Source organism: Elephas maximus, chromosome 5 (assembly GCF_024166365.1).
Source record: "Elephas maximus indicus isolate mEleMax1 chromosome 5, mEleMax1 primary haplotype, whole genome shotgun sequence".
Lineage (NCBI taxonomy): Eukaryota > Metazoa > Chordata > Mammalia > Proboscidea > Elephantidae > Elephas > Elephas maximus.
Genome location: NC_064823.1, coordinates 145,099,115 through 145,171,203, shown reverse-complemented (window position 1 = coordinate 145,171,203; position 72,089 = coordinate 145,099,115).

Sequence of the window (72,089 nt, the reverse complement as noted above, 5' to 3'; positions counted from 1 at the left end):
TGTGAATTGACTTAGATGTCCCCTGAAACCATGGTCCCCAGACCCCTGCCCCTGCTACACTGGCCTTCGAAGTATTCAGTTTATTCAGGAAACTTCTTTGCTTCTGGTTTAGTCCAGTTGTGCTGACCTCCCCTGTATTGTGTATTGTCTTTCCCTTCACCTAAAGTAGTTCTTATCTACTATCTAATTATTGAATGCCCCTCTCCTACTCCCCTCCCTCCCCCATCTCATAACCACAAAAGAATGTTTTCTTCTCAGTTTAAACTATCTCTCAAGTTCTTATAATAGTGGTCTTATACAATATTTGTCCTTTTGCAACTGACTAATTTCACTCAGCATAATGCCTTTCAGGTTCCTCCATGTTATGAAATGTTTCACAGATTCCTCACTGTTCTTCATCCATGCGTAGTAATCCATTGTGTGAATATACCATAATTTATTTATCCATTCATCCGTTGATGGGAGCCTTGGTTACTTCCATCTTTTTGCTATTGTAAACAGTGCTGCAATAAACATGGGTGTGCATATATCTGTTCATGTAAAGGTTCTTATTTCTCTAGGATATATTCCAAGGAGTGGGATTGCTGGTAGCTCTATTTCTAGCTTTTTAAGGAAGCGCCAGATGAATTTCCAAAGTGGTTGTACCATTTTACATTCCCACCAGCAATGTATAAGTGTTCCAATCTCTCCACAGCCTCTCTAACGTTTACTATTTTGGATTAATGCCAGCCTTGTTGGAGTGAGATGAAATCTCATTGCAGTTTTCATCTGCATTTCTCTAATGGCTAATGATGATGAACATTTCCTCATGTATCTGTTAGCTACCTGAATGTCTTCTTTAGTGACGTGTCTACTCACATCTTTTGCCCATTTTTTAATTGGGTTATTTGTCTTTTTGTAGTTGAGTTTCTGCAGTATCATATAGATTCTAGAGATCAGGCGCTGATCAGAAATGTCACAGCTAAATTTTTTTTCCCAGTCTGTAGGTAGTCTTTTTACTCTTTTGGTGAAGTCTTTGGATGAGCATAGGTGTTTCATTTTTAGGAGCTCCCAGTTATCTAATTTTTCTTCTGCATTCTTAACAATGTTTTACATACTGTTTTTTTTTTAATTAATTTTTATTAAGCTTCAAGTGAACATTTACCATTCCAATCAGTCTGTCACATGTAGGTTTACATACATCATACTCCCTTCTCCCACTTGCTCTCCCCCTATTGAGTCAGCCTTTTCAGTCTCTCATTTCATGCCAATTTTGACATCTTCCCTTTCTCTCTATCTTCCCATCCCCCCTCCAGTCAAGAGTTGCCAACACACTCTCCAGTGTCCACCTAATTTAATTGGCTAGCTCTTCATCAGCATCTCTCTCCCCCTCGCTGACCAGTCCTTTTCATGCCTGATGAGCTGTCTTCGGGGATGGTTCCTGTCCTGTGCCATCAGAAGTTCTGGGGAGCATTGTCTCTGGGATTCCTCTAGTCGCAGTCATATCGTTAGGTATGGTCTTTTTATGAGAATTTGGGGTCTGTATCCCATTGGCCTCCTGCTCCCTCAGGAGTTGTCTGCTGTGCTCCCTCGCAGGGCAGACATCAATTGTGGCCGGGCACCAACTAGTTCTTCTGGTCTCAGGATAATGTAGGTCTCTGGTTCATGTGGCCCTTTCTGTCTCTTGGGTTCTTAGTTGTCGTGTGGCCTTGGTGTTCTTCTTTTGCCTTTGCTCCAGGTGGGTTGAGACAAATTGATGTATCTTAGATGGACGCTTGTTGGCATTTAGGACTCCAGGCGCCACAATTCAAAGTGGGATGCAAAATGTTTTCATAATAGAATTATTTTGCCCGTTGACTTAGAAGTCTCCTCAAACCATGTTCCCCAGACCCCAGCCCCTGCTCCGCTGACCTTTGAAGCTTTCATTTTATCCCGGAAACCTCTTTGCTTTTAGTCCAGTCCAATTAGGCTGACCTTCCTTGTATTGTGTGTTGTCTTTCCCTTCACCCAAAGCAGTTCTTATCTACTGATTGATCAATAAAGAACCCTCTCCCTCCCTCCCTCCCTCCCCCCTTTGTAACCACAAAAGTATGTGTTCTTCTCCATTTTTTCTATTTCTCAACATCTTATAATAGTGGTCTTATACAATATTTGTCCTTTTGCCTCTGACTCATTTCGCTCAGCATAATGTCTTCCAGATTCCTCCATATTATGAAATGTTTCAGAGATTCGTCACTGTTCTTTATCGATGCGTAGTATTCCATTGTGTGAATATACCACAATTTATTTACCCATTCATCCGTTGACGGACATCTTGGTTGCTTCCAGCTTTTTGCTATTGTAAACAGAGCTGCAATAAACATGGGTGTGCTTATGTCTGTTTGTGTGAAGGCTCTTGTATCTCTAGGGTATATTCCGAGGAGTGGGATTTCTGGGTTGTATGGTAGTTCTATTTCTAACTGTTTAAGATAACGCCAGATGGATTTCCAAAGTGGTTGTACCATTTTACAATCCCACCAGCAGTGTATGAGAGTTCCAATCTCTCCGCAGCCTCTCCAACATTTATTATTTTGTGTTTTTTGGATTAATGCCAGTCTAGTTGGTGTGAGATGGAATCTCATTGTAGTTTTAATTTGCATTTCTCTAATGGCTAATGATCGGGAGCATTTTCTCATGTATCTGTTGGCTGCCTGAATATCTTCTTTAGTGAAATGTGTGTTCATCTCCTTTGCCCACTTCTTGATTGGGTTGCTTGCCTTTTTGTGGTTGAGTTTTGACAGAATCATGTAGATTTTAGAGATCAGGCGCTGGTTTGAGATGTCATAGCTGAATATTCTTTCCCAGTCTGTAGGTGTTCTTTTTACTCTTTTGGTGAAGTCTTTAGATGAGCATAGGTGTTTGATTTTTAGGAGCTCCCAGTTATCGGGTTTCTCTTCATCATTTTTGGTAATGTTTTGTAGTCTGTTTATGCCCTGTATTAGGGCTCCTAGGGTTGTCCCTGTTTTTTCTTCCATGATCTTTATCGTTTTAGTCTTTATGTTTAGGTCTTTGATCCACTTGGAGTTAGTTTTTGTGCATGGTGTGAGGTATGGGTCCTGTTTCATTCTTTTGCAAATGGATATCCAGTTATGCCAGCACCATTTGTTAAAAAGACTGTCATTTCCCCAATTGACTGACACTGGTCCTTTGTCAAATATCAGCTGCTCATACATGGATGGATTTATATCTGGGTTCTCAATTCTGTTCCATTGGTCTATGTGCCTGTTGTTGTACCAGTACCAGGCTGTTTTGACTACTGTAGCTGTATAATAGGTTCTGAAATCAGGTAGAGTGAGGCCTCCCACTTTCTTCTTCTTTTTCAGTAATGCTTTGTTTATCCGGGGGTTCTTTCCCTTCCATATGAGATTAGTGATTTGTTTCTCTATCCCCTTAAAATATGACATTGGTATTTGGATTGGAAGTGCGTTGTATGTATAGATGGCTTTTGGTAGAATAGACTATGTTAAGTCTTCCTATCCATGAGCAGGGTATGTTCTTCCACTTAAGTATGTCCTTTTGAATTTCTTGTAGCAGAGTTTTATAGTTTTCTTTGTGTAGGTCTTTTACATCCTTGGTAAGATTTATTCCTAAGTATTTTATCTTCTTGGGGGCTACTGTGAATGGTATTGATTTGGTTATTTCCTCTTCAGTGTTCTTTTTGTTGATGTAGAGGAATCCAAGTGATTTTTGTATGTTTATTTTATAACCTGAGACTCTTCCAAACTCTTCTATTAGTTTCAGTAGTTTTCTGGAGGATTCCTTAGGGTTTTCCATGTATACGATCATGTCATCTGCAAATAGAGATAGCTTTACTTCCTCCTTGCCAATCTGGATACCCTTTATTTCTTTGTCTAGCCTAATTGCCCTGGCTAGGACTTCAAGTACGATGTTGAATAAGAGTGGTGATAAAGGGCATCCTTGTCTGGTTCCCGTTCTCAGGGGAAATGCTTTCAGGTTCTCTCCATTTAGAGTGATATTGGCTGTTGGCTTTGCATAGATGCCCTTTATTATGTTGAGGAATTTTCCTTCAATTCCTATTTTGGTAAGAGTTTTTATCATAAATGGGTGTTGAACTTTGTCAAATGCCTTTTCTGCATCTATTGATAAGATCATGTGGTTTTTATCTTTTGTTTTATTTATGCGGTGGATTACATTAATGGTTTTTCTGATATTAAACCAGCCTTGCATACCTGGTATAAATCCCACTTGATCAGGGTGAATTATTTTTTTGATGTGTTGTTGGATTCTGTTGGCTAGAATTTTTTTGAGGATTTTTGCATCTATGTTCATGAGGTATATAGGTCTAAAATTTTCTTTTTTTGTAATGTCTTTACCTGGTATTGGTATCAGGGAGATGGTAGCTTCATAGAATGAGTTGGGTAGTATTCCGTCTTGTTCTATGCTTTGAAATACCTTCAGAAGTAGTGGTGTTAAGTCTTCTCTGAAGGTTTGGTAGAACTCTGCAGTGAAGCCGTCTGGGCCAGGACTTTTTTTTGTTGGAAGTTTTTTGATTACCGTTTCAATCTCTTTTTTTGTTATGGGTCTATTTAGTTGTTCTACTTCTGAATGTGTTAGTTTAGGTAGGTAGTATTTTTCTAAGAATTTATCCATTAATTCTAGGTTTTCAAATTTGTTAGAGTACAATTTTACGTAGTAATCTGAAATGATTCTTTTAATTTCATTTGGTTCTGTTGTGATGTGGTCCTTCTCGTTTCTTATTCGGGTTATTTGTTTCCTTTCCTGTTTTTCTTTAGTCAGTCTAGCCAATGGTTTATCAATTTTGTTAATTTTTTCAAAGAACCAGCTTTTGGCTTTGTTAATTTTTTCAATTGTTTTTCTGTTCTCTAATTCATTTAGTTCAGCTCTAATTTTTATTATTTGTTTTCTTCTGGTGCCTGATGGGTTCTTTTGTTGCTCACTTTCTATTTGTTCAAGTTGTCAGGACAGTTCTCTGATTTTGGCTCTTTCTTCTTTTTGTATGTGTGCATTTATCGATATAAATTGGCCTCTGAGCACTGCTTTTGCTGTGTCCCAGAGGTTTTGATAGGAAGTATTTTCATTCTCTTTGCTTTCTAAGAATTTCCTTATTCCCTCCTTGATGTCTTCTATAACCCAGTCTTTTTTCAGGAGGGTATTGTTCATTTTCCAAGTATTTGATTTCTTTTCCCTAGTTTTTCTGTTATTGATTTCTAGCTTCATTGCCTTGTGGTCTGAGAAGATGCTTTGTAATATTTCGATGTTTTGGATTCTACCAAGGTTTGTTTTGTGACCTAATATGTGGTCTATTCTAGAGAATGTTCCATGTGCACTAGAAAAAAAAGTATACTTTGCAGCAGCAGTTGGGTGGAGAGTTCTGTATAAGTCTATGAGGTCAAGTTGGTTGATTGTTGTAAGTAGGTTTTCCGTGTTTCTATTGAGCTTCTTACTGGATGTCCTGTCCTTCTCCGAAAGTGGTGTGTTGAAGTCCCCTACTATAAATGTGGAGGTGTCTATCTCGCTTTTCAATTCTGTTAAAATTTGATTCATGTATCTTGCAGCCCTGTCATTGGGTGCGTAAATATTTAATATGGTTATATCTTCCTGATCAATTGTCCCTTTTATCATTATATAGTGTCCTTCTTTATCCTTTGTGGCGGATTTAAGTCTAAAGTCTATTTTGTCAGAAATTAATATTGCTACTCCTCTTCTTTGTTGCTTATTATTTGCTTGATATATTTTTTTCCATCCTTTGAGTTTTAGTTTGTTTCTGTCTCTAAGTCTAAGGTGTGTCTCTTGTAGGCAGCATATAGATGGATCGTGTTTCTTTATCCAGTCCGTGACTCTCTGTCTCTTTATTGGTGCATTTAGTCCATTTACATTCAGCGTAATTATAGATAAATAAGTTTTTAGTGCTGTCATTTTGATGCCTTTTCATGTGTGTTGTTGGCCTTTTCATTTTTCCACATACTTTTTTGTGCTGAGACATTTTTCTTAGTAGATTGTGAGATCCTCATTTTCATAATGTTTAACTTTATGTTTGTTGAGTTGTCATGTTTTTCTTGAGTTATGGAATTGATATTCCTTTTTGTGGTTACCTTATTATTTACCCCTATTTTTCTAAGTAAAAACCTAACTTGTATCATTCTATATCGCCTTGTATCACTCTCCATCTGGCAGTTCAATGCCTCCTATATTTAGTCCCTCTTTTTGATTATTGTGATCGTTTATCTATTGATTTCCATGATTTCCTGTTAAGTTTATTATTTTGTTTATTTATTTATTTTTTAGAATTAATCTTACTTTGTTTGTTTTTGTGCTTTCCCTATTTGAGTTGTGTTGATATCAGGAGGTTCTGTTTTGTGACCTTGTATTGTGCTGGTACCTGATATTATTGGTCATCAGGCCAAACAATCTCCTTAAGCATTTCTTGCAGTCTTGGTTTAGTTTTTGCAAATTCTCTAAACTTGTGTTTATCTGTAAATATCTTAATTTCGCCTTCATATTTCAGAGAGAGTTTTGCTGGATATATGATCCTTGGCTGGCAGTTTTTCTCCTTCAGTGCTCTGTATATGTCGTCCCATTCCCTTCTTGCCTGCATGGTTTCTGCTGAATAGTCTGAACTTATTCTTATTGATTCTCCCTTGAAGGAAACCTTTCTTTTCTCCCTGGCTGCTTTTCAAATTTTCTGTTTGTCTTTGGTTTTGGCGAGTTTGATGATAATATGTCTTGGTGTTTTTCTTTTTGGATCAATCTTAAATGGGGTTCGATGAGCATCTTGGATAGATATCCTTTCGTCTTTCATGATGTCAGGGAAGTTTTGTGTCAGGAGTTCTTCAACTATTTTCTCTGTGTTTTCTGTCCCCCCTCCCTGTTCTGGGACTCCAATCACTTGCAAGTTATCCTTCTTGATAGAGTCCCACATGATTCTTAGGGTTTCTTCATTTTTTTTAATTCTTTTATCTGATTTTTTTTCAGCTATGTTGGAGTTGATTCCCTGGTCCTCCAGAAGTCCCAGTCTACATTCTAATTGCTCGAGTCTGCTCCTCTGACTTTCTATTGCGTTGTCTAATTCTGTAATTTTATTGTTAATCTTTTGGATTTCTACATGCTGTCTCTCTATGGATTCTTGCAACTTATTATTTTTCCACTATGTTCTTGAATAACCTTTTTGAGTTCTTCAACAGTTTTATCAGTGTGTTCCTTGGCTTTTTCTGCAGTTTTCCTAATTTCATTTGTGATGTCTTTAAGCATTCTGTAAATTAGTTTTTTATATTCTGTATCTGATAATTCCAGGATTGTATCTTCATTTGGGAAAGATTTTGGTTCTTTTGTTTGGGGGGTTGGAGAAGCTGTCATGGTCTGTTTCTTTATGTGGTTTGATATGGACTGCTGTCTCCGAGCCATCACTGGGAAACTAGATTTTCCAGGTAATCAGCTGGTACGCTGGCTCTTAGTTCTGAAAACGATCGCTGTCCGCCCGTATTTGTTCGTTCTCCATCGCTAAGTCTGTGTTTGTTGTTCAGAGTTCGTAGATTGTTATATATGTGATCGATTCACTTGTTTTTCCGAGTCTTTGTTGCAAGAGGGATCCGCGGTAGCATCCACCTAGTCCGCCATCTTGGCCCCCAACCTGTTTTATATACTGTTTATGCCATGTATTAGGGCTCCTAACATTGTCCCTATTTTTTCTTCCATGATCTTTATTGTTTTAGATTTTATATTTAGGTCTTTGATCCATTTTGAGTTAGTTTTTGTGCATGGAGTGAAGTATGGGTTTTGTTTCATTTTTTTGCAGATGGATATCCAGTTACGCCAGCACCATTTGTTGAAAAGACAGTCTTTTCCCCATTTAACTGTTTTGGGGCCTTTGTCAAATACCAACTGCTCATATGTGGATGGATTTATGTCTGGATTCTCAATTCTGTTCCATTGGTCCATGTATCTGTTGTTGTACCAGTACCAGGCTGTTTCGACTACTGTGGTGGTGGTATAGTAGGTTCTAAAATCAGGTAAAGCAAGGCCTCCCAATTTATTCTTCTTTTTCAGTAATGCCTTATTTATCCAGGGCCTCTTTCCCTTCCATATGAAATTGGTGATTTGTTTTTCCATCTCATTAAAGAATGTCCTTGGATTTGCATTGGAATTGCATTAAATGTATAGATCACTTTTGGTAGAATAGACATTTTTATAATGTTAAGTCTTCCTATCCACGAGCAAGGTATGTTCTTCCACTTATGTAAGTCTCTTTTGGTTTCTTGCAGAAGTGTACTGTAGTTTTCTTTGTATAAGTCTTTTACATCTCTGGTAAGATTTATTCCTAAGTATTTTATCTTCTTGGGGGCTACTGTAAATGGCATTAATTTGGTGATTTCCTCTTCGATGTTCTCTTTGTTGATGTAGAGGAATCCAACTGATTTTTGTTATGTTTATCTTGTATCCCAATACTCTGCTGTACTCTTCTATTAGTTTCAGTAGTTTTCTAGAACATTCCTTAGGGTTTTCTGTGTATAAGATCATGTCATCTGCAAATAGAGATACTTTTACTTCTTCCTTGCCAGTCTGGATGCCCTTTATTTCTTTATCTAGCCTAATTGCTCTGGGTAGGACCTCCAACACAATGTTGAACAAGAGCGGTGATAAACGCGATCCTTGTCTGGTTCCCGAACTAAATGGGAATGCTTTCAGGCTCTTTCTATTTAGGGTGATGATGGCTCTTAGCTTTGTATAAATGCCCTTTATTATGTGGAGGAATTTTCCTTCTATTCCTATTTTGCTGAGAGCTTTTATCATGAATGAGTGTCGAATTTTGTCAAATGCCTTTTCTGCATGAATTGATAAAATCATGTGATTCTTCTCTTTTGTTTTATTTATGTGGTGAATTACATTAATGGTTTTTCTAATGTTGAACCATCACTGCATACCTGGTATGAATCCCACTTGGTCATGGTGAATTATTTTTTTGATATGTTGTTGAATTCTATTAGCTAGAATTTTGTTGAGGATTTTTGCATCTACATTCATGAGGGATATAGGTCTATAACTTTCTTTTCTTGTGGTGTCTTTACCTGGTTTTGGTATCAGGGATATGGTGGCTTCATAGAATGAGCTTGATAGTATTCCATCCTTTTTTATGCTCTGAAATACCTTTAGTAGTAGTGGTGTTAACTATTCTCTGAAAGTTTGGTAGAACTGTGCAGTGAAGCCATCTGGACCAGGGGTTTTTATTGTTGGGAGTTTTTTGGTTACCCTTTCAATCTCTTCTTTTGTTATGGGTCTATGTAGTAGTTCTACCTCTGTTTGTGTTAGTTCAGGTAGGTAGTGCGTTTCTAGGAATTCATCCATTTCTTCTATGTTTTCAAATTTGTTACAGTACAATTTTTCATAGTAATCTGATATTCTTTTAATTTCAGTTGGGTCTGTTGTAATATCACCCATCTCATTTCTTATTCAGGTTATTTGCTTCCTCTCCTATTTTTCTTTTGTCAGTTTGGCCAGTGGTTTATCAATTTTGTTGCTTTTTTCAAAAAAACAGCTTTTGGTCTTGTTAATTCTTTCAATTGTTTTTCTGTTTTCTATTTCATTTAGTTCAGCTCTAATTTTTATTTTTTGTTTTCTTCTTGTGCCTGGGGGTTTCTTTTGTTCCTCTCTTTCTATTTGTTCAAGCTGTAGGGATAATTCTTTGATTTTGGCCCATTCATGCTCTGAACAAGGCAGGGGGCTGAGCACCAATCCCCAAGTGTCTCTGAGGAAAATGCACCCCTGTTCCCTAGAGCATGCAGTTGGGTGGGTTCTGCTGATAGGCCATGGGCACCCAAAATTTTTGGTTGTAAGGACTGGGAGGTACCAGTTATCTTTGGAACCCTCTTGCGGGTGGCTGGGTGACCTGAGTGGAGCTACCAGTCCTTAGGTGCCTGATGTAGGTAGGTTAGAACCTTGTTTAATAGGCAAAGCAATGTCAAACATCAAACACCCACCTCTTCACCACACAGCTGAAATGGTTGGAGTTTGCCAGCAAGTGCCTATTCTACTGAAACAGAAACATACAGGTCCATGCAGAAGCGCAAGATGTTCAAGGTCCATGGACTGTTTAAGCCTGGACAGGAGCTGCTTTTGTCTTGAGCTTCCCTGGTTAATGGAGCTAACAAATTATCTTTCCCCCCAATTGCAAATTTGTTCCTTCTCCAAGGCTGGGAGCATGGCTCTAGGTGCTCAACAGGCCCTATCTCAGGCCCAGGGATTCAGCCACTCAAGCCAGCTTGGGGGTGGGGGGGCGCAGTAAAATATACACAAAGTACTTCACTTTTCCCTAGAGTGCCGTTATTCTCAGGTTCCGGAAGTGTGAGTAGGCTGTGCGGCTGGCTGCTTCTTCCTGAGGAAACTGCGGCCAAACGCTAGTACCAGCCCGCTGCTCCTGCCACTCCAGGAATGGTGCCTGAGGACTCCCCTTGATTCAGATCCGGTAACTCCTCTCCACTTCTAAATGGTCTCTTCCTCCCCCTGCCCCTCAGTTCGTTGTCTAAGCTTGCCTTTGATGCTCAGGGCTCCCAGCTTGTTACAAATATACTCATTTCACTTGTTTTTTCGGGTCTTTGTTGTAAAGAGGGCTCGCTGGAAGCATCTGTCTATTCCGCTGTCTTGGCTCCCAAAATTTTTAAAAAGAAAAGAAAGTTGGATTATGCCCATTATCTGATTGTAAAGCCTCCTATAAAGGTTAATCTTGTTTGCTGAAAGTGAGGAGGACTTGAAGTACTTACTGTTGGAGATCAAAGGCTATAGCCTTCAGTATGGATTACACCTCAACATAAACAGAAATCCTCACAACTGGACCAATAAGCAACATCACAATAAACGGAGAAAAGACCGAAGTTGTCAAGGATTTGTTGTTGGGATTTGGTGTTGGGACAATTATAAATCCTAATGAAAAAAATGAATGAGTGAATGAAAGAGAGAGAGAAGGAGGGAATGAAGAAATAAAGGAGAGAAGGAGGGAGGGAGGCAGGAAGGCAGGAAGGAGGAAGGAGGGAGGGAGGGAGGGAGAGAGGGAGGGAGGGAGGGAGGGAGGGAGGGAGGGAGGAAGGAAGGAAGGAAGGAAGGAAGGAAGGAAGGAAGGAAGGAAGGAAGGAAGGAAGGAAGGAAGGAAGGAAGGAAGGAAGGAAGGAAGGAAGGAAGGAAGGAAGGAAGGAAGGAAGGAAGGAAGGAAGGAAGGAAGGAAGGAAGGAAGGAAGGAAGGACCAGTGATGAGAGTAATTATCGAGTATAAACAGGCACGAGAAAGATTTTGAGGGTTGTGGAAATGTTCTAAAACTGAATCGTGGTGATTGTTACACAAATGTATAAATCTACTAAAAATCATTGAATTGTACAATTGCAATGGAGAATTTTAAAAAACAAACAAAAAAATGCAATGGAGAATTTTATTGCCTGTAAATTATATCTTAATAAAGCTTTGAAAAGATGAGTGACTGCAGAAAAAAGAAATTTCTGGTGGAGGGGTAATAGTTTAGAAATGGAAGATCGGCTAGAAATATACTGCAGAAGTCCATGTGAAAGAAGATTAAGTCAAAGAGCAATACATACTCTGATGTACCAACTTAGAAATAGAAGTGGACCTATAGATTTTTGTTTCCCCACATTGCTACATTTTAAATTAAAACTCAGTGAAAAAAAAAAAAATTTTCTTTTTTAAGAGTAAATGACATTTCTATTTCCAAACAACTAGTTACTGGAAGACCCTAACTTAGATTCTAGGTCTGTTGAAATATCCAGTGCTCATTAAGTGACTCATTTGCTCAAGAAGTTATAAGAACACAGCCAAAATATTTTTAAAAGCAAAGTTTCTCCTTAAAAATATTATTGCTCTTTAGGATTAGTACAAAAAACGAAAAACAAGCAAAAAAATTCTTTTGCATAAAACTAACTGGAATGGGACATAAATATGTATTGAGAAAAAATCAGCAAAAGTGTGTTTTTGGAACTTAAAAAAAATGTATTTTTCTAGTGAAAGCATAATTATTACTCCATCCAAAAAAAAAAAAAAAACCCACAAAAACTATTATCCACGGAAAGCATTCACAATGCAAACAATTTTCTTGAAATAAGATGCAGATCATGGACCTGATAGTGTTTGTTCCACTTGACAAATCAGGAGTGAACATCCTAAGTAGGAGTGAACATCAATAAGATCAGTCAACTGAGCTCAGATGGTAAAAGTTTTGGAGGACAGTTAAATTCATTAATTGTAGAGTGACTGTTAGAACTATTTAGGGTCTACCGAAGAGGAAGATCCCAAAAATGACAATTTCCCTGTTGTTGTTGTCAGTGCCCTTGAGTTGGTTCCAACTCATAGCAACCTTATGTACATCAGAATAAAACAATACCCCGTTCTGTGACATCTTCATAATTCTGGTTATGCTTGGGCCCATTGTTGCAGCCATTGTGTCAATCCATCTCCTTGTGGGTCTTCCACTTTTTTGCCGACACTCTACTTCACCCAGCGTGTTGTTGTTGTCCAGGGACTGGTCCCTCCTTATAACATGTCCAAAGTATGTGAGATGAAGCCTCGCCATCCTTGTTGCTAAGGAGCATCCTGGTTGTACTTCTTCCAAGACAGATTTGTTTGTTTTTTTGGCAGTCCATGGTATAGTCAATATTCTTCGTCATCACCATAATTAAAAGACATTAATTCTTCTTTGGTCTTCCTTATCAATTGTCCAGCTTTTGCATGCGTATGAGGCTATTGGAAGCACTATGGCATGAGTCAGGTGCACCTTAGTCCTTAAAGTGACATCTTTGCTTTTTAACACTTTAAAGAGGCTTTTGTAGCAGGTTTGCCCAATGCAATGTGCCATTTGATTTCCTGACTGCTGCTTCCATGGGTGTTGATTGTGGATCCAAGCAAAATGAAATCCTTGAAAATGTCATCGTTTTCTCCATTTATCATGGTGTCGCTTATTGGTTCAGTTGTGAGGACTTGTTTTCTTTATGTTTAGGTATAATCCATACTGAAAGCTGTAGTCTTTGATCTTCATCAGTAAGTGCTTCAAGTTTTTTCAATTTCAGCACCCAAGGTTGTGTCGTCTCCATAATACAGGTTGTTAGTGAGTTTTCCTCCAATCCTTATGCCCCATTCTTCTTCATATAGTCCAGCTCCTTGAATTATATGCTCAGCATACAGACTGAATAAGTATGGGGAAAGGATGCAACTCCGATGCACACCTTTCCTGACTTTAAACCATGCGGTATCTCCTTGTTCATTTCCATCACCCACAGATTCCATCCACCCTCTGCTTACTTTACTGTACTTCTTCCAGGACTGATTTGTTTGTTTGTCTGGCAGTTCATGGTATATTCAATATTCTTTGCCGATACCATCAATTCTTCTTAGGTCTTCTTTATTCATAGTCCAGCTTTTGCATGCATATGAGACAATTGAAAACACCATGGCTTAGGTCAGACACACCTGAGTTCTCAAAGTGACATCTTTTCAGCTTCTACTGCACTGGAATCCAGGTTCAATGGATTGTCATGTAGCTTAGTAATTAGTGCTTTCTCATATTAATTTGCTAATGGTTTTACTAGTGCAACATCCCAGTTGTCACTAACACATTACCCTACACTATCCCAACATTCATCTACCACCCCAAAGTACATTTTAGCAAATGAAACTCTATCCCCTTTATAGCAGCTGGCCCTCATTAGGCCTTGTAGGCTACAGTGGTGGCAACTTGAAAGGCAGGAATCAAAGCCACATTACGGAATGTTGAAGTTGGGAAAAACGAAGAGAAAGAGAGCTGCAGAAGGTGAGAGAGGTGATGTTAAAATTCAACTGCCACTGTCCTCATAAGGATTTCTTTGTCATTAAATGGCTAGATTCTCAATTAGATGCTATTTTGCAGCATATTAAGGAGCCAGGTGAGAGAACGGTTGAATTTTTTGCCAGACAGTTGGTTTTAGATCTGTACTAGCTTGATGGAATAGTTGCTGATCTTACCTCTAGATAACCTGAACAAGGTAAGAGCTGGGAACAGTATTACTTTGAGGAATGTTTTCAAAGACAAATTGTCTTTAAATGGAAGTGTTTTATTTTTCAAAGCAAATATATTGATTTTATTTATGCTATTGAAATAAGTCGATGTTTTGCTAATATAACTTTTTGTTCTTAATGAAAATGTGAGTCCTTAATGAAATCATTTCAATAACACAATTTAAAAAAAAATCAGTATCAAGCTGATATTGTCCTGTCAGTGTAATTTAGTACTTTATGTGTATAACTGGAGGCTATTTTAATTTCTTGATTAGAATTAGCTTGGAATGTATTTTCTACAGTGCTAACATTTTAAAAAAAGACCTGGGCTTCTGTTTTGCTTTTCTATAACTACATAATTACTCACATTGAGCCGCCTAATGTGACAACTATCTTCAGAGATTACACAATATGGAATATGCTTTAACAATATTTAATGAAAACACCCTGGTGCATTGATCACATCATAATAGAGAAAGCATATAGGATACAATACTAAATGATCTATAATTCAGAGAGATAAGCTGAAAACTACTTAAATATTCATTGGCATTTTTTTTATTGTTATTATTTAATTGTAAGTCATTTATCCAGGTGCTCAAAGCATAAGTTCTTTTATGGAAATGGCAAGAAGAAGATGGTCAAGTAATATTGAATTACATAGAAGCTAGCCCATTAATAACTTTGCCAATTGAGTTGAGGTCAAGCATTTAATTAAGTTCCACTACAAAGACAATTTTTTCTGCTGAAATTCTGATTCTCACCTATCCTGAAAACCAAATGACCCAATCCTGGAAATTAGTGGTGCCACGAGCAATTAGATTAACCTGTTTGAACTCAGTGATAATAACATTGGAAGAAAGAATGCTTTTGTAAAACATTTTAATTGTATTAAATTTAATTTTATTACTTGACAAATTTCTGGTGTATTATTGCTATATTTACAATCTAATCTAGAAGCTTTTGACCATAGAAGGTATTTGCAGTTAAATGAACGTAGTAGAGCAGCGGTTAAGAGCTTGGCTGCTAAGCAAAAAGTCAGCTGCTCCTTGGAAACCGTATGGGACAGTTCTACTCTGTCCCATAGGGTAGTTATGAGTCAGAATTGACTTGAAAGCAATGATTTTTTTTTTTTTTTTTTTTTTTGGTTTATTGTCTAGGATTGACTTTAAGTTTGTCTTTCTTCCCTTATTTATGTTTATTTTTGTAAAAAGAATGTATTTCTTTCTCTGGGCTCTAGTTGTAAATTAGCATTTGAATTCTTTCCCTGTAAAATTCTTGTCACAAATGTGCTTTTTTTAAAAAAAAATGTTTAATCAACTGATTAAAGACGGTGTGGTGGGGAAAATGGACTGAGTTAATTGAATTAGCGTTAAAACATTTAGTCATTAATCACCTCTTGCATAGTTATTATTCAGAGCTTAAAATTGTTGCCAAAGCTTATTCCTACCCATGTTTTCTCAATGTTACTAGTATTTTTTTCTTTAGTATCTCCTGAGTATGTCTCTAAATCCAAAAAAAAAAAAAAATAGTTCAGAGAAATTAAGATTGTTTAAATCTACATAATTCAAATGATAGTAAGTTTTCCTTCAGATCCTGCATTGAAATGATATCTTTTTTTCTAGAAAGAGTTAAGACATATGGAAAAGAGGATTCTGGAATAAAATATTACTACAAGTACTTGTTTTGAATCATAAATTTCTCTTGCAACTTGTCGACGGCTACCTGAACACCAGCAGCTCTTTATCCTCAGCATCTTGGACTTATTTCTAGGATTATTTTGGCCTTTGGATTCCAGACTTTTATGTGTTTTTTTTTTTTTTTTTCTATTTACCTCATTTGCCTGGCGGAGGGGGGGAAGTAGCTCAGATTTTTGTGGCATTTGTTCTAACTTGTGACTCAGCCATGAGAAAGCTGGTTATTTTCTAGTGTTTATAGGCTTCTCTCCTTAGGAAATGCAGTGGTATACGAAAAGACAATAAATCATGGACAAATTGGACAATTCATAATGGAAGGTTGGCATGAAAAGTTAGCTCATTCAAACAATTGCTTCAGTTATGTTGTAAGAAAGTTTAGGATTTCTTTGCAAAAAATAGGAAAAAATGCTAACATGATTTTTATACCAATTTTTAGTCTCATTTGTCATTCATTTACTCACTCATTTATTTACTCATTCATTCATTCATTCAATTAACAGTCTACACTAGTGAGACTCAAACCCTAACTTACATGTGAAAATTTTTGGAACATTTTTAAATAGACATATCCATACCCTTGATGATTCTTTATCAGTAGGCTGCAAAGGAGTACCAAAATAAAACCAAAAGCAAGCCCATTGCCATCTTTTCAATTCTGACTCTTGGTGACCAACAAACATATTACTACCACTACCTAGGGGATACTAACGCATGCCAGAATTAAGACCCACTATTCCAAACACTCTTATAAACACTGGAGATAAACCAGTAAGAGACAGTCCCCTTAGGAGCTTCCAGTCTAGGATTATGAACCACTAAGTAAAATGGGAAAAATAATCCCTTTTACATGTGTATTTTTTAAACCAGGGCAACTGACCATAAGAATATATCTTTTGGGTAAGAAACTCCCCCCCCCCAGAACAATCCTTATTTCTAAGCTTCTGAGTTTAATATTCAATTTTACTACATTCATTTTAGTCTACACACAATAATATTGGAACTGATTAGAAAAGATAGCAAGAAAGTTAATTTTCTTTACTTCAGCCAAAGATTGTAGATTTAGAATCAATATTCAAAACCATATTTTTAAAGCCTGCTAGCTTATGGCAGATGGATGGCAGGCCCAGGTTTTATTCTACATCCTATTAAAAACCCAGAACAATGCAAGGCACATAGAAAACACTCAATATATTTGTTGTTGTTGTTGAATTAATTATGGACTGAAAGAATAATGTTTATCCCCAAAATTATGATTATATTGGTTATTGCTTTGCTTTGACTCAATAAAATTTGCTGCTAGCCCCTATTCTTTCAGTGAAAGTCAAGGAAATGGTTTAAGTATTATAAAAGGAGTTTTCTGAATTGCTTCCTAACTCATGACAGCCATAATGGCTAACAGAAATAATTTTCTCACCTGATGAGCAAACCAGCTCACCTCTTTAACAATCTGTGCAAAGTCAAATACTATTGCTGCCAAGATGAGATTTTGAAAACCGCAAATCTTGGATCCTTCTTCCTAGGATATATCCAAAACAAGAGTCATGAAACCAACCAAAATGCTGCCAAGGCAATTACGTCAAGGCTTCCGGAACCTGACTGTTTCAGAAGGCCCAGAGCACTGGCCACCAAAATTGTGTCAAGAATTAATTATAGAACTAGGCGATAATGACAAAGATGATAGAGAATTCAAACCAATTTGGAGAATTAACTGAAGATTTAGAACTGTGGTAATATACCAAAAGTTGCGAGGGTTTACAACATACATAGTATTAGTCGCTGCCCTAAATCCAACACATGAGTAAATAATGAAAGTTCTGAAACTCTAATTGTCAGCCCTCAGACAGAAAAGACAGGAGAGATTTGACTTATCAGAATAAACTCCAAAGAATAATAGTAGCTCACATTTACCTGTTTTTTGTACACTGAAGGATCCTTGGTGGCACAAGGGTTAAGCACTCAGCTGCTAATCGAAAGGTCAGAGATTCTAACCCACCCAGTGGCTCCGCCAGAGAGAGGACCGACCTGCTTGATCTGCTCCCATGGGGATTGTTGTTGTTGTTCTTGTGTGCTGTCAAGTCGATTCCAACTCATAGTGACAGCCTAGGAAATCCTTTGTCCTACAGGGTCTCTATGAGCTGGAATCTACTAGAGGGCACACAACATTTGTATAATATTGTTTGACCTGAGCTCTGTTCTCAATGTTTTGTGAATACTGACCTCTTTAATCCTCCCCACAACCCTATGAGGTTGGTCCAACTATCATTATTTTTTCTTTTTAATGTTTTATGAATGAGGGACAGACATATCTGATAAGCATGAAGGGTAGGATTTGAACCTAAGGTTTCTGATTGCATTATTTGTGATCTTGATCACGCTGCTAAAAAAAAAAAAGAGTATTAAAAGACCCTATGTAGAATAATGGAGGCCTGGGGGCACTGTTGCTAAGAGCTGCTAACCAAAAGGTCCACAGTTTCAATTCACCAACCACTCCTTGGAAACCCTATGGGGCAATTCTACTCTATCCTATAGAGTCACTATGGGTTGGAATCAACTAAATGGCAACAGATTTGGTTTTTGGTTTTATGTAGACTATATATTCCCTAGTAAAAAGTTTTTTTTTTTTTTACAGAATAATAAGTCCCTTAATCTAGCTTATTAAGACACAAAAATTAATTTTTTATGTGTCATTTATCTTCCAGAATATATTATATTATTTTCAAACTTCTCTACTTTCTATTATGACATTATCCTCTGGACCTCTATGAGTGAAAAGACATCCTAATTATGCTTCATTTTCTTTCCAGAATATAATAACAATATTAGATCTATAGTGAATAAGATCCACTTAAAGCAGAAATATTTAAGGTACAAGTGTATACCATAGTTTTCCAAAATAAACTGCTGTGGTTTCATGACTGTAAACCATTTAGCAGTTGTGAGAATGATATCTTTGACAGTGTGATTCTGGTGGGAATTCTTTTCAACTATGCAGTACATATATTTGGGAAATATCCCTGAGTTATAGGGTGTCAGTCTAGAGAGATAACTGCTAAATGAAATCAGAAGGCTAATGGATCAGGTTGTGACTTCTGGAAAAAAAAAAAAATGAAGAAAACTAAACTCCACATCTTGTCTTATTACCTGGAGTCTTTTTTTAATGGCAGAAATTCAACTGTGTCCTACAGTCTTGTCATAAAAACTAGTTAGAATCCTTAGCCTCTTCTCAAACATTCTCAGGAAGGCAGCTTGACATAGCAAGCTGAAAAAACCTTCCCTTTTCTCTTTAGATTAACTAAAATGATAAAACGTGGTTTTACGAGCTTGGCATGATGTCTTAGAATGTGGACTTTGATGATTCTAGGCTCCATTCCAACCACAGCCTTGGTTGTCCTCTACAGGTAAGATGTGCCATTTATTGACAGAGAGGAATTCTTTTCCTTTCTACTAACAAGGCTATAAAATCTTGAAAACATAACATGACTCTGGCATCTCCCAACTGTAGTCAATAATGTCCTTCATCTCCAGAATCTGCCTAGCCAAATTTCCCAACACCTATGAACTTCTGATCAGCAACAGCTTTGGCAATTGGATCCTACCTTATGTATCTCTCTCTCTTCCTCTCTTTTGGTTACATTTGTACATTCAGACTTTAGTTTCTGGGTCAAAACTTCCCCTTTGGGATGCAAATCCTTCTTTGATTCCTAGCACTAAATGTCACATGATCTTTACCACCTTAATTTGTTGTTTCTGCGCTCGTGGTCTCTGGAATCTACGTGTTAATTCTTGCACTTCTGGCCGTGGCTCTTATTCCTATAATCCTTGGCCACAGAGGGAAAGCAATCCTATGTAAAGAGTATGATTCCATATTTGATTTTCAATTGCTAATAGCTATCCGGCCCCACCATTCTACTTTCCCTTTCTAACCCACATCTGGGAAACCCGATAAGAAATTCTGAACCCTCCCTCCTTTTACACCAGTGGGATGATTAAGCCACACGTATCCTGGCGAGCGCATGAGAATTCTCACTACAGCCTCACCTCCTAACCTCCGTAAAACCCCAAGCCAGTCTTTTTGTCCTGCTCTCTCAGTCTATCCTCAGACAAGCTTGGGAACCCATAATTTTCTCTCCAGAAATTCTCATTATGTGAATAATAAATCTTTTTATACCTTCTTATTGCATGTGTTTTGTCATTAGTCCTGACATCTGAAACAAATTTTGGATGGGGAGGGGTCAATCCCACTTCAGCAAAGTGACTCAATTACTCTTCATTCTTGGGCCCTCTCTCATTCTTTTACTTCTCTATACTTTCTCACCCTTGATTTCTTTGTTTACTGACCTCATTTCTGAATCTTTTAAACTATGACTTCTGAAACACTCCTTCAAAAATGGGCAGACCGACTTATTTCCTCACACTCTTCGTGGAAATTTCTCAATATTGTCTTGTGTTCTCTGAATTCTGGCCCTGACTGAGGACTTTGCTTCTTCCGCAGTGTTCACAAATGGAGAATGACCATTTAGTCACAACTCATCGTGGATAATTACGCCTGACTTTTAACATTTGAGCCCTGGTGGCACAGTGGTTAAGAGCTCAGCTGCTAACAAAAGTCGGCAGTTCAAATCCACCAGCTGCTCCTTGGAAGCCCTGTGGAGCAGTTCTACTCTGTCCTACAGTGTTGTTATGAGTTGCAATCGGCTCAGTGGTAACGGGTTTGATTTTTGGTTTCAACATCGCTGTCATGAATCACTACCTTCCCACATACAAACACTTATGAAATGTTTTGTTCCCGGTTTAGTTTTATTCTTTATACCCAATGCACCATAAACCTAGGCAATATTAGTGATTATGAACCATTTTCTAGACCTTGTTTTCAGCCCAAACTGTACCATAACAGAAAAATTAAAATCCAACTCTACACTCTTTGACCACCACATCTTATCCTTCCAAGAATCTCACACCCCCACATTTTCTAAACTTTCTAATTCAAGTCCTGAGGCCACCAGTCCCTTGACTTCTTTTTGTTTCTAATGTCTTTGGTAAGGATCATTAATGGTAAGTCAATATCACACAGATTTTGTTGCTGTCAAGTGCTTTGAAGCCCACCCCCAACTCCTGTGGACCTCATGCACAACAAAATCAAACACTGTGCAGTCTAATGCCATCCCCTTGATTGGCTAGGGATCAGACTATTGTGATCCATAGGGTTTTCACTGGTTGATTTTCAGAAGTAGACTTCCAGGCCTTTCCTTCTAGTCTGTCTCAGTCTGGAAACTCCTCTAAAACCTGTTCAGCAGGATAACAACCACCAACTGCCACTGACAGATGAGTAGTGGCTGAGCGTGAGGTGCATTGACCAGGATGGTTAGTGAACGGAAAATCCCTTGGTTCATCTATAAAGAAAATAAAAGTATTAAGCATGACTTATTTCAACTCTCCTCTCCTTCATCTGATATTCATCTATACTTACTTTGTTTTCTATAATTCCAGAGAATAAAATCCCTCCTCCTATTCTTAGATACTTTTAGAAAAAATGGGTAGACCCTTAACTTTGTCAGCATTTTTCTGTTCTGGGATTTGTTCTATCAGTGCCCCATTCCTTAGCTCTTCTATCCTCAGCCTTCCCTTCTTTATTCAAACAGCCTGCTCGGCGTATAAATATCTGCAGGACTAATTAACCAAGCGCTGGCTTCACATTACTCTCAAGCTATTATCCCTCTCTCCCCGTTCATTCTAATCCATGCTTTTAGAAAGAGTTATCTTCAGTGTCTATCTCCATTTTTCCACCTCCCTTTCACTCCTCAATGAATCCTAAAAATCTACTAAAAATGTTGACACAATAGTCACCAAGAACCTTCTCAACTCTCAGATTTAGTGGGCATTTCTAGTCTTCTCTCCTTTAACCCTTTTTTCTGTATTTGATTGATAAATTCTACTTTCTTGGAATGTTTTATTGTTTTTGATTCTGTAACCACATTCTCTCCTGCCTTTCTGCATAGCTCTGTTTACAGAGCTTTTTTCTCTCTCCCATGGGCTTCTTTTCCTTTACCCTCTATCACTCTGATTTAGTGCTCTTTAGATTCCCACTCTGTTCTTTATGTTCTTCCCACTCTATATGCGTTCCCAAAATGAGGTTATCCTTTTGCATGGTTTCATGCCAACCATGCTCATGTGTATGGTTCAAATGCATCCTCACATATCCATATCAAACTCTGTTGTACTCCTTCTTCTGAATCTATCTAAATCATTATATATTGACCATGTTCAAATTACCTCTTTTTAGCCCTCTACTATCCATTTGAGTTGGTCACCTATAAGTCATTTCTCAGGAATTTATCTGTCATCCTCACTTTTCCTTGAACATCACTACTCACCACATTCCATTCATACTATATCTGTGAAAACTGAATTATTTCACCAGCTTCCTAACTGGCCTCTGATTTCATTCTTGACTGCTTAGCTTGGGCTGGTACCAGGATTCAGTAAATACAAACCCAACGGTGTCACTTCTATTTAAAATCCTTCACTCATTCTACATTTTCTATGTTAAAAAAAAAATTCTTAAATACTAGACATTTTAAGACTCAAATTCCTAAACACTAGACATTTTAAGATTTAGAGCTACTCATGCACACTTAATTTCTGCTTCCCCCTCTCATCTTTTATATTCCGGCAGCAATGAATCGCTTGAGTTTTCTCTGTGCCACAGCCCTCCTCAATATATCATACTGTGATTTTTTTCTGTGCTTTTGCTTATGTTTATGTCTTCCTGGATGATCCTTTTTCTATGCCTAGGCCTCCTCTCAAATACCACCCAAACTTCCTTGCTAACTTCTACCCCTACTTATCCATTCAGACTCGGATCAAAGGTAACTCCCTCCATGACCTGACCCCTCAGGCTGGCTTATATGTCCCTCTTCGATTTGCATTAAATTCATTAGATTCTTTAGCATGTTTTGTGCCTACTTTTACCATTAGACTGTGATGTCCTTTAGGGCACAGGCTATGTCTCATAAATCGTTGTAGCTCCAGCACCTAGCAAAGTTCCTGACACATGCTCAATAAACTTTTATTGCATAGGGAGTCTTCAAACCATAAAGTGATTCATAGGAGAATTAATGAAGAAGTAATGTGGTCCAAGCACTCATCTGGGAATCAGTGCTCTGGGTGAAGCTGGTGAGGTCACCTAACCTTTCTGTACTTTATTCTCTAAGCTGAGAGGAGACCACCTTTATTTTAAGGTTCTTTCCAGATCTATATTTTTACAAAATACTGACTCTTCATGCTGCATTTAAGTTTTTTATTATAGAATTTTAACAACTCTCTTGAGACACTTTGCAGACACTACACACAGAGAAATTACACTGAAGTTTGAGAAGCTATTGTGAATTAAACCACTTACAAAAATAAAGCCAGAAAAGTCATGTAATCAAACGTAAAATGAATAAAAATTGCATTTTTTATAACTTTTAAAAAGTTAATATGAAATAATAATGTAGCTTATAATAAAATATGAGTTTAAATATATTTGTGTACATATATATGTATATATACATGCATGTAGACAGAGAGAGAGAGAGAACCTTGTTGGTGCAACGGTTAAGCTCTCGACCACTAAACAAAAGGTAGGCGGTTTGAACCTATCAGTCACACACAATGGTAGGAAAGAACTGGAAACCTGTTCCCATATAGATTACATCCTAGGAAACCCTATGGGGCAGTTTTACTACACCATATAGGGTCTCTAAGAGTCATTGACTTACGTACACACATATGCACACATAGGAAACCCTGGTGGCTTAGTGATTAAGTGCTACAGCTGCTAACCAAAGGGTCAGTGGTTCGAATCTGCCAGGCGCTCTTTGGAAACTCTATGGGGCAGTTCTACTCTGTCCTGTAAGGTCACTATGAGTTGGAATCAACTCGATGGCACTGGGTTTGGGTTTTTTTCTTTTTTATACACATACACATAACACGCATATATATGTACTCATACATATGTATGTTAATTAGATGTAAAACCTATTCAGATAATCAAAACCAGTTTTGAGGATGAATAGTCCAGATAAGCTATGTGCTAAAACCAAAGCATTATTCATTAAAACAAAATTTTTTGAGGATCTACTGAGTGTTGGCTCTTTATTTATGCAGTGAGCAGTCCAATTACTGATAACATATAAAAATTATCAGTTTAGTTGTATTTCGATGCCACCAAATGCCTAGCTCCTCAGTGTCTGGGTAACTTTTAAACTCATCTATGTTCCTGGTACAATGTGAGCTCTGAAACTCACCACCTGAGTTAAGATCCTGGTCCTGCCACTTCCTAGCTTGGTGGCCCGAGGCAAGATATTTGACTCTTCTGTGCCTCAGAGTCTTTGTTTCTAAAATGAAAATGAGTATCTATACAAAGATTGTATCAGGTACACTGAATACATTACTACATGTTAAATAAAAACTAAAACATGTAAAACTGAACAAATTAGAATTTCATGTGGTGCATAATAAATGCTCAAAAATATTATTATTATAGTAGATACTCACTAAATATTTAGCAGATTAATATGAAATTGATAAGGCATTTAGATAATAAGAATTTAATTTAAGGCATGTATTTAAAAATGTCTAATGAAAGAAAAAAGCAATGTTTTCATGGACAAGTGAACTGTATTTTGATGATTCAAAGTTGAGAAATATTGTTGACATTTTAATTTTTCTGAAGATGTTTGGATATTGTCTGAACAAACACTTAATAAATGCATAATATCAGACAGATACCATGCTAGGTGCTAGAAATATGGTGGGAACAAAACATGATTCATGTCCTTATAGTACTTATAGCAGGGAAGACCTCAAAGAATAACTTTTTGCAAATATGGTATATTAGGATGAAGACATTTAATGTAGTGTAGAAGTATGTACCATTTTTTTGCTGTTGTTGCTTTAGTTGCTGTCGAGTTGGCTCTGATCCATGGTGTCCTATGCACAAGACACTGAATGAAACATTGCCCACTCCTGCCTCATCTTCATGATAGTTGCCATGTTTGAGTCCATCATTAAAGCCATTATGTAGTGTCTTCTAACCTAAGGAGATTATCTTCTAGCACTATATCAGACAATACTCTGTGGTAATCCATAAGATTTTCATCAGATAATTTTCAGAAGTAAATTACCAAGCCTTTCCTCCTAGTGTGTCTCAGTATGGAGGCTCCATTGAAATCTGTCCACCATGGTGATTCTACCCATATTTGAAATACCAGTAGCATAGCTTCCAGTATCATAGCAATATGCAAGCCACCACAGAATGACAAACTGACAGATGTAGTAGATATAAAAAATAGACCCTACATAATCTGGGTGTGACATAGGGAAAACTTTTTTAAAGGAAGTAACTCTTGAACTGAAACCCAAAAGGTAAATTGATATTAACTTGAGACCTACATGTGGTAGAAATGAAGAGTAAAGGAGGAACAGAAACAAATTTATTAAAATCAGCAAGATGTAGCAAAATGTAACCAGACCCAAGGTCAAAGCACCTGCCATGCTACTTCTCAAAAAATCCAATCTGAACTCATTTTCTACTTTGAAATCCCTTTTTAAAGCCATTGGAACTGATGCATTCTACTAGCTTACCACCAGTGAAAATGGGTTTCTGTAGAATGTACTTTGGGGAATCATCCAGACCACTGTGCAAGAAATTGACCGTGAATAGTTAATGTGATAAAATTTTATATAATGATAAGATAATAAGTTAAATATTTCCATAAAATCCTAAAAATATTTTTCTATACATTTTTCTCATTAAAGTTTCAGAGTTACTACTGACCAAGAGGCAGTGATTCGAACAGAACAAGGGGGTACTGTGTGGTTTAAAATCAGGAAAGGTGTATGTCAGGGTTGTACGCTTTCACCATACTTATTCAATCTGTATGCTGATCATATAATCTGAGAAGCTGGTCTATACGAAGAAGAATGGAGCTTCAGGATTGGAGGGACACCCGTCAACAACTTGTGATATGCAGATGACACAACTTTGCTTGCTCAAAGTGAAGAGTACTTGAAGCACTTTTTGATTAAGATCAGAGACTACAGCTTTCAATATGGGTTACATCTTAATACAAAGAAAACAAAAATTCTCACAATTGGACCAATAAGCAGCATCATGATAAACGGAGAAAAGTTTGAAGTTGTCAAGGTTTTCATTTTACTTGGATCCACAATCAATGCCCTTGGAAGCAGCAGTCAAGAAATCAAACAATGTATTGCATTGGGCAAATCTCCTGCAAAAGACCTCTTTAAAGTATTAAAAATCAAAGATGTCATTTTAAGAACTAAGGTGCTCCTGACCCACATCATGGTGTTTTCAATCACCTCATTTGCATGTGAAAGCTGGACAATGAATAAAGAAGACCAAAGAAGGACTGATGCCTTTGAATTATGGTGTTGGGTGAAGAATATTGAATATACCATGGATTGCCAGAATGACAAACAAATCTGTTTTAGAAAAAGTACAGCTAGGATGCTTCTTAGAAGCTAGGATGGCAAGACTTCATCTCACAACTTGGACATGTTATCCGAAGGGACCAATCCCTGGAGAAGGACATCATCCTTGGTAAAATAAAGGGTCAGCAAAAAAGAGGAAGATCTTCAATGAGACAGACTGACACAGTTGCTGTAACAATGGGCTCAAGCATAGCAACAATTGTGAGGATGGCACAGGACTGGGCAGTGTTTCGTTCTGTTCTACATAGGGTCACCATAAGTCAGAACCACCTTGATGGCACCTGACAACAACAACAACAACTGACCTGCATATATATTTTCTCACTTTACAAACAAAGAGAGTAAAGCTGGTTGAACGACGCAAAGTCACGTAGTTGGAGTTAGAAATCATATGGACAACCTATAGATCCTGGAGTTTGTCTTGCCTGGAGTCCCATCTTCTTTGTAATGAGCTGGCTCAGTCTGCAGAGTGAATATGAAGGAGAGCCACTCACTCAGCAAATGCCTCATGGATACCTACCCAGCAACATGCACCGTTTTACATGTTGAGAATAAAACAGTGAACAATACAGACAACATTTCTGCCTGTGTGGAGCTTATCTTCTAGATGGAAGAAATAGAAAATAAAAAATAAATAAATTACTAAAATATGTCAGAAAGCGTCAAGGGCTAAAAGGAAAAATAAAATAGGAAAAGGGAAAAGAAAGCCAATGTGCAGTTTTAGAGTGGGCAGGTAGTCTCACTGGCATGGTAATATTAGAGCCATGCCAAGATCTAAGAGAGGGGCTTTCCAGGTAAAGGGACTTTCAGCTGTGAAAACCCTAAGGCAGGAGGTGCCTGGATTGTGTGGAATGGCAAGAAGACCACTGTGGCTGGAGCAAAAGGAACAAGGGAGAGAACTGTAGGAAAGGTAAGAAGGGACCAGAATTTATAGGGCCTTTTTTTTTTTTAGAATGCCATCGTAAGGATTTTTATTTAATGCCATCGTAGGGATTTTTATTTAGCTTTTATGTTGAGTGAGATAATCAGCCATTGCAAGGTTGAAAAGAAAAGAGCAACAATCTCTGGCTAACATTGTAATGATTTGTTCTATCCTGTTAGAATGAGACTTTCTTGACCAAAACGAATGCAGAAAGATAAAGCTAGGAAGGTATTGCAATAATAGACAAAGGTGAGTATGATCGATGAAGAGATGGTGCTAAGCAGGGTTGAATTCTGGATAGGTTCTTAACTTTAAGAGATCAGGACTTGATTTAGGGTTGGATGTGCGATATGAAAGAGAAGTACAACCGAATATTGTAAGTTTGAAAGGTGATTAATCATGAATCTCCTTTATTCATTTTCTTGATATCGGTATCTGTAGATATGTGCTCCTGTGGTTTTTATTGTTGTTTTATATGTTTATGAATTAGTTTGAATAAGTGGTTTGTGAAAGAGGAAGAAGTGTGAGGAAAAAAAAAATTAGTTGGTAGCTGGGATAAGTCCAAAGAATTTTTTGGAACTTAGTATTCCTAGTAAACAGGTAGTAAAAATACTACAAAAGTTAAGGATCTTTTGCTTGTTTTATTTTTCACCTAGAAAATAGTTACTGTTAATGGGCAAGTATTAGAGAAAAGTAGTAGAATTGCATTGTATTTTCCATGGAATTTGGTTGACTGTAACCCAACAAAATCAATGAAACTTTATCTCTACACAGCATCCTCCAAGAGAGAGCAAGAGTTTGGATATCCAAAACTCGCCTTTGAAATGTTATTTGTTTTGAATAGTATTTCATCCAAAGTAAAAACCAAGTATTGTTTTTACACTTAGAAAGACATGCTAATCCAACTGCAATTTTCCCATACCTGGCAGTCTAGTCACTTTGAGAGCACACGCTTGGAAAATATGTTTAAGGGGTAGCAGGACAAATATTAATGCTGAACAATGACAAGTATGACGTAAGTGCTAGACTTCACGATGAAGGGTCACTGCACGTGGTTATTTCACAATGGCTGCCTCAGTAGATGAGCTGACATAACATCCCACTGCCAATGCCATAAACAATTGCCAATTTTTTTTTTTACAGGAGTTGGTGAGTTGAACCAGAAAATACGATGATAATAGGTGAAACTGAATATGTATGACTCATTCTGAGCTGGCTAAGTAGTCAAGGGCCACTACAACAGCCTTCAGAGTTGGAGAGACCAGGTTCAAATCCCCAGCCTGCCATTTATTAGCTATACGACCTTGAGCAGACTGCTGAGCTGATTTCCTCACTTTAAAAATGAGGAAATTAATGTGGGCTTACACTGGGGAATCATGTGGTTCAGTTGAGACAAGGCATGTGTAAGAATGTTTAAAAGCACTGTATAAACATTTGATGTTATTATGGAATAGATGTTCCCTGTGGAAGATGGAAAGGGGAGTAAATTGAATTAACAATTAATGAATACCTGCCTGGGTTGCAGGGACAGCACATGCGTTACCCCATTAAACCTAAACATCTCTGCATACATATTTTAACACACACAACTCCATTGTGCATCTGCCATTTTAAGTGTTAGAGTCAAAATTCAAATGTCAGTCTTTTTTACTCCTCAAACCTGCATAATACCTGTTATACCAAGCTGCTTCCTGTGCATTTTATATGAAACCATGCTGTATGAAAGCTAGAGGAAATATTACAGGCTATGCAATTGAATGGTTTTCAAATATTTGGTTGCAAAGTCCTATTGGAAAGCTTAATTCAATTATTTGCTAGAAGTAAGGCTGCTCTGGTCAAAGTAGATATGGAACTTCCAAAGTTTCTTCTCCTCCACTCAGAAATTCTCATCCATCCACTGCTTCCCTTGGAATAGTTCGTGCCCTGGGTTTTTGAAAATATCAATCTAGTCTATAATTCTCATTTTTGGACCAATAAAACAAAGCCTTAGGGAGTCTAAATGATTTACAGAAGACCACCAAACTTATGAATGGAAATAAGAACAAGAAGCCCAGTTCTGTGGCCAGGGACCAACTCAGAACGGACCATCAATTGCTCACATGCAAGCTCAAGTTGAAGCTGAAGAAGCTGAAGAAAATTAAAACATAGTCAGTGGAGTCAAATTACAACCTTGAGTATATCCCATCTGAATTTAGAGACCATCTCAAGATTATATTTCACACAATGCTGATGACTGAAGACCAGATGAGTCATGGGATGACATCAAGGACAAAATACATGAAGAAAGGAAAACATTACTAAAAAGTGAGGAAAAAAAGAAAAGACCAAAACGGATATCAAAAGAGACTCTGAAACTTGCTCTTGAATGTAGAGAAAGGACGAGGTAGAGAGAACTTAGCTCACTTCCCCCTTCAGCTTTAAGATCTGACTTCCCAGGATCTTGTATTCTGCCTGTTTGTACCCGGTAGGAGGCAATTTTTGTGACAAGATGAGCCCAGGTTTTTGGGAGCAGACTTTTGTTGCCACACACTGATCTCATTCTCAGAAATCTCAGTTGTATGGCTGCTATTTTTGTCTCTATATGAAAAACTCCTTTATATATACCTTAACTCATTCAGAAGCTGGATGGGAAACAAGGCTATGATTCACTGGAGTATGGAGCCCTGGTGGCAGAGTGGTTAAGAGCTCACCTGCTAACCAAAAAGTCAGCAATTCAAATCTACCAGCCTGTCCTTGGAAACCCTATGGGGCAGTTCTACTCTGTCCTATAGGGTCACTATGAGTTGGAATCAACTGGACGGTGATGGGTTTGGTTTGATTCTTTTGGTTTAATGGAGTATAGGATGCCTTGAACACTAGTGACCAAAGACCAGACGAGTTGTGGAATGACATCAAGGACATCATCCATGAAGAAAGCAAGAGGTCACTGAAAAGAAAGAAAAGACCAAGATGGATGTCAGAGGAGACTCTGAAACTTGCTCTTGAGCATTGAGCAGCTAAAGCAAAAGGAAGAATTGATGAAGTAAAACAACTGAACAGAAGATTTCAAAAGGCCTCTCGAGGAGACAAAGTATTGTAATGACATGTGCAAAGAGCTGGAAACGGAAAACCAAAAGGGTAGAACACGCTTGGCATTTCTCAAGCTGAAAGAACTGAAGAAAAAATGCAAGCCTCGAGTTGCAATAGTGAAGGATTCCATGGGGAAAACATTAAATGACACAGGAAGCATCAAAAGAAGATGAAGGGAATACACAGTCATTATACCAAAAAGAATTAGCCAATATTCAACCATTTCAAGAGGTGGCATATGATCAGGAACCAATAGTACTGAAGGAAGAAGTCCAAGCTGCTCTGAAGGCATTGGCGAAAAACAAGGCTCCAGGAACTGATGGAATATCGAGTTCTTTCAACAAAACAGATGCAGTGCTGGAGGTGCTCACTCGTCTATGCCAAGAAATATGGAAGACAGCTTCCTAGCCAGCTGACTGGAAGAGACCAATATTTATGCCTATTCCCAAGAAAGGTGATACAACCAAATGTGGAAATTATAGAATATCATCAATATCACAAGCAAGCAAAGTTTTGCTGAAGATCATTCAAAAACAGCTGCAGCAGTATATCAACAGGGAACTGCCAGAAATTCAGGCCAGTTTCAGAAGAGGGCATGGAACCAGGGATATCATTCCTGATGTCAGATGGATCCTGGCTGAAAGCAGAGAATACCAGAAGGATGTTGACCTATGTTTTGTTGACTATGCAAAGGCATTCAACTGTGTGGATCGTAAACTATTGATAACATTGCAAAGAATGGAAATTCCAGAACACTTAATTGTGTTCATGAGGAACCTTTACATAGATCAAGAGGCAGTTGTTCAGACAGAACAAGGGGATACTGATTGATTTAAAGTCAGGAAAGGTGTGTGTCAGGGTTGTATTCTTTCACCATACCTGTTTTATCTGTGTGCAGAGCAAATAATACAAGAAGCAGGACTATATGAAGAAGAACGGGGCATCAGGATTGGAGGAAGACTCATTAACAACCTGTGTTATGCAGATGACACCACCTTGCTTGCTGAAAGTGAAGAGGACTTGAAGCACTTACTAATGAAGATCAAAGACCACAGCCTTCAGTATGGATTGCACCTCAACATAAAGAAAACTAAAATCCTCACCACTGGACCAATGAGCAACATCATGATAAACGGAGAAAAGATTGAAGTTGTCAAGGATTTCATTTTACTTGGGTTCACAATCAACAGCCATGGAAGCAGCAGTCAAGAAATCAAAAGATGCATTGCACTGGGTAAATCGGCTGCAAAGGACCTCTTCAAAGAGTTGAAGAGCAAAGATGTCACCCTGAAGACTAAGGTGCACCTGACCCAAAACCAAAAAAAAACCCACTGCCGTCGGGTAGATTCTGACTCATAGCGACCCTATAGGACAGAGTAGAACTGCCCGATAGAGTTTCCAAGGAGAGCCTGGCAGATCTGAACTGCCAACCTCTTGGTTAGCAGCCATAGCACTTAACCACTACCCCACCAGGGTTTCCCTGTGCCTGACCCAAGCCGTGGTATTTTCAATCACATCATATGCATGTGAAAGTTGGACAATGAATAAGGAAGACCGAAGAAGAGTTGATGCCTTTGATTGAATTCTGGTGTCGGAGAGGAGTATTGTGTATACCACGGACTGCCAAAAAAACGAACAAGTCTGTCTTGGAAGAAGTGCAGCCAGAATGCTCCTTAGAGACAAGGATGGCGAGACTGTGTCTTACATACTTTGGACATGTTGTCAAGAGGAATCAGTCCCTGGAGAAGGACATCATGTGTGACAGACTACAGGGTCAGTGGAAAAGAGGAAGACCCTCAAGGAGGTGGATTGACACAGTGTCTGCAACAATGAGCTCAAGCATAACAACAATTGTAAGGATGGTTTGGGACTGGACAGTGTTTCGTTCTGTTCTGCATAGGGCTGGTATGAGTGAGAACTGACTTGGCAGCTCCTAACAACAACAACAGGAGCACAGATCTGATGAGAACTATAGCAACATATAATTTTTGTTTAAACTTCTGGTTTGTTTGTCTTACTACTAAGTATTAACTATCCTCGTAAACATAGACATATGTTTTGATACTTGATAAATTTATAAATTTTATATAATTTCTGGTGGCTTCATGATTTATGTATGAAGTTCCTTGTTTCTAAAACTGAAAGTTATTGTAGTGAGACGTTATGTGAGGCAAAACCAAACGTGCCTAAGTCAGGAAATACCATTTTTCTTCATCAACCTGAAAAAGCAAAGTCGAGTGATTGTCATATTTTTATAACAGGAGACATCTAAAGGACAGGGAGGAAATTGGTGTCTGAGGATCTGTGAGACCATGCAGGACTTACAAAAATCAATAAAGAGGCTGTGAAAAGATAGGAATTGAGAAATGAAGGCTTGTAGGTAAAAACAGCTTTTAAACGCCCACCCTCCACATAATATTTAGAAAATGTTGAAAATCCCAGTAAAAGTCCAACACATCTTGAATCTAACATTGCCAGAGAATCACCAGGTGCTCTATTAAATTAACGTTTGGGAGCACCATTAAAAAAGTTGTTAAAAATCAACATAGTGCAATGGTTTTTAAAAAATCTTCATATTATTGTGATTATTAGATACAGTTTTAATATCTAGGAGTTCAAAATAAAGTTACAAGTTTCATACAAAAATGACTACAAAACCAAGCTTCAGTCCCATAAAAAGACTGAACTGTATATTCCTTTCCATTATACTCCCTTTTCCCTGCATCCGAGATCTAATTTTTATTACTAGAATGCAGATCACTCTGGTGAAAGGCTTGTCTGCCCTGAAGTGGAAAGGCTGTTGTTGTTTTTATTAACTTCAACTCACCCTCCAATTCTCAGTTTTAATATCACTTCTGCAAGGAGTTCTCCTATGATCTTCAGAAGAGAGCGAATCTCCTCCTGTGTCCTCTTGTAGCACCCTAAGATTCTCCATGTTCCTTTTCTTTCTCTCTTTTCAAATTATTTGTGTTTTAAGTGAAAGTTTACAGCACAAATTAGTTTTTCATCCAAAACATTATCTGCAAATTGTTTTGCGACATTGGTTGCAACCCCACAATGTGTCAGCACCCTCCCCTTTTCCCTTTCCACCCTGGGTTCCCGTGTCCGTTCTTCCAGTTTCCCTGTCCTTCCTGCCTTTTCATCTTTGCTTTTGGGCAGGTGTTGCCCATTTGGTCTCATTGACATGATTAAACTAAGAAGCATGTTCTTCATGTGTGTTATTCTTTGTTTTACAGACCTGTGTAATCTTTTGCTGAAGATGAACTTCGGAAGTGTTTTCAGTTCTGAGTTAAAAGAGTCTTCAGGGGCCATGGACTCAGAGGTTCCTGCAGTCTGTTTCAGACCAGTAAGTATAGCCTTTTTTTGTGAATCTTAAGTTTGTACTTTTCTCCCACTATGTCCCAAACTCTCTATTGTGATTCCTATCAGAGCAATCTGTGGTGGTAGCTGGGCACCATCTAGTTCTTCTATACTCAGGCTGCTGGGGACTATGGTTCAAGTGGTCCATTAGTCCTCTGGACCAATATTTTCCTTATATCTTTGCTTTTCTTCATTCTCCTTTGCTCTGAATGTAAAGGGACCAGTAGATGAGTCTTAGGTGGCCATTCCTAAGCTTTTAAGACCCCAGAGGGTACTCACCAAAGTAGGATGCAAAACATTTTCTTTATGAATTATGTTATGCCAATTGACCTAGATGTCCCCAAGGTGATGGTTCCCAGACCTCAGCCCCAGAAACTCGGTCCCTCAAGGTGTTCGTGTCTAGGAAGCTTCTATCACTTCACCTTGGTCAAGTTTTGTGCCTTCCCTTCTGTTCTGTATTGTCATTCACTTCACCGAAGTTAACTTGCCTATTTAGTTACTGATGTTTCCTCCCTACACCTTCCCTCCCTGTCCTTGTTGTTAGGTGCCATCCATGCAGTTTCAACTCATACAGACCCTATGTACACAGAGCAAAACACTGCCTGATCCTGCGCCATCCTCATAATTATTGTTATGCTTGAGCCAAGTGTTGCAGCTACTGTGTAAATCCATCTCAATAAGGATCTTCCTCTCTTTCCCTGACCCTCTGCCAAGCATGATGCCCTTCTCCAGCTACAGTTCCCACCTGAATACATGTCCAAATTACTTGAAATAAAGTCTCACCATCCTTGCCTCTAAAGAACATTCTGGCTATACTTCTTCCAAGACAGATTTGTTCATACTTCTGGCAGTCCATGGTATATTCAATATTCTTCACAATAATTCAAGGGTGTCAATTCTTCCATATTCCTTATTCATTGTCCAGCTTTCGAGTGTATATGAGGCAATTGAAAATGCCATGGTCAGGCACACCCTAGTCCTTAAAGTGATATCTTTGCTTTTTAACGTTTTAAAGAGGTCTTTTGCCGCAGATTTTCTCAGTGCAATACATTGATTTCTTGACTGCTGCTTTCATGGGCATTGATCGTAGATCCAAGAAAAATGAAAGCCTTGACAACTTCTATCTTTACTCCAATTATCACGATGTTGTTTATTGATCCGGAAAGCCTAGTGACATAGTGGTTAAGAGTTACGACTGCTAACCAAAAGGTCAGCAGTTCAAATTCACCAGGTGCTCCTTGGAAACTGTGTGGGGAAGTTGTACTCTGTCCTATAGGGTCGCTATGAGTTGGAATCAGCCCAGTGACAATGGGTTTTATGGGTGTTCACTGATCCATTTGGGAGGATTATTGTTTTCTTTATGTTGAGATGTAGTCTATATTGAGGCTGTAGTAAGTGCTTCAAGTCCTCTTCAGTTTCATCAAGCAAGGTTGTGTCATCTGCATAACTCAGGTTGTTAATGAGCCTTCCTCCAATCCTGCTGACCCATTCTTCTTCATATAGTCCAGTTTCTCAGATCATTTACTCTGCATACAGAGCACCTGGTTAGCAGCCATAGCACTTAACCACTACCCCACCAAGGTTTCCATAGATTGAATCAGTACGGTGAAAGAATGCAACCCTGATGCTCACCTTTCCTGACTTTAAACCACACAGTACGTCCTTGTTCTTTCCAAACTGTGGCCTTTTGGTCTATGTACAGTTTCCTCACAGGCCAATTAAGTGTTCTGGAATTCCCGTTCTTCTCAATGTTATCCATAATTTGTTGTGATTCACATATTCGAATGCCTTTGCATAGTCAATGAAACACAGGTAAACATCCTTCTGATATTCTCTGCTTTCAGCCAAGATCAATCTAACATTAGCAATAATATTCCCTTTTCCATGCCCTCTTCTGAATCCAGCTTGAATTTCTGGCAGTTGTCTATTGATGTACTGCTGCAACCTCTTTTGAATGGTCTTCAGCAGAATTTTGCTTGTGTATGACATTAATGATACTGTTTGGTAATTTCCACATCTGCTGAATCACCTTTCTTTGAAAGAGGCATAAATACGGATCTTTTCCAGTTGGATGGCCAGGTAGCTGTCTTACAAGTTTCTTGATATAGATGACTGAGCACTTCCAGCACTGTGCTTATTAGTGGAAACATCTCAATTGGCATTTCATCAATTCTTGGAGCCTCGTTTTTGGCCAATGTTTTCAGTGCAGTTTGGACTTCTTTCTTTAGTATTATTGCTTCTTGATCATTTGCTAACTCCTGAAATGATTGAACGTCAACCTTTTTTTTTTTAGTACAGTGACTCTGTGTATTTCTTCCATCTTGTTTTGAAGCTTTCTGTCTCATTCAGTTCGAATCCACTAGCTGATCCTTGGCAATCCCATGGGGCAGTTCTACTCTGTCCTATAAGGTTGCTATGAGTCAGAACCAACTCAAAGCCAATGGGTTTTGCATCGTTCAGTATTTTGCCCACAGACTCCTTCAATATTGCAACTCTAGGCTTGAATTTTTTTTTAATAATTTTTATTGTGCTTTAAGTGAAAGTTTATAAATCAAGTTAGTCTCTCACACAAAATCCCATATACAACTTGCTACACACTCCCAATTACTCTCCCCCTAATGAAATAGCCTGCTCTCTCTCTCCACTCTCTCTTTTCGTGTCCATTTTGCCAGCTTCTAACCCCCTGCACCCTCACATCTACCCTCCAGGCAGGAGATGCCAACATAGTCTCAAGTGTCCACCTGATCCAAGAAGCTCACTCCTCACCAGCATCCCTCTCCAACCCATTGCCCAGTCCAATCCATGTCTGAAGAGTTGGCTTTGGGAATGGTTCCTGTCCTGGGGCACAGAAGGTCTGGGGGGCCATGACCACTGGGGTCTTTCTAGTCTCAGTCAGACCATTAAGTCTGGCCTTTTTATGGGAATTTGGGGTCTGTATCCCACTGCACTCCTGCTCCCTCAGGGATTCTCTGTCGTGTTCCCTGTCAGGGCAGTCATCGGTTGTAGCCAGGCACCATCTAGTTCTTCTGGTCTCAGGATGATGTAGTCTCTGGTTTATGTGGCCCTTTCTGTCTCTTGGGCTCATAATCGCCTTGTGTCCTTGGTGTTCTTCATTTTCCTTTGATCCAGGTGGATTGAGACCAATTGATGCATCTTAGATGGCTGCTTGCTAGCGTTTAAGGCCCCAGAAGCCACTCTTCAAAGTGGGATGCAGAATGTTTTCTTAATAGATTTTATTATGCCAATTGACTTAGATGTCCCCTGAAACCATGGTCCCCAGACCCCTGCCCCTGCTATGTTGGCTTTGGAAGCATTCAGTTTATTCAGGAAACTTCTTTGCTTTTGATTTAGTCCAATTGTGCTGACCTCCCCTGTATTGTGTGTTGTCTTTCCCTTCACCTGAAGTAGTTCTTATCTACTACCTAATTAGTGAATACCCCTTCCCTACCCTCCCTCCCTCCCCCTCTCGTAACCACAAATAGGCTTGAATTTTTAATTCAGTTCTCTCAGGTTGAGAAATGCAGAGCGTGTTCTTTCCTTTTGGCTTTCTAACTCCAGGTCTTTACACATGTCATAATAATGCTTTGTCTTCTGGAGCCTCCCTTTGAAAATCTTCTGTTCAGCTCTTTTACTTCATCATTTCTTCTATTTGCTTTAGCTGCTCTACATTCAAAAGCAAGGTTCAAAATCTCTTCTGACTTCCATTTTGGCCTCTTTTTTCTTTCCTGTCTTTTTGACGACCTCTTGCTTTCTTCATGTATGATGTCCTCGATGTCATTCCACAACTCGTTTGGTCTTCAGTCATTACTGTTCAATGCATCAAATCTATTCTTGATACGGTCTCTAAATTCAGATGGTGCATAGTCAAGGTTGTGCTTTGGCTCTAGTGAACCTGTGATTTTCTTCAGCTTCAACTTGAACCTGCATATGAGCAATTGATGATCTGTTCTGAAGCCAGAACCTGGATTCTTTCTGACTGATGATATTGAACTTTTCCATCATCTCTTTTCACAAATATAGTCTATTTGATCCCTGTGTTTTCCTTCTGGTGAGGTCCAGGTGTATAGTCTCCATTTATGTTGGTGAAAAAGGGGCATTTGCAATGAAGAAGTCATTGGTCTTACAAAATTCTATCATGTGATTTCCACCAACATTTCTATACTCAAGGTCATATTTTTCAACTACCGCTCCTTCTTCGTTTCCAACTTCTGCATTCCAATCACCAGTAATTATCAATGTATCTTGATTGCATGTTTGACTAGTTTCAGACTGCAGAAACTGGTTAAAAAAAAAAAAAAAAAAAACTTCAGTGTCTTCATCTTTGAAATTAGTGGTCGGTGCATAAATTTGAATAATAGTCTTATTGACTGGTCTTCCTCATAGGCTTATGGACACTCACTGACAGCATTATACCTCAGGATAGATCTTGAAATGTTTTTTTGATGAATGCGATGCCATTCCTCTTCAACTTATCATTCCCGGCATAGTATCTCATTGTAGCTATGATATGCATTTCTATAATGGCTAATGGTTGGAAGTATTTTTTCATGTGTCTGTTAGCTACCTGAATGTCTTCTTTGGTGAAGTGTCTGTTCTTATCTTTTGCTCATTTTCTAATTGGGTTGTTTGTCTTTTTGTTATTGAGGTGTTGAAGTAGTCTACAGATTTTAGAGATTAGACCCTTGTCAAATATGTAGTAGCCAAAATTTTTTCGCAGTCTGCAGGTTCTGTTTTAACTCTTTTGGTGAAGTTTTTTGATGGCCATAAGTGTTTCATTTTTAGGGGCTCCCAGTTATCTAGTTTATTTTCTGGTGTCTGTGCATTGTTACTTACAGTTTGTCTTGTATTTAGGACCTGTATTAGGGCCCCTAGTGTAGTCCTTTTTTTTTTTTTTTTTCCGTGATCTTTATCATTTTAGGTTTTATATTTAGATCTTCGAACCATTTTGAGTCAGAGTTTGTTTTTGTGTATATTGTGAGGTATGGGTCCTGTTTCATTTTTGTATATATGGACATGCAGTTTTTCCAGTGCTATTTCTTAAAAAGACTGTCTTTTCCCCAACTGATGGACTTTGTTACTTTGTCAAAAATCTACTGATCATGGGTGGATAAATTTACATCTGGGTTCTCGATACTGTTCCATGGATCTATGTGCCTATCATTTTACCAGTACCAGGCTGTTTTGACTATTTTGGCTGTATGGTAAATTCTGACAGCAAATAGTGCAAGGCCTCCTACTTTGTTCTTTTTCTTCAATAATGCTTTGCATTTTTTTTTTTTTTTATCCAGGGCCTTTATCCTTTCCATATAAAGTTGGTGATTAGTTTTTCTATCTCATTAAAGAATGCTGTTGTTATTTGCATCAGGATTTCATTATACCTGTAGGTCAGTTTGAGTAGGATTGACATTTCCACAATGTTAACTCTTCCTATCCACGAGCATGGTATGTTTTTTTCCATTTATGCAGGTTTTTTGTTTTTTTTTGTTTTTTGCAATAGTGTTTTGTAGTTTTCTTTGCATAGGTCTTTCACATTGTCATTTAGAGTTATTCCTGAGAATTTTATCTTTTTAGGGGCTATTACAAATGATATTGTTTTCCTGATTTCCTTTTGGAAATTCTCTTTGTTGGCATATAGGAATCCAACTTATTTTTGCATGTTGCTCTTGTATCCTACTACTCTGCTGAATGTTTCTATTAGTTCCAGTAATTTTCTTGTGGAATCTTTGGGGTTCTGTATGTATAGAATCGTATCAACTGTGAATAGGGATAGTTTTACTTCTTCCTTTCCAAACTGGATACTATTATTTCTTTTCCTTGCCTTATTGCTCTAGTTAGGACGTCCAGAACAATGTTAAATAGAAGTGCCTTTTTTCCATCCTCAGAGGGAATGCATTCAGCCTCTCTCTGTTCAAAATTGTGTTGGCTGTTGGTTTCGTATAGATGTCCTTTATTATTTTGGGAATTTCCCTTTTACCCTTTTATTCCTATTTTAATGAGTGTTATTTATTTTTTTTAATCAGTGATGAGTATTGGACTTTATCAAATGCTGTTTTTTCATCAATTGAGATGATCATGTTATTCTTTTCTTTTGTTCTTTTTATGTGCTGAATTAGATTGATTGATTTTCTAATGTTGAAACATCTTGGCATACCTGATATGAAGCCCACTTTGTGGTGTTGTATAATTTTTTTGATATGATGCTGAATTCTATTGGCTAAAATTTTGTTGAGAATGTTTACATCTATATTCATGACAGATATTGGTCTGTAATTTTCTTTTTTTTTTTTTTTTGTTATCTTTGCCTGGCTTTGGTATCAGATTTATGCTAGTTTCATAGAAAGAATTTGGGAGTATTTCTTCCTTTTCTATGCTCTGAAATAGTTTGAGTAGTACTGGTATGAGCTCTTTTCTGAATGTTTGGTAGAATTCTGCAGTGAATCTTTCCTGTCCAGGGCTTTTTTTTTTTTTTTTTTTTTTTTGCTGGGGGGGATTTTTTTTATTACCTTTTCAATTTCTTCTCTTGTTAGCAATCAGTTCAGATTTTATATCTCAGCTTATAGTTTAGGTAGGTACTGTGTTTCTAGAAATTTGTCCATTTCTTCTAGGTCTCAAATTTGTTGGATTACAATTTTTCATAGAATTCCATTATGGTCCTTTTTATTTCATTTGGGTTTGTTGTAATGTCCCCCATCTCATTTCTTTTTTATGTAGTTTTCTGTTTTTCTTTTGTCAGTTGGACCAATCATTTGTCAATTTTATCGATCTTTTCAAAGAAACAACTTTTGTTCTTGTTGATTCTTTCTATTGTTTTTCTGTTATCTATTTCATTCAATTCTGCTTTAATCTTTATTATTTACTTTCTTCTGATGGCTATGGAGTTCTTTTGTTGCCCTCGTTCTATTTGCTTGAGTTGTAGAGCAAACGTTTTGATTTTGGCCTGTTCTTCATATTTTATGTGAGTGCTGCCTTTGCTCTGGTCCTTTGGTATGATGTGTTTTCATTCTCATTCGATTTTAAGAATTTTTTGATTCCCTCTTTGATTTCTTCTATTACCCGGTTGTTTTTAAGCAAGGTGTTATTTTGTTTCCATGAATTTGATTTTTTTTTTTCCTTGCTCTTCCTATTATTGATTCCTACTTTTATGGCATTGTGAACAGAAAAAATACTTTTTATTATTTCTATATTTTGGATTTTATTGAGATTTGCATTGTGTCCTAAAATATGATCTATTCTGGAGAATGCTCTATGTGCGTTGAAAAAGTCTACATACTTCGCTGCTGTCAGGTGGAGTGTCCTATGTAAGTCTATGAAGTCGATTTGGTTCATTTTGACCTTTAGATCTCCTGTATATTTGTTGAGTTTCTTTCTAGATGTTCTTTTATTTAACGAGTGTAGTGTGTTCAAGTCTCCTACTATTATTCTGGAACTGCCTGTTTCTCTTTTCAGTGCTACTAGAGTTTGTTTTATTTATTTTGGAGCACTTACATTGCATGCATAGATGTTTATTAAGGTTATGTCTTCTTGGTTGACTCCCTTTAATCATTATATAATGTCCTTCCTTGTCTTTTATGGTTGATTTTGCCTTAAAGTCTATTTTATATGAGATTTATATTTCTACTCCTGCCCTTTTTTTGGTTACCATTTGATTTTTTTTTCCATCCTTTTATTTGTAACATATTTATATCTTTGTGTCTAAGTTGTATGTCTTCTAATCAGCATATTGACTGGTTGTGTTTTTAATCCATTTTACCACTCTCTATCTCTTTACAGGTGCATTTAAGCCACTTACATTTGGTGTGATTATCAATAGGCATGAGTTTATAGCTTTATTGTTGTTGTGTTTTTTGTATGTGTTGCAGATGTGTTCTTTGTTCCTCTTACTTTCCTGTGCTAAGTTCCCTTTGTTAGTGGATTTTCTTTCTCCTTTCTTTCATTATTATAGATTTGGTGTTTACTAAGACTGTGTTTTTCTTCTTCATCTTTTTTTTTTCTGATGAGTAGGTTTGTCAACTTTCTGGTTACTTTGAAATTTACCCTTATCTTCCTAAGTTTGAAAAAAAAAAAAAAGTTTGAACCAGTCTTTTATTACGTGATATCGCCTTACTTCCTCTGTGTTTGATAGTTTTATGCCTATACCATTTATTCCCCTTTCATTTGTTTTGACGTTGTCATTTACAAATTTATGTCTCTGTTGCCCTGTTTTAAGTCTTACAGCTTTGTTTTATTACTGAGAGTTCTTAACCAAGGTTGGTTTCTGGTTGATGATGTCCTTCGTCCTAGACTCTGGATGTTGTCTGATGTTGTTGGTCCTCTAACCAAAGGACTTCCTTTAATATGCCTTGTAAGTTTGGTTTAGCTTTTACATAGTCCCTTAATTTATGTTTATTTGTAAATGTCCTGATTTCACAATTGTATTTGAGAGAATGTTTTGCAGGATTTATTATCCTTGGTTGGTAATTTTTTTTCTTTCAAAGTTTTGTATATGTCATATGTCATCCCATCAACTTCTTGCCTGCATAGTTTTTGTCAAGTAATCAGAGCTTAGTTTTATTGTTTTCCCTTTGTAAGTGACTTTTTGTTTTTCCTCAAGCTGCTTTCAGGATTCTTTCTTTATCTTTGGTATTCAGGAATGCAATTATATGTTGTCTTAGGCTGGGTTCTCTAGAGAAGCAAAACAAGTAAAGCATATAGACAGACAGACAGATAGATAGCTAGATGATAGGAAGGGAGATTTACATCAAGGAAAAAGCTCACATGATTGTAGAAGGTGGAACTTCCCAAGTCCATGGATCAGGATAGAGGCCTCTCCCAATTCACACAGCCATAGGGGCTGGTGAACTCAAGACTGACAGGTCAGAGAGCAGGGCTCCCACTCACAGGCTGTGAAGGTTGATGAATCCCAAGGTCACAGGCAGGACCACAAGCCTTTTCTTGATTCACATAGCTGCAGGGGCTGGTGAACACAAGATTGGCAGATCAGAGAGCATGACTCTTGCTCACAGGCTGTGAAGATCGACAAATCCAAAGATCATCAGGTAAGCAGCTAGCTCAAGTTCCAAGAATCAAAGGTGAGATGACGAGAGGCAGCTGCAGGATCCAGTACAAGCCAAAAATCTTGGCAAGTTGAGCAGGAAGGAAGTAGGTGGGAGAGGGCAGAGAGATGAAGGCTGAGGGTGCAGTGAGCTGCCACAGACCCCACCCCTGCTGGTACCATTCAACAGATACCTTCATGGGGGTGATCACACATCAAATTTCAACAGGAAAGTGATCACAACATTATACAACTGCCAGAACACTGAGAACCACGGCCCAGCCAAGTCGACACACAATCTTAACCATCACATAGGTCTTGGTGACTTGCTTTTGAGGTCTAGCCTATATGCAGTTCATTGAGCTTCTTGAATGGTCAGCTTTTCATCTTTCATGATATTTGTGAAGTTTTCTGCCAGCAAATCTTCAACAATCTATGTGTTTTCCGTTTTCTCCCTCCGTTCTGGAAAGCTGATCATGTGCAAAATTTTGCTCTTGATTGTGTCCCACACCATTTTTAGGTTTCCTTCATTTTTCTTCATTCTTTTCTCAGATTATTCCTGAAGCAAAACGGTGTCCATGGATTTGTCTTCAATCTTGCTGATTTTTTCTTCCATTGTTTCAAAATTTCTCCTAAACTTTCTATTGAGTTGTCCACTTCTGAAATTGTGTTGTTTATCTTTTGGGTTTCTAGTTGTTGTTTCTGATGATTTCTAATTGTTTAATTATTTTGACATTTGGCTCTAGTATTATTTTCCTAAATTCTTCTATTGCTTTGTCTGTATTTTCCTTGATTTTGGCTGTGTTTTGCTTGGTTTTGTCTGTATTTTCCTTAATATATTTCCTAAATCTCTTGGAAAGCCCTAAATTTTAGTCTTTTGAATTGCATACCAGGTAGTTTTTCTGCCTTTTATTCTACCTGAAATTAATCTGATTCTTTATTTTATTCATTTGCTAGAGCCATCTAGTCCTGTTTTTTATACGTTTTAATATTGTATGCTGAGACATTAAGATATTATTTTCTTTTTTTATTGATTGTACATTTGTTTGTTTCATCCTACTTCTTTGTTTTGTTTTGATATGTCAGGGTGGGCAAGCCAGGCATGCTTTGCTGCTTTCTTATCTGCAGGCACACTTGCTCTCAGTACTTGACTGGGTGGGCAAGGTAGAAGCAGGCAGGGTGAGGACACTTCCCTGTATACTGGTTTGGCGAGGTGACTGAGGGCAAGTTGGGTGAGCATTACTTGCCTGTTGATGTTGGTCCAGCAGTGTGGGAGCATTCATAGTCCCTCACCAGACTGTTGGGGGTGTTGGATAGGGAGTAGTACAGGCTCACTTCCCACCGTTCTGCAGCTGGTTGATGAGTGGGAAAGAGGTACAGGCTGGGTGGTAGGGAGAAAGAAAGGGACAAGAAATGGTGAAGAGGGAGCTTGCAGTTGGGGGTGGGGAAGACCCAGGGTGGCAGCAGGCCAGTGTCTCTTTAACAATGGCAGTGCAGCATGGCCTGGCAGGAAGGAATAGAGCTGACATGTGGGGCAGCAAGAGCTGGTGGGTCTGGCAGGATGGACTGGGAATGATGGTGGACCAGTAGCTCTCTAGCTGAGTGGTGTGGCATTTTTCACTGGGAAGGGGTGGGGGTGACCTATGGGGCAGAAAGTTGAGGGGTTGGAAAGAAAGTTTTTCTGATTACTGGGTGTTCTGTCTCCTGTTAGGATCTCTGTGAAGCTGCCTTTCTCTACTCCCTGTCAGGGATCATTGCTTCCTGTGCTCCAAGATGGTGACACTGTGCCATGTTAATTGGCAGGGGAGTTCTATTCCATATCTCTCCTTGTTCTCTATTTTCCTTCAGATTCTTCTTTCATTTGGTGTTTGAGCTAGTTTTTTATCCCTTCATTTGATGCTTAGGGTTCCAGAATTGACATTTGTATCTGGTTCTTTGCTACAGATAAATGGTATGATGCATCTGTCTAGGGCACCATGTTGGCTCTGCCCCCAGGAATTTTTTAGGTACCAAAGATACAATAGTGAGAAAGTCTAGATTCCTGTTCCTATGGAGTGTGATATCCCTGGGTAGCGTAACCTAAAGGCTGGTGTTTCAAGTTTACCCAGAAATGCCTCAGAAGAAAGCCATGGTGATTTACTTCTGAAAAATCACCCATCGAAAACCGTATGTAGCACAGTTCTACTCCAACATGCATGGAGTTGTCCACAATTTGAGATCTACTTGATGGCAACTGGATTGGTATTTTTTTGTTTGTTTGTTCGTTTTTATGGAGTGTCATTCTGGTGGGATTATTCCATAAGGTCAGGGATCTTAGTAATTTCTTTCTCTCTCTCTCTCTCTCTTTTTTTAACTGATGTTTCCTAGACTTTCATAAGATTTTTTATATATTGTTTTCTACCAAATAAGTAATTATTGATTGAATACAAAAATAAATAAATGGAAATGGGGAGAATAAATATACCAGATATTGATGTATGTTATACAGAGAGTAAAAATTGGGTGAATGGGTTGATAGTGACTGATTTATTCTAGATTAATTGTTCATGGAAGACGTCTCTGAGGACTTGACACTTGAATTGATATTTGCACCATAGAGAGAAACCAGTTTTATATATGAGTGCTCAAAAATTGCCATGGACTGAAAGGCCCAAGCAATGGTGAGATACCTGGAGGTTGAGACATAAGAGAGAGATTTTTAAAAAAAGAGACACAGAGAGACAGAAACACACGCACACACATGTGCATGAAAAGAGAAATAGAGAGAAAATAGAACCAAGTAGAACCAAAACACCAAGCATGAATGAAGAATTCACTTGGTTTAATCTTCCAGCCCTAGCTACCACTATGTGGATCAAAGATCACCGTTCAAATTCCTGACTCACAAAGCTGAGAGAAAAATAAAATGGTTATTTTAAGTCACTATGTTCTGGAGTTGTTCCAAACAACACATAACTACAATACGTGTCTTTCATGGTCACTACAACATTCACAGAGTTCATTTGCTGCTCCATAAATATTTTTGGCAAAAAGATAATTGCAAGAAGTAAAGGATCACTGATCACTAGCTATATTATATTTGGTATGGTAATTAGCCTATCTGAGCTTCAATATATTTACATGTAATATAAGGGTATTATATATTTTCCAAGGTGTTTGAGAGGATTAAATCAGATAATATATACCATATGTTTCATTCTGTGCTTGGCACATAGCAGGGAAGTAGTATAAGTACTTTGTTTATTTCATTTAGCAGTTTTCCACAGTGCCTAAAGCACTATCTATCATGTAGGGTCTTCATAAATATTTTTGAACAAGTGAGAGAATGAATGCATAAAGAAATCTATCAGATAATTTTAAAGTTACTAGGACTATGAAAGTAACAAGCACAGCATCTTACAGTGGCTATAGATATGCTATCAATTCTAATACAAAGATACAAGTGCTATAGTCATGATCTATGCAAAAAAATAAAATAGAGCTGTAAGTGCCAAAAATGGAGCATCTGATTTTGCCAAGAGTGAAGGTCAAGAATTATTTTACTAATGCAGGACCTTTTGTTTTGAGTCTTGGAGCATTATATATACAAGCAATAAAGGCATTCATAACAAAGAAAACAGGGTGACATAAAACCAACATGAAACTGCATATGGCATATTGAGGGACTTGAGATTCTGTGATTGGGCTTGGGCATAGGGTGCATCTGGGAGAATGACATGACCAGTCAGATAAGTGGAAATCAGATCATGAAGGGTGAAATACACCATAGCAAGGTGTTACTCATTTCTTTCAGGGCTCTGGAATGCTTAGATTTACATTTTCGGAAGGTTATTCTTTGTACAGAATCCCTGGGTGTTACAAATAGTTAAGCACTCAACTACTAAATGAAAGTTTGGTGGTTTGTTCCCACCGAGGGGCACCTCAGAAGAAAGGCCTGGTGGTCTGCTTCCAAAGATCACAGCCATGAAAACCTCAAGAGTGCAGTTCCACTCTGCATGCGTGGGGTCACCATGAGTCAGAATCAACTAAACGGGAACTGATTTGATTTTGATTTTGTTATTCTAGATACATTGTGAAGAATGGATTGGAATGCTTGAAAAGGAACCAGAGCCTACCCAGAAGTCTTCAGCAACTACCAAGGGGAGAAACAGTATTGATCTGAAATAAATAGTGACAGATGGTTAGCAAGATAGAGAACTTGTAGGAGAGATTTAATACGGACAATTTGTAGGACATGGATGATTTATTGAAGAACACAGTAAAGAAAATAATGGAGTCAAGGATTATTTTTTAACTTTTGACATTTATGGATGAGAAGATGATACAATTAACAGAAATTTTCATAGTACAATTTTTTTTAATATTTTTTTTTGTGCTTTAAGTGAAAGTTTACAAATCAAGTCAGTCTGTCACATATAAGCTTTTATACACCTTACTCCATACTCCCACTTACTCTCCCCCTAATGAGTCAGCCCTTCCAGTCTCTCCTTTCGTGACAATTTTGCCAGTTTCTAAACCTCTTTTTTTTTCTACCCTCCTATCTCCCCTCCAGACAGGAGATGCTAACACAGTCTCAAGTGTCCACCTGATAAAAGTAGCTCACTCTTCGTCAGCATCTCTCTCCAACCCATTGTCCAGTCCCTTCCATGTCTGATGAGTTGTCTTCAGAAACGGTTCCTGTCCTGGGCCAACAGAAGGTATGGGGACCATGACAGCCAGGATTCCTCTAGTCTCAGTCAAACCATTAAGTCTGGTCTTTTTATGAGAATTTGGGGTCTGCATCCCACTGTTGTCCTGCTTCCTCAGGAGTTCTCTGTTGTGCTCCCTGTCAGGGCAGTCATCGATTGTGGCCGGGCACCATCTAGTTCTTCTGGTCTCAGGATGATGTAAGTCTCTGGTTCATGTGGCCCTTCCTGTCTCTTGGGCTCATAGTTATCATGTGACCTTGGTGTTCTTCCTTCTCCTTTGATCCAGGTGGGTTGAGACCCATTGATGCATCTTAGATGGCCGCTGGTTAGCATTTAAGACCCCAGATGCCACATTTCAAAGTGGGATGCAGAATGTTTTCATAATAGAATTATTTGGCCAATTGACTTAGAAGTCCCCTTAAGCCATAGTCCCCAAACCCCTGCCCTTGCTCCACTGACCTTTGAAGCATTCAGTTTATCACAGAAACTTCTTTGCTTTTGGTCCAGTCCAGCTGAGCTGACCCTCCGTGTATTGAGTATTGTCCTTCCCTCCACTTAAAGTAGTTCTTATCTAATAACTAATCAGTAAATAACTCTCTCCCACCCTCCCTCCCTCCCCTCCTCATAACCACAAAAGTATGTGTTCTTCTCACTTTATACTATTTCTCCAGATCTTGTAATAGTGGTCTTATACAATATTTGTCCTTTTGCCTCTGACTACTTTCACTCAGCATAATGCCTTCCAGGTTCCTCCATGTTATGAAATGTTTCACAGATTTGTCACTGTTCTTTATGGATGCGTAGTATTCCGTTGTGTGAATATACCATAATTTATTTAACCATTCATCCATTGATGGACACCTTGGTTGCTTCCAGCTTTTTACTATTGTAAACAGAGCTGCAATAAACATGGGTGTGCATATATCTGTTCGTGTGAAGGCTCTTATTTCTCCAGGATATACTGCGAGGAGTGGGATTTCTGGGTTGTATGGTAGTTCAATTTCTAACTTTTTAAGAAAAGGCCAGATAGATAGATTTCTAAAGTGGTTATACCATTTTACATTCCCACCAGCAGTGTATGAGAGTTCCAATCTCTCCGCAGCCTCTCCAACATTTATTATTTTGTGTTTTTTGGATTAATGCCAGCCTTGTTGGAGTGAGATGGAATCTCATTGTAGTTTTAATTTGCATTTCTCTAATGGCTAATGATCGAGAGCATTTTCTTATGTATCTGTTAGCTGCCTGAATATCTTCTTTAGTGAAGTACGTGTTCATATCCTTTGCCCACTTCTTGATTGGGTTGTTTGTCTTTTTGTGGTTGAGTTTTGACAGAATCATATAGATTTTAGAGATCAGGCGCTGGTCTGAGATGTCATAGCTGAAAATTCTTTCCCAGTCTGTAGGTGATCTTTTTACCGTTTTGGTGAAGTCTTTAGATGAGCATAGGTGTTTGATTTTTAGGAGCTCCCAGTTATCTGGTTTCTCTTCGTCATTTTTACTAATGTTTTGTTTTCTGTTTATGCCTTGTATTAGGGCTTCTAATTTTCTCCCTATTTTTTTTTCTCCATGATCTTTATCGTTTTAGTCTTTATGTTTAGGTCTTTGATCCACTTGGAGTTAGTTTTTGTGCATGATGTGAGATATGGGTCCTGTTTCATTTTTTTGCAAATGGATATCCAGTTATGCCAGCACCATTTATTAAAAAGACTATCTTTTCCGCAATTAACTGACACTGAGCCTTTGTCAAATATCAGCTGCTCATATGTGGATGGATTTATATGTGGGTTCTCAATGCTTTTCCATTGGTCTATGTGCCTGTTGTTGTACCAGTACCAGGCTGTTTTGACTACTGTGGCTGTATAATAGGTTCTGAAATCAGGTAGAATGAGGCCTCCCACTTTGTTCTTTTTCAGTAATGCTTTACTTATCCAAGGCTTCTTTCCCTTCCATATGAAGTTGGTGATTTGTTTCTCCATCACATTAAAAAATGACATTGGAATTTGGATCGGAAGTGCATTGTACGTATAGACGGCTTTTGGTAGAATAGCCATTTTTACTATGTTAAGTTTTCCTACCCATGAGCAAGGTATGTTCTTCCACTTAAGTAGGTCCTTTTTAGTTTCTTGTAGTAGTACTTTGTAGTTTTCTTGGTATAGGTCTTTTACATCTTTGGTAAGATTTTTTCCTAAGTATTTTATCTTCTTGGGGGCTACTGCAAATGGTATTGATTTGGTTATTTCCTCTTCAATGTTCTTTTTGTTGATGTAGAGGTATCCAAGTGATTTTTGTATATTTATCTTATAACCTGAGACTCTGCCAAACTCTTCTCTTAGTTTCAATAGTTTTCTGGAGGATTCCTTAGGGTTTTCTGTATATAAGATCATGTCATCTGCAAATAATTTTACTTCTCCTTGCCAATCCAGATGCCCTTTATTTCTTTGTCTAGCCTAATTGCTCTGGCTAAGACCTCTAGCACAATGTTGAATAAGAGCGGTGAGAAAGGGCATCCTTGTCTGGTTCCTGTTCTTAACGGAAATGCTTTCAGGCTCTCTCCATTTAGAGTGATGTTGGCTGTTGGCTTTGTATAGATACCCTTTATTATGTTGAGGAATTTTCCTTCGATTCCTATTTTGGTGAGAGTTTTTATCATAAATGTGTGTTGGACTTTGTCAAATGCCTTTTCTGCATCAATTGATAAGATCATGTGTTTTTTGTCTTTTGTTTTATTTATATGGTGGATTACATTAATGTTTTTTCTAATATTAAACCAGCCTTGCATACCTGGTATAAATCCCACTTGGTCATGGTGGATTATTTTTTTGATGTGTTGTTGAATTCTATTGGCTAGAATTTTGTTGAGGATTTTTGCATCTATGTTCATGAGGGATATAGGTCTGTAATTTTCTTTTTCTGTGATGTCTTTACCTGGTTTTGGTATCAGGGAAATGGTGGCTTCATAGAATGAGTTAGGTAGTATTCCGTCATTTTCTATGCTTTGAAATACCTTTAGTAGTAGAGGTGTTAACTCTTCTCTGAAAATTTGGTAGAACTCTGCAGTAAAGCCATCCGGGCCTGGGCTTTTTTTTGTTGGGAGTGTTTTGATTACCGTTTCAGTCTCTTTTTTTTTTTTTGGGTGTATTTAGTTGTTCTACTTTTGATTGTGTTAGTTTAGGTAGGTAGTGTTTTTCTAGGAATTCACCCATTTCTTCTAGGTTTGCAAATTTGTGAGAGTACAATTTTTCATAATAATCTGATATGATTCTTTTAATTTCAGTTGGGTCTGTTGTGATGTGGCCCATCTCGTTTCTTATTCGGGTTACTTGTTTCCTTTCCTGTATTTCTTTAGTCAGTCTAGCCAATGGTTTATCAATTTTGTTAATTTATTCAAAGAACCAGCTTTTGGCTTTGTTAATTCTTTCAATTGTTTTTCTGTTCTCTAATTCATTTAGTTCAGCTCTAATTTTTATTATTTGTTTTCTTCTGGTGCCTGATGGATTCTTTTGTTGCTCATTTTCTATTTGTTCAAGTTGTAGGGACAGTTCTCTGATCTTGGCTCTTTCTTCTTTTTGTATGTGTGCATTTATCGATATAAATTGGCCTCTGAGCACTGCTTTTGCTATGTCCCAGAGGTTTTGTTAGGAAGTATTTTCATTCTCGTTGCAATCTAAGAATTTCCTTATTCCCTCCTTAATTTCTTCTATAACCCAGTCTTTTTTCAGGAGGGTATTGTTCAGTTTCCAAGTATTTGATTTCTTTTCCCTAATTTTTCTGTTACTGATTTCCACTTTTATGGCCTTGTGGTCTGAGAAGATGCTTTGTAATATTTTGATGTTTTGGATTCTGCAAAGGTTTGTTTTATGACCTAATATGTGGTCTATTCTAGAGAATGTTCCATGTGCACTAGAAAAAAAAGTATACTTTGTAGCAGTTGGGTGGAGTGTCCTGTATAAGTCTATGAGGTCAAGTTGGTTGATTGTAGCAATTAGGTCTTCCGTGTCTCTATTGAGCTTCTTATTGGAAGTCCTGTCCTTCTCCGAAAGTGGTGTGTTGAAGTCTCCGACTATAATTGTGGAGGTGTCTATCTCACTTTTCAGTTCTGTTAAATTTGTTTTATGTGTCTTGCAGCCCTGTCATTGGGTGTATAAATATTTAATATGGTTATATCTTCCTGGTCAATTTTCCCTTTAATCATTATATAGAGTCCTTCTTTATCCTTTATGGTGGATTTAACTTTAAATTCTATTTTGTCAGAAATAAATATTGCTACTCCTGCTCTTTTTGGTTGTTGTTTGCTTGATATATTTTTTTCCATCCTTTGAGTTTTAGTTTGTTTGTGTCTCTAAGGTCTGTCTCTTGTAGGCAGCGTATAGACAGATCGTGTTTCTTTATCCAGTCTGAGACTCTCTGTCTCTTTATTGGTGCATTTAGTCCATTTTAGTCCATTTACATTCAGCGTAATTATAGATAACTATGTGTTCACTGCTGTCATTTTGATGCCTTTTTATGTGTGTTGTTCACAGTTTCATTTTTCCACTTACTTTTTTGTGCTGAGACATTTTTCTTTGTAAATTGTGTGTTCCTCAATTTCATAGTATTTGACTTTATGTTTGCTGAGTCGTTATGTTTCTCTTGGTTCTTATTTTGAGTTATGGAGTTGTTATATTTCTTTGTGGTTACCTTAATATTTATCCCTATTTTTCTAAGTAAAAAACTAACTTGTATTGTCCTATATCTCCTTGTTTCCCTCTCCATATGGCAGTTCTATGCCACCTGTATTTAGTACCTCTCTTTGATTATTGTGATCTTTTACATACTGACTTCAATGATTCCCTGTTTTGAGTGTTTTTCCTTTTTAAATTAATCTTAATTTGTTTTTGTGATTTCCCTATTTGAGTTGATGTCACAATGTTGTGTTCTGTGACCTTGTGTTGTGCTGGTATCTGATATTATTGGTTTTCTGACCAAACAATTTCCTTTAGTATTTCTTGTAGCTTTGGTTTGGTTTTTGCAAATTCTCTAAGCTTGTGTTTATCTGTAAATGTTTTAATTTCGTCTTCGTATTTGAGAGAGAGTTTTGCTGGATATATGATCCTTGGCTGGCAGTTTTTCTCCTTCAGTGCTCTATTTATTTCATCCCATTGCCTTCTTGCCTGCATGGTTTCTGCTTAATAGTCTGAACTTATTCTTATTGATTCTCCTTTGTAGGAGACCCCTCTTTTATCCCTGGCTGCTTTTAAAATTTTCTCTTTATCTTTTGTTTTGGCAAGTTTGATAATAATATTTCTTGGTGATTTTGTTTTTGGATCAATCTCAAATGGTGTTCAATGAGCATCTTGGATAGATATCCTTTTGTCTTTCATGATGTCAGGGAAGTTTTCTGCCAACAGATCTTCAACTATTCTCTCTGTATTTTCTGTTATCCCTCCCTGTTCTGGGACTCCAATCACATACAAGTAATTCTTCTTGATAGAGTCCCACATGATTCTTAGGGTTTCTTCATTTTTTTTTAATTCTTTTATCTGATTTTTTTTGCTATATTGGTATCAATTCCCTTGTCCTCCAGATCCCCCACCCTGCATTCCAATTGCTCGAGTCTGCTCCTTTGACTTCCTATTGTGTTGTCTAATTCTGTAATTTTACTGTTAATCTTTTGGATATCTGAATGCTGTCTCTCTATGGATTCTTGCAGCTTATTAATTTTTCCACTAAGTTCTTAAATAATCTTTTTGAGTTCTATAACTGCTTTATCAGTGTGTTCCTTGGCTTTTTCTATAGATTGCCTTATTTCATTTCTGAGGTCATCCCTGATGTCTTGAAGCATTCTGTAAATTAGTTTTTTATATTCTGCATCTGGCAATTACAGGATTATATCTTCATTTGGGAAAAATTTTGATTCTTTAGTTTGGGAGTTGTAGAAGCAATCATGGTCTGCTTCTTTATGTGGTTTGATATTGACTGCTGTCTCTGAGCCATCTCTAAGATATTGTAGTGATTTATTCTATATTTGCTCACTGTGTCTTATCTTGTTTTGTTTTCTTTCAATATATGTAGATGGGCTACTAGATTGCTTTGTCTTGATTGTTGTAGCCTTTAAATCACTTATGTCCTATTACCAGCTGGTTTGGGCTGTTACCAGATATATAAGCCTAAGAGTCCATTCACTATTCTTGAGTAGAATCTGACTTTGGGTCATCAGGAGTGTAGTGCAGACTGTCACCTATCCACCTAGAGAAGTAGTGGTGATAGTTGTGTGCACCAGATTCTAGTAGCAGCAGGGGTTCACGCTCCGGGGGCAGGGGCAGGATGCTGACAGGCTTCCCCCAAGTGCCAGTGAGGTAGATGTGTCTCTATTCCTAAAGCACTTTGGTGGTTGGGCTCTGCAGCTGTACCTTAGGCCCCCAATGCAAGTACCTCTACATATTGGGAGGTGTCACCCTCCTTAGACCCCTAAGGCAGGAGGCTAGGTGGTCTGGGGGGAGCTTCAGCCCTCAGTTCCCTGTTGTGGGTCAGTGAGGGCTCTATTGAATATGCTGACATATCAGACCTGGGAAACTTGTCTTTCCAGTAATCCGCTAAAACAATTATAGTCAGATCCCTATCAGAATGGCCTTTGCATTATAATAGCCACCTTGTTCCCTGTAGGGATGAAAGCCCAAGATTGTGGATCACATATGTTTGGCTGGAGCTGGTTCTGTGTTTTTAGTCCAATTAGGGAAGGATTTTTGGTCGCTGGGTTTTTTGTAGCTGCTTCTCTCAGGCCAGGAGAATGGGTTAGGAAAAGACCAAAAAGGACAAACCGTAGTGCAGTTCCCTTTCTGGCTCAGGAAATTCCAATGTTAATGAAGCTGCCTGGGAAGGGGAAGGGAGGGTTCAGATAAATAGGAGAGAGTAGCACCCCGGAATATAGACAAAGTTTCTTATCTTGCTTGGGATGACTGTTTTATCTGAGATTCCCAAGGGGCGTGTTGACTGTGGGCCCTGGCTGGGTAGAGATTGCCCCCGAGGGTCAGGCCCACGTCCTGTGCTTGTGCTGTCTCAGAAGCTATGGTCAGTTCCTCCGCTCCCAGTCCAAAGCCCAGTGCCAAGGTTCCCCGGCTGGGACACCGCACTCCAGGCTCCAAAACCAGTCATTGCCTCCCTGTGACTTCTCCTTCTGTCAACCGTGTTGCTGCGCTGCCTGCGTGTACTGGCTGGGTTTCCCCTGAGGTCACTTCTGGGTCTAGGGCTGCATCCCGTGTTTGCTCCATCTCAGGATACCGTGCTCAGCTCTGCTGCGCCCAGTCCAAAGCCTGGCGCCAAGGTTTCCTGACTGGGATGCTGGCTTCAGGCTCCAAAAACAGGCGTTGCTTCCCCGTGGTTGTTCCTTCTCAGTCTCTGTCACTCAGGTCAACTCTTTAGATCTGTGTTTGATGGTCAGGGTTCATAGATTGTCATGTATGTGATCGATCCACTTGTTTTTCCGAGTCTTTGCTGCAAGAGGGATCCGAGGTAGCTTCTACCTAGTCAGCCATCTTGGCCCCGCCCTCATAGTACAATTTTAAACATTGTGGTTATCAGATACTGCTTTCAATAATGGTGTATAAGAAATAACCTCAAAATCTCAGTGACTGATGGAATTTATTTTTCTTGCTCACATGACTGGATGTCTCTAAGGAATTGGCCGACCTCAGCTGGGCTAGTCTCTAAGGTTTGGGTTTGGTTCAGGTCTATTACATATGTCTTTTATTTTTCTTGTACCAGAGCCCATTTGGAGCATGTGCGCTTCATGGTAAATACAGAAATCCAGGAAGATAAGCAGAAACATGCAATACCTCTTAAGGCCTAGGCTCAGAACCTGGCCACTGTCACTTCTACCACATGCCATTAATCAAAGCAAGTCATGTGCCCAAGACCAATATCAACACACAAGCAACACTCATTGCTCACACCAGGAGGCACTGAAGTCATATGGCAAAGGACATGGCTATATAACTCAATTATGGGAGAGAGGGAAGAATTGGGAACAATGACCCAACCCACCCCAGACATGTTAGCACATCAAGTAGGGACATCCATGATTAAAGGTTCATGGGAGAAACAGAAATCTTTGTACTGGGTAACCCTTTTGTTTGCATGCTTCATTGCCATCATTTCAAGATGCTTTGGAATCATTGCTTTATGAGCCTCGTATCCTAAATTAGTTCCTTGATACATCACAGTTGATTAATTTTGGACTACTCCATTTAAAGAAAACCACTCTAATAAAAATCAAACCCAACTCTGCCAACATTGACGCATGATGAGCATTGACAGGTGTAGATAAATGTTGAAACCTCATGATATCAAAGATTGTTCCTCAAGAATCCTTTTTTCTTATGAGATTCATATTACTCAGGGTTCAATATGCTGATGTTTTCCTAAGACCTATGCTTGAACTTACAACCATTCTTTTACTACCTGGAAGCACAGCCAGTCCAATAAGGAAGAAGATAAGACTTTGCTAAGGTTCAGGCAAATAGCTTTAGAGGACATCAAGATAAAGCTTACTCTTCTTTACTTCATGATCTATGCAGGAGTACTTTTACTTGGCTTCTAGACCACCCTCTAGCCAACAAAGGTGGCTACCTAGGTACACTTGAGAGCACTTCTAGAGCAGGTGAAATTTAGAACCAAGAGAAGGGGACCTAGAAATTCTAGATTTTCAGTTTATCAAATAAACCTTTATGGAAAGCAGAATAATGTCTCCCCAAAGAGATCCGTATTGTAATCCCTGGAACCACTGAATTTATTAAGTTACATGGCAAAGAAGAATGAAAGTTTCAGATGGAGTTACAGTTATTAATCTGGAGACTTTAAATTAGGAGGATCTTTTTGGCTTATTCATGCGAGCCCGATGTAATTAAAAAGTCCATTAAAGTAGTAGCGGAAGGTAGAAGAGAAGGGCAAAGTTAGGAAGTGATTTGAAGATGCTCCAGTACAGGCTTTGAATTTGGAGGGAGTGGCCGCAAGTCAAGAAATGCAGGTAATCTCTGGTAAAGCTGGAAAAGTCAAAGAAATGTATTTTCGCCTACAGCCTCCAGAAGGCATGCAGCCCTGCTGACATCTTGAGTTTAGCCTAATAAGACCCATTTCAAAATCCTGACCTCCAGAACTATAAGATTATAAACTTGTGTTGTTTTAGTCCATGAAGTATATGGCAGCGACAGGAAACTAAGGTAGCCTCCAAATATTTTGCTGATAATTGATACCAGAAATACCAAAAGCAAAAACCAGACTAGTTGTGTCGAGGTGATTCCATCTCATGGCTACCCAATGTGTGTCAGAGTAGAACTGTGCTCCATAGGATTTCCGTGCCTGGTTTTGGGAAGTGCATTGCCATGCCTCTTTTCCTAGGCAGTTCTGGGTGGATTCTAACCTACAACCTTTCAGGTAGCACCCCAGCATATTAACCATTTGCACCACCCAAGGACTCCCCAGAAGTACTAACTCACCTTTAAAGAGAGAGCTCTCCCACAGGACATTAAACTTATCCTATGAATAACCCCATCAGAATTCAATAAGAGAGGAATTCTTCTTAACAAAATATAGATGACAAAGTGATATATTTTTCCCCCCTCTTTAAAAAACTTACTATCAATCATGCCAGAATCCCCTGGAGCATAACTGACGCTCTAAGGGAAAAACAATAGCAACAAAATTTTATCAGTTTATTGGCTGAGTCCTGAAAATCTGGCTTTCTTTCCAAAAGCTAAGGATAAAAGATCTGCTAGGATAAAAATCTGATTTTTTTTTTTAATTAATGTTCAAAATTAACTTAACCCATTAGATTGCAAGGTACCCATGGGTTAAAAAAAAAAAATGTATTGTACTTCCCTGTATGTATCACAGGACTAGAGCCCTAGTGACACAGTGGTAGGTGATGGGCTGCTAACCAAAAGACCCTTGGTTTGAACCCACCAGCAGCTCCTCAGGTGAAAGATGTCTTCCATAAAGATTAGAGCCTTGGAAATCCTATGGCACAATTCTAGTCTGTCCTATGGGGTTGCGGTGAGTCAGAATTGATGGCAATTTTTTTTTTTTTTAATAACATTTATACCGTACCTTCTCTTAGTGAAGAGCCCTGGTGGCATAGTGGTTAAATGTTCAGCTGTGAACCAAAAGGTCAGCAGTTCAAATCAACCAGCTGCTCCTTGGAAACCCTATGGAGCAGCTCTGCTCTGTCCTATAGGATTGCTATAAGTTGGAATCCACTCAATGGCAATGGTTTTTTTGTTCTCCTTGTGTCTTCTCTGATACCAACCTGAATTAGTTGCTTCCATCTCAGCTTTTTAAAGATATCTCAGGCATTCGAGGATGCTGCCCAACCCTGCTCCCGAGCAGTGGCTCTCAGCCTGCTGCACCTTAGAAATGGGACTGTTTTGTAAGCTGGGAGCTCTTACAATCATCAGTGCCTGGGCCCCACCAGCCGGGAGCCTGGTTTCATCTGGTGTAGGCCTAGGCGGCACTCACTTTACAAGCTTCCCAGTGGTTCAGCAGATAGCCAATTTACCAGAAAGTTGTCTGATTTGGGTTCAAGCAAGAAGCTTCATGGTTAAAGACATGTGGCCAGGATGAAGGTGGTGTCCTTTCTCAAGGCTTGGGCCTCCTGAGTATGACACACCTGTCATAGAATACGTGTAGGCCCAGGTAGTGAAGAAGGCAGTGGGGAATGGGCCTGCCCAAAACATGCTGGGAGGACAGGCTGGGCGGGTGTTTCAGACCTTCCTCAGTAACCAGGATAGTGGATGCATCAGCCCTGGACTACTTGGATGCGAGCATTTGCCAGACAGGATCTTGATGGTCTTCTCCCCACAGGGCTCATGTGCTCGGGGCTAGGGGGCACAAGGGAACAGCACCCCTTGATAAAAAAAAAAGAAGATATCCCAGGCATTACGAGCAAACCTAGGATAAGTGGTAATATTATTAACATATTCTCCATGTTAAATTGCTGAGACATTAAAGGGCAATTACCAATGAAAGAAAAATATCTGTGGGCATGGTTTTAAGAACAAGGATTATTTATACTCGAATATATTACCAATGATTGGCAATAAGAGTACACATTGAGGATTTTGTTATGTTTAACTATTTTTAATTTCCATTCATTTTATTGGTTGTATCCTAGAATAACTGTTCATCAACATATTTGACCTATCTCTATAGTTAACAAGTATAAATGAATTTAATCAATGTGTTCAATGGACTAATTAGCTTTAGATGTCTTCAGGGGATTAAAAACTGAAAATACTGCAATTAAAGAAAGTGACTACACTCTAAGTGATATTCCAGGAGTGTTATTAGAGGAAATAAAAACCATTTAAAATAAACAGACTTTTTGGCAGTTGAACGCACATGGGTTTCATCTTATATTACTATTTGGTTTGACTGAGTTACATTTTCCGAGTAAAATGATGACTTGGCTGATATAGTGCCCCCCAAGTTTTCATTTGCTATTTCCAGCCCTTGAGCATTTTAGCATCTATAATAGGACTCTGACGGTAAAATACTGAATGGCAAAAGCAAGCAATGGTGGTCTGGGAAACACGCAGCAATTGGACTTAAATTGATGAATAATATTATTGTGGCTTGAAAAAATTATACTCTAATTAATAGAATTAAATTATTTAATATTAAGCAAACCATTTCTGGCTTCATAAACTGGATGGTGCACCACACTTGATAAGTCTAGAGCCCCCCACAATGAGATAAAACTAGAAAATACAAATCTTTTGAAAGAAAAGATGCTTTGTTCCCTGTGCTCATACCCAACACATGAACAAAGCAATCAAAGAATTCAAGAGCACGGGCATGTGTTTGTCTTTTCCTTTTACTGAAGCTGCAGCTGTCCAGCACCCAGTCATTCACAGTCATTCACAGCAGGATGCAAACAGCTGAGGCTCACGGGAAACGCCATCAGCATTACCCATACAGAGACCAAGGTTTACAAAAAGAAGGCAATCTGCCGATATCTGTGGCGTCTGAGACCTGGGAATGCAATTAGAAGATGTGGGACCATGTCAGCTGCAAAGATGGCAGTGACATGTGAAATGGAGAGTGATACTAATGCCATCAGACAGCACTCACATCGAAATTCATCAGAATTTTGCTTCAAAAATGCAAAGCATTTTAACAGAAAGGCCTTAGATTGGGGGAGTGTGTGTGTGTGTGTGTTTGCTCACGCGCACACATGCACACGCATGCATGTGTATCTTGGACTATCACTTAGTAATTTGCACCACTATTTTAACTTCTCTTAGTCTCATGAGGACTCTGAAAACTAATTCTCAAAGTTGGGTTTTGCCATAACCTGGGAGGATTTTCTAATTATAGCAATGACCTAAGAAACACAGCTGGTTTCCAGTGCCTATTTTTTAGTCAGAAGTGGAGTAAACCTACTGGGCTAAAAGGAGTAAAAAGAAAGTAGACAGGTTATTTTTCCTTCACTTTCTGCCCTTTTTTCAGAGACTGAAGCATTGGATATCCTTTTCAGGAGAATAGAGTGCAGTAGCCTTCCTTTCTGGCAGAACTTCTCATTCTAAGATTATTTAGTGACTACATCTTCCAAAACGCATCAGGATAGGAAAGAGAATTAGAGGAAGGAACTAATGGTAGTACCTCGCATCCTTGAAACATATATTTCCAGAAAGAAAGAAAAAAAAAGTGAAAAAACAAGAAAAAGCATTCTAGAAGTAGCACGAGCTGCAGATTTTAACTTATGAAATTTAGGTTTCTGTGTGTTGCAGAAGAAGGAAATGAGGGTAGAAACAGGTCCCACTTTTATTTATCAGGGTTGCTTTACATGAATTCCTTCTAGATAACTAGTATGGGCTTACCTTTGTATACGAATGTTCTTCCAGCTGTAGATCTGAAAGACAGTAAGAGGCCATCAGATGGCGCGTAAAGCTGAGGAGCAGTGCTATTCTGTGTCTGCCAGTCTGCGGGAGCAGTACCTCTCAGATCTCATCAGATGTTAAGGTGTCTCTGAATCATCTGTGCAACCGGTGAAAATGCAAATCCTGGGGCAGAGCCTATGACTGTGCATTGCTAACAAGCACTGAAAAGGCCCTGGTGGTACGACAGTCAATCATTTGGCTCTTAACCTAAAGGCTGGAGGTTAGAACCCACCCAGTGGCTCTGAGGGCGAAAAACATGGTGATCTGCTTCTGTAAATACTACAGCCAAGAAAACCCTCCGGGGGAGTTCTACTCTGTCACATGGGGCCACTATCAGTGAGGATCAACTCAAAAGCACCCAGCAACAACAGCAAGCTTTGCAACTCTTACTGCCATTAACCATGCTTTAAGTAGCAAGGTATTCAGCTAGACCAAATCTGGATGGACTCTGTTTTAGGATGAACAGGACAAAAAGAAAAAGGAAGAAGAGCATATGTCAAAAATATTGTAGGATAAATGATACAATACATAAAGAATACCTAATTTACTTCAGGAAGGAAAAAAAGAAAAGGTAGGAAGGAAAGAAGGGAGGTTGGAAGGAAAAGCGGAGGGAAAGAGGAAGGGAAGCAGGAAGTTAAAAGGTAGGGAGGAAAAAGAGAAGGAAGTACAGGGATATGGCACACAAAAGATCGGTGAGAATTCTTGTTTGGAGAAAATAAAACACAATCCAGTGAATAGATGTATCTTCCTAAAAAGTGTTTCATTAAAGATTTGATGTTGGTAAGATTTTCATCTCAAAAAATAAACGCACAAACAAAACAAAATAAAAAAAAAATAAATAAGAACTTCACAATGAGATACTAAATGAGAGAATGATTTGAAAATTAGGGACTGCAAAACATGAGAAACAAGTTATGAACCATAGAAATATTATTACATATTAAATATTGATTTGAAATAGCAAGGAATAAAATGGGCACAACTGACAATGAAAAACATCACCAACTGTACGGTTGATCCTGTCTGGGTTTGACACCCAACTCAACCCTAACTTAGTTATAGGTATTTGGCTAATTGCTTAACCTCTTTGCACCTCCAACTCTTTGCCTGAATAGTGGGGAAAATTAAAGTAACTTTTTCATTTGCTGTGGGCATTTACGATAGAGATTCCTGGTGGCATATTTAGAATAGTAACTGGAGTATTAATTTAATCCCTGACATTCCTTTGCTCATATCTTTCAGTGGTTTCCCATCTCCCTCACAGTAGAAGGCAAAGTTTAACAAATGGCCTCCAAGGACCTACAAGATTCAGCCTGCTGCTACTTCTGTGAACACTTCCCTTGTTATTCTCACTCTTGCTCAGTCCATTTCATCCATACTGATCTCCTTGCATGTCCTGACTCAAGGCTTTTCTATTTACTATTTCCTCTGCCTGAATTAACTTCTGTACCCTACATGGCTCACTCATTCACACCCTCCATGTTTTTACGTGCATTTTGTCTTCTCATTGATGGCCATTCCTTCTAAAATTACAATTAACTGCATCTAAGTTTACCCATCACCTGTCTGTCAGTCTTACTATGGTAGCTTTCATGTTTCTATGATGCAGAAATCTATGCCGCTAGTGTTTCAAATACCAGCAGTGTCATCCAATGTGGACAAGTTTCAGCGAAGCTTCCAGACTAAGACAGATGAGGAAGAAAGACCTAGTGATCTACTTCTGAAAATTAACCAGTGAAAACCCTATGAATCACAGAATATTGTCTGAGACTTCAACTCACTTACTTTGGATGTGTCATTAGAACGGACTGATCGTTGGAGAAAGACATCATGTTTGGTAAAGTAGAAGGTCAGCAAAGGCTAGGAAAACTCTTAATGAAATAGATTGACACAACTGCCACAACAAGGGACTCTGGCATACCAATGGCCATGAAGATGGAGCAGGACTGGGCAGCATTTTGTTCAGTTATACATGGGGTCACCATGAGGCAGAGACAACAGGATGGCAAATAGCAATATCTAAATTTATAGTCCTTCCTACCTTTGCCCTGATGGGACTGTGCATCTCTTTTATTTGGATGTGTGAGTACCATCATACATACACTATATCCATATTTTATTACCATCTTCCTTCTTCTCACTAGAGCATAAGCTTCATGAGTTTGAGACTTTGAGTCACTGTTGTATCTCTGACATCTAAACAATACTTCTGACTCATTATACATTTGTTGAATGAATGGATTCCATAAATTAAATCAACGTTAATATTTAGAACAAGGCCAAATTTTGTAGCACACATGCACACACACACACGCAGTCATTTATTGGTGATAATGACAAGCCTCTTAACTTTGCTAGGTGCCTTATACACATTAATACATTTAATTGCAGCGGCAACCTTGAGATAGGTTTTTTTTTTTTTGTCACCATTTTTTAGATTTAGAAATTGAGCTTCAGAAAAGTTAAATAACATAGACCCAATAACACATGTAGTGACTGCTAGAATTGGAGCTGTGCAATTCCAGCACGTTTCATTCATTATGTTTTGCTTAATACATGTGTTTTTGCTTCATTCAGAAATGTGTTAATATGTCCACTCTGACTCTATAAATGAAATCAATCAGGTTTATGCAATACCATGCATCCTATTTTAAAATATAACTTAATTCCTGGCCTTGTTTTTGTTCAGAGGAGCTCTTGACCTGAGATTTCGCCCCTTGACTATAGCTTTCCAAGCTTACTTTCATCAAAGATGATGTCTAAACAATTGCAAAATAGGACAAAACATTGACTTATTTTGCAATTGTTTAGATATAATACACCCGGCTAAAAAATAAGTATATTATAAAAGAGAGATTGGCATTTTCATGTAAATTATCTAAACGTAGTAGTTTAGTAGAAAAAAAACATTTGATTTTGATTGGCTTTTTTCAGTTTATTAAAACTCTTGGAGTCTGTACTCTGGCTTGATTTTGGCCCTGGCTCGTTGACATGACAGGTTTAATGATCGTGTGTCAGTATTCCAAGTGCCTCCTGTTTCACAGAAGAGTGCTCTTCCTCTGAATACTCTAGCCACCTCCCATCCACTGACCTTTCCCCTGGAAACATTCATCACCAGTGACACTGACTGATGAGCAGCATGATCCCCTGACCTCCAATTTATTAATGTTGATGGCCTTGACACTCTTCATAGTCTCCCAGGCTCTACACAGCTGCCTAATATCACGAGAAGATCCTCGCTTCCCAGAAACATTTTCTCATTTCCTTATTGTACAACACATACTACTTACTCCTCCATCAAACATGAACTGAACTGTCACTTTTTTTTCACTTATTGCATTTCAAAACCTTCAAACACCTTCTTACTGCCATTGACTTTTCTAGGTCACTCATCTGGTTATCTATAATTTCTCCTTCTCAGGGGGTCATTTTCCATGGAATGGGATACTTTTCCTGATAGAATATCCTCATTGGCCAAGTAAGAAATTCTACATTGGGAATAAAGGAACAACTCAACCTTGTCAGACCCCTTGTCTTAGGCTGGGTTCTTCAGTGAAACAAAAACAAAGAAGCATATATATATGTGTGTGTGTATATGTATGTATATATATATATATATATATATATACACTCACAGAAAGAGAGAGAGAGAGAGAGAGATTTATATAAAGGAAATACCTCACATGGTTCAGAGTGAAGTCCCTGGGTTAGGTATCAGATTGAAGCCTCTCCTGACTCACATAGCTACAGGAGCAGACAAACCCAAGATCAGCAGGTCAGATGGCAGGCTTCTGGCTCAAGTGCCAAGAATCAAAGTTCAGATGATGACAAGCCGAATGCAGGATCCAGACCAGATCAGAAGCCAGTGAGTTTTGCCAGAAAGTCCATATGTATTGGATGCAGGCCATACCATGAAACTAATTGGCTGCTTATAGTAGATCTCATCACGGAGGAGATTAGATTATATCAGATCTTATCATGGAGGTCATTATGTTATTATATGCAAAACTACATCATAACTGCCAAACCATTGAAAATCGTGGGCCAGCCAAGTTGACATACAACCTTAACCATCACAATCCACTGCTTGTCAACTTGGTACCTGTACACATCTCCTTAAACCGTACATAATCTCTGAATAAAGCCATACTCATGCCTAACATGATACAATTAACAAGCATGCAACTGAAAATGCACCAGCCCTGTTTACATCTTATATTTTATAAGTGAAGAAAGCAGAAATATTTGAGGCACACATTAAAGAAAGAAATTTCATAATTAGAGTTTTCGTTGCTGCAACTGGTCACGTGGTTGTAGCTGGTATTTAGAACTACCTTCTTCCACAACCCATTCTGTATTCCCTTTACCCTCAGCAAGCACCTGAGCTAGTCACAGTTCTTTGCCTAATAGAGTGAATAATGGGAATTTCAGAATACTTAATTGTGCTCATGAGGAACCTGTAAACAGATCAAGAGACAGTTGTTTGGACAGAACAAGGGGTTACTGAGTGGTTTAAATTCAGAAAAGGTGTTTGTCAGGGTAGTATCCTTTCACCATACCTATTCAATCTGTATGTTGAGTGAATAATCCGAGAAGCTGGACTATATGAAGAAGAACGGGGCATCAGGATTGGAGGAAGATTCATTAACAACCTGCATTATGCAGATGACACAATCTTGCTTGCTGAAAGTGAAGAGGACTTAAAGCACTTACTAATGAAGATCAAAGACCACAGCCTTCGGTATGGATTACACCTCAACATAAAGAAAACAAAATTCCTCACATCTGGACCAATGAGCAACATCATGATAAATGGAGAAAAGATTGAAGTTGTCAAGGATTTCATTTTACTTGGATCCACAATCAACACCCATGGAAGCAGCAGTCAAGAAATCAAAAGATGCATTGCATTGAGCAAATCTGCTGCAAAGGACCTCTTTAAAGTGTTGAAAACACAGATGTCACCTTGGAGACTAAGGTGCATCTGACCCAAGCCATGGTATTTTCAATCTCCTCATATGCACGTGAAAGCTGGATAATGGATAAGGAAGACCAAAGAATTGACACCTTTGAATTGTGGTGTTGGTTAAGAACATCGAATATACCAGGGACTGCCAAAAGAACAAATAAATCTGTCTTGGAAGAAGTGCAACCAGAATGCTCCTTAGAAGCAAAGATGACGAGACCGCATCTTACATACTTTGGACATGTTGTCAGGAGGGATCAGTCTCTGGAGAAGGACATCATGCTTGGTAAAGTACAGGGTCAGCAAAAAAGAGGAAGACCTTAATGAGATGGATTGACACAGAGGCTGCAACAATGGGCTCCAGCATAACAAGGATTTTAAAGATGACGTGGGACCAGGCAGTGTTTTGTTCTGTGGTACATAGATAGGGTCACTATGAGTCAGAACCAACTTGACAGCACCTAACAACAACAAACCTTCATTCCTGAAAGATCCAGGCCGTTAGCAATCATGTCAGAACTGAGTTACTATAATTTTCCATTGACTTAATCACAGTGCATGATATTAAGTGACATCCTAAGGGATCGCCTACATTTCAGACATACTCTTCTTTACCTTCATTATGTAATATCAGTTTGATTTCCTCTTGGTAATCAGGATCAATTACACCAGCAGATACAGTAACTCCCCTCTTTTCATGTTAACCCAGGTGCATTAGGTGTCCAAAGTGGCCAGGTGTCATTCTTAACTTCTAGTTCAATGCAATCAGTGGTGTGTCTCCAGGTGAGAACATGGCTCCGCTTGGAACGAAGGCCTTTAGGCCCACAGAGCATAGGGTTGTGGGGACAGGAAGCAAAAAATCTGCAAGTGGTTCGCTAGGGTAATAGTGAGTAATGCCACTGCCATTTCTACCCCTTGATTCCTGGACTCATCAATACTGGCTATAGGAGAAACAGCATCATGTATTTGACATGGTTTAGAGCGTATACAACCTCCTGGAGGCTGTTTATCACAAATTACAATAACTATGTTCGTGACCTCACTTAATAATGGTCATTATTAATAAATTCATGTCACTTCCTTAGAAGGTTTAGTAACTCCTGCTGCTAGGAAAAATACTAATACTTTTAATAGCAATAATAAACCAGAAAAGAAAAAAAAAAACAAACTCATTGCCATCGAGTCGATTCTGACTCGTAGCAACCCTACAGGACAGAGTAGAACTGCCCCATAGAATTTCCAAAGGGGGCCTGGCGGATTTGAACTGCTGACCTTCAAGTTAGCACCCGTAGCACTTAACCGCTATGCCACCATTTATTGTTTACTATTTTTTCAAAAAGAGTGAAGAAAAGATGAAAGTAATAAATTTGATATTGTTATTGTTGTTAGGTGCATTTCATTCAGTTTCAGCTCACAGTGACCCGTATATACCACAGAATAAAAATCATTGTTAGCCGTTGTTATGCTTGAGAAAAACCTGGTGGCATAACAATTAAGTGTTATGGCTGTTAACCAAAATGTCAGCAGTCCAAATCCACCAGGCACTCCTTGGAAACTCTATGGAGCAGCTCTGCTCAGTCCTATAGGGTAGCTATGAGTTGGAATTAACTTGATGGCAATGGGTTTAGTTTTTTGGTTTTGTTATACTTGAGCCTATTGTTCCAGACACTATGTCAATCCATCTCGTTGAGGGACTTCCTCTTTTTTGCTGACCCTCTACCAAGCATAAAGCCTTTCTCCAGGGACTGGTCCCACCTGATAACATGTCCAAAGTACTCTAGATGAAGTCTGTATATCCTGGCTTCTAAGAAGCATCCTAGATGTACTTCTTCCAAGCCAGATTTTTTCCTTCTTCTGACAACCCATGGTTTATTCAATATTTTCCCCAACATCATAATTCAAAGGCAAAAATTGTTCTTTAGTCTTCTTTATTCATTATCTAGCTTTAACACTCATATGACTTGATTGAAGATACAATGGCTTGAGTCAGGTGCACTTTAATCCTCAAAGTACCATTTTTGATTCTTAACACTTTAAAGTGGTCTTTTGCAGCAGATTTACCTGTTGCAATATATCCTTTGGTTTCTTGACTGCTACTTCCATGGGCATTGATTTTGGATCCAGGCAAAATGAAATGCTTGGCAATTTCACACTTATCTCCATTTATTATGATGTGGCATGTTGTTCCAGGAGTGGGGGTCTTGTTTTCTTTATGTTGATGTGAAATCCATACTGAATGAAGGCTGTGGTCTTTGATCTTCATCAGTAAGTGCTTCAAGTCCTCTTCACTTTCAGCAAGAAAGGTTGTATCATCTGTATATCGCAAGTTGTTAATTAGTCTTCCTCCAATCCTGATGTCCCATTCTTCTTCGTATCGTTCAGCTTCTCAAATTATTTGTACAGCATACAGATTGAAAAACTATGGTGAAAGGAAAAATTCCTGATACACACCTTTCCTGATTTAAAACCAACCAGTATCAGCTTGTTCTGTTAGATCAAATTCTTCTTGGTCTATACACAGGTTCCTCATAAGCACAATTAAATGTTCTGGAATTTCTATTTTTCACAATGTTATCCGTAATTTGTTATGATCCACACAGTTGAATGCCATTACCTAGTCAATAAAACACAGGTAAACATCTTTCTGGTGTTTTCTGCTTTCAGCCAACAACCATCTGAAATCAGCAATGATATCCCTCATTCCAGGACCTCTTCTGAAACCAGCTTTACCTTCTGACAGTTTCCTGCTGATGTACTGCTGCGACCATTTTTGAATGATCTTCAGCAAAAATTTACCTGTGTGTGATATTAATGATCTTGTTCCATAATTTTGGCATTCTGTTGGCTTGTCTTTCTTTGAAATGGGGAAATGTGAATATTTACCAGTCAGTTGACCAGGTACTTGTCTTCTAAATTTCTTGGCTTAGATAAGTGAATACCTCCAGTGCTGCATTTGTTTGTTGAAGCATCTCAATTGGTATTCCGTCAATTCCTGGAGACTTGTATTTCACCAATGCCTTCAGTGCAGCTTGGGCTTCTTCCTTTAGTACTATTGGTTCTTGTTCATATGCTGCCCCCTGAAATGGTTGAACATTGACCAATTCTTTTTGGTACAGTGACTTTGTGTATTCCTTCCATCTTCTCTTCATATTTCATGTGTCCTTCAGTATGGCAATTAGAAGCTTGAATTTTTTTTCTTCAGTTCTTTCAGATTGAGAAATGGCAAGTGTGTTCTTTTCTTTTGGTTTTCTAACTCCAGATCTTTGCACATTTCATTTTAGTCTCTTACTTTATCTTCACCAGACACCCTTTGAAATTTTTTACTCAGCTCTTTTACTTCTTCATTCCTTCTTTTCACCTTGGCTACTCTATGTTTAAGAGCAAGTTTCACTGTCTCTCCTGACATCCATTTTGGTCTTTTTTTCTTTCATGTCTTTTTAATGACTTATTCCCTTCTTCATGTATGATGTTCTTGATGTCATTCCACAATTCATCTAGTCCTCAATCATTAGTGTTCAATGCATCAAATCTGTTCTTGATATGATCTATAAATTCAGGTGGGATATACTTAAGGTCGTATTTTCATTCTCATGGATTTGTTCTAATTTCCTTCATCTTCAACTTGAAATTGCATATGAGCAACTGATAATCTGTTCTGCAGTTGGCCCCTGGCCTTGTTCTGACTGATGATATTGAGATTTTCCATCCTTTCCTTCCACAGATGTGGTCTATTTGATTCCTGTGTATTCCATCTGGTGAGGTCCACATGTATGGTCGCCATTTATGTTGTTAAAAAAATGTATTTGCATTGAAGACGTCATTGATCTTGCAAAATTCTGTACAATCTCCATTGTTGTTTCTATCTCCAAGGCTATATTTTCCAACTACTGTTGCTACTTCTTTGTTTCCAACTCCAGTTATTACCAATGTGTCTTGATAGCAACTTTGATCAATTTCAAACTGCAGAAATCAGTAAGAAAATCAACTTTTTTCATCTTTGTCATTAGTGACTGGGTGTAAATTCGAATAATAGTCGTATTAACTTTCCTTCATTGCAGGCATATGAATATTATTCTGTTACTGACAGCATTGTACTTCAGGGTACATTTTGAAATGTTCTTTTCGATGATGAATCCAAGGTCATTCCTCAGCAATTTGTCATTCCTGGCATAGTAGGCCATGTGATTGTCTTATTCAAATGGGAATTACAGTCCTTTTCAGCTCACTAATACCTAGGATATTGATGTTTATGTGTTCCATTTAATTATTGACAACTTGCAATTTTCTTATATGCATGCTTCATACATTCCATCTTCCTGGTATTAATGGATGTTTGGAGCTGTTTCTTCTCATTTTGAGTCATGCCACATCAGCAAATGAAGGTCCTAAAAGCTTGACTCATCCATGTCATTAAGGTCAACTTTACTTTGAAGAGGTATCTCTTCCCAGTCATATTTTGAGTGCCTTCCAATCTGAGGGGTTAATCTTCTGGCACTATATCAGACACTGTTCACTGCTATTCATAAGGTTTTCACTGGCTAATTTTTTCAGAAGTAGACTGCCAGACCCTTCTTCCTAGTCTGTCTTAGTCTAGAAGCTCAGCTGAAACTAGTCCACTATGGGTAACCTTGCTGGTATTTGAAACACAGGTGGCATAGACTCCAACATCACAGCAACATGCAAGCTGCCACAGTATGACAAACTGACATACCGGTGGGTTCCATGTGTATAGTCACCATTTGTATTGTTGAAAAAAAATGTATTTGCAATGAAGTCATTGGTCTTACAAAATTTTATCATGCCCTCTTGATGTCGTTTCATCACCAAGGCCATATTTTCCAACTACTGATACTTCTTTGTTTCCAACTTTCACATTCCAATCATAGTAATTACCAATGCATCTGGATTGCAAGTTTGTTCAATTTCAGACTGTAGAAATTGGTAAAAATCTTTAATTTCCTCATCTTTGGAATTAGTGGTTGGTGCATAAATTTGAATAAGAGTCATTTTAACTGGTCTTCCTTGTAGGTGCATGGATAGTATCCTATCACTGACAGTTATAAACTTAAGGATATATCTTGAAATGTTCTTTTTACTGATTAATGTCATGCCCTTCCTCATCAATTTTCATTCCCAGTGTCATGGATTGAATTGTGTCTCCCAAAAATATATGTCAACTTGGTTAGGCCATGACTCCCAGTACTGTGTGGTTGTCCTCTGTTTTGTGATAGTAATTTTATGTTAAAGAGGATTAGGGTGGGATTGTAACACCCTTACTAAGATCACAACCCTGAGCCAATGTAAAGGGAGTTTCTCTGGAGTGTGGCCTGAACCACCTTTTATCTTACAAGTGATAAAAGGAAAAGGAAGTAAGCAGAGATGGGGGGACCTCATACCACCAAGGAAGAAGCAACAGGAGCAGAGAATGTTCTTTGGACCCAGGGTTCCATTGCAAAGAAGCTCCTAGTCCAGGGCAAGACTGAAGAAAATGAGCTTCCTCTAGAGCCGACAGAGAAAGAAAGCTTTCCCTTGGAGTTGACATCTTGAATTTGGACTTCTAGCCTACTAGACTGTGAGAAAATAAATATGTCTTTGTTAAAGCCATCTGCTTGTGGCATTTCTGTTATAGCAGCACTAGATGACTAAGACACCCAGCATGGTAAACCATTTGATTGCCTGGTTCAGGGTGACCAATATCAGTCCATTCAGCTCACTAATGCCTAGGATGTCAGTGTTTATGCATTCCATTTCATTTTTGACAACTTCCAATTTTCCTAGATTCATATTTTGAATATTCCATACATTGTAATTCCAATTATTAATGGATGTTTGCAGATATTTCTTCTCAGTTTTTGTCATGCCTCATCAGCAAATGAAGGTACTCAAAACTTGACTGCATCCACATAATTAAGATCAACTCTATTTTGAGGAGAGCGGCTCTTCCCCAGTGCTATTTTGAGTACCTTCTATCCCTGAGGGGCTCATCTTCTGGCACTATATCAGGCAATATTCCGCTGCTATTCATAAGTTTTTCACTGGCAGTGTTTTTCAGAAGAAAACTTCCAGGTCCTTCTTCCTCATCTGTCTTATTCTGGAAGCTCTGCTGAAACTTGTCCACTGAGGGTGACCCTGCTGGTATTTGAAATACTGGTGGCAAAGCTTCATTATCACAGCAACACACTAGCCACTACAGTATGATAAACTGACAGACATGTGGTGGCCTCTAGAGATAATACAGTATAATACCCTAATCTTTCTAAAGCATCTCATTCATTGTCATTAGATATTTATAAGGTTGGTACAAGTTGGAATCGACTTGATGGCAATGGATTTTTGATTTTTTAGGTGTCATGCTAGGTGCTTGGGATAAAATAATGTCTAACAACATCTTTACCCTCAACAAAACACAAACCCATTGCTGTGAAGTCAATTCTAACTCATAGTGACCTATAGAAGAGAGTAGGCCTTCGAAAGGGTTTCCAAGTCAGTAAATCTTTACAGAAGCAGGCTGCTGTATCTTTCTCCCACAGAGCAGCTGATGAGTTCGAAGTGCTGACCTTTCCTACAGCAGCCCGGTGCTATAACCACTGAGTGGCTAGGGCTCTTCTTATTGTTTCTCTAAGGAAGTGTATAGTCTAACTGTGGAGCTAACAAACATACAAAAAAGAATAATGAAAGGTATAATTGGTATGCATGGGGGCTCACTGGGAGGTTTAACAATGGGCATCTTATGGTGCAAATGGTTAATGCACTCATCTGCTTACCATAAGGGTGGAAATTGGAGTCCACATAGAGGCTCTGCAGAAGAAATCCCCGACAATCTACTTCCAAAATCCCCGACAATCTACTTCCAAAGAGTCAGCCATTGAAAACACTATGGAGCACAGTTCTACTCTGACACACATGGGGTGCTGTGAGAAAGAAATGA